At 32.7% G+C, this 72089-nt stretch overlaps 6 protein-coding genes, 2 long non-coding RNA genes and 1 pseudogene across 9 annotated transcripts in view; 3 read left to right on the top strand and 6 right to left on the bottom strand.

Annotated features, from left to right (window-relative positions):
• Positions 1-8340: 8340 nt before the first annotated feature.
• On the bottom strand, positions 8341-9264 carry LOC130500320 (uncharacterized). Its single transcript, XR_008938925.1, has 2 exons — positions 9125-9264; positions 8341-9047 (listed from the first exon to the last, which is right to left on the bottom strand). It is a non-coding gene; the product is annotated as an uncharacterized LOC130500320 (long non-coding RNA).
• Positions 8742-20541, top strand: LOC108843409 (ABC transporter G family member 25). Of its 2 annotated transcripts, XR_008938924.1 has the most exons (5): positions 8742-8879; positions 8998-9838; positions 14360-14697; positions 14784-19123; positions 19231-20541. XR_008938924.1 is itself a non-coding variant. In XM_056995248.1 (4 exons), exons 1-4 carry the CDS (start codon positions 8757-8759, stop codon positions 15159-15161), a joined length of 1680 nt encoding a protein of 559 aa, XP_056851228.1. In that variant the 5' UTR covers positions 8742-8756; the 3' UTR covers positions 15162-20541. The 2 variants fall into 2 exon arrangements, 1 of the variants encoding a protein (XP_056851228.1); XM_056995248.1 differs by having other exon boundaries at positions 14784-20541.
• A 607-nt stretch (positions 20542-21148) lies between these two features.
• LOC108834367 (subtilisin-like protease SBT3.4) lies at positions 21149-22281 on the top strand. Its single transcript, XM_018607699.2, has 3 exons — positions 21149-21430; positions 21530-21627; positions 22051-22281. The coding sequence occupies exons 1-3, from the start codon at positions 21222-21224 to the stop codon at positions 22134-22136; spliced, it is 393 nt and encodes a 130-aa protein (XP_018463201.1). The 5' UTR covers positions 21149-21221; the 3' UTR covers positions 22137-22281.
• Positions 22282-27476: 5195 nt separating this feature from the next.
• LOC108833612 (NAC domain-containing protein 30-like) lies at positions 27477-30508 on the bottom strand. The gene is made up of 4 exons (XM_018607022.2): positions 30291-30508; positions 28953-29129; positions 28262-28533; positions 27477-28146 (listed from the first exon to the last, which is right to left on the bottom strand). Exons 2-4 carry the CDS (start codon positions 29116-29118, stop codon positions 27610-27612), a joined length of 975 nt encoding a protein of 324 aa, XP_018462524.2. The 5' UTR covers positions 29119-29129; positions 30291-30508; the 3' UTR covers positions 27477-27609.
• Positions 30509-48567: 18059 nt separating this feature from the next.
• LOC130502072 (uncharacterized) lies at positions 48568-49941 on the top strand. Its single transcript, XR_008940023.1, has 6 exons — positions 48568-48828; positions 48907-48970; positions 49057-49152; positions 49245-49306; positions 49389-49479; positions 49576-49941. It is a non-coding gene; the product is annotated as an uncharacterized LOC130502072 (long non-coding RNA).
• A 939-nt stretch (positions 49942-50880) lies between these two features.
• LOC130501036 (PHD finger protein ALFIN-LIKE 7-like) lies at positions 50881-52856 on the bottom strand (annotated as a pseudogene).
• Positions 52857-65839: 12983 nt separating this feature from the next.
• On the bottom strand, positions 65840-68057 carry LOC108820606 (histidinol-phosphate aminotransferase 1, chloroplastic). Its single transcript, XM_018593585.2, has 8 exons — positions 67902-68057; positions 67628-67816; positions 67471-67554; positions 67241-67395; positions 67069-67166; positions 66866-66974; positions 66479-66636; positions 65840-66399 (listed from the first exon to the last, which is right to left on the bottom strand). The coding sequence occupies exons 2-8, from the start codon at positions 67799-67801 to the stop codon at positions 65984-65986; spliced, it is 1194 nt and encodes a 397-aa protein (XP_018449087.2). The 5' UTR covers positions 67802-67816; positions 67902-68057; the 3' UTR covers positions 65840-65983.
• A 1451-nt stretch (positions 68058-69508) lies between these two features.
• Positions 69509-70900, bottom strand: LOC108817903 (uncharacterized). Its single transcript, XM_018590735.2, has one exon. It carries the CDS (start codon positions 70249-70251, stop codon positions 69814-69816), a length of 438 nt encoding a protein of 145 aa, XP_018446237.1. The 5' UTR covers positions 70252-70900; the 3' UTR covers positions 69509-69813.
• A 138-nt stretch (positions 70901-71038) lies between these two features.
• Positions 71039-72089, bottom strand: part of LOC108817894 (probable magnesium transporter NIPA4) — a 2470-nt gene continuing 1419 nt past the window's right edge. Inside the window, exons 6-9 of the mRNA XM_018590724.2 lie at positions 71928-72065; positions 71764-71856; positions 71571-71676; positions 71039-71398 (exon numbers count right to left, since the gene is read on the bottom strand). Of these exons, the coding sequence (XP_018446226.1) occupies positions 71292-71398; positions 71571-71676; positions 71764-71856; positions 71928-72065 (444 nt within the window). The 3' untranslated portion in view covers positions 71039-71291. The remainder of the gene's footprint in view (positions 71399-71570; positions 71677-71763; positions 71857-71927; positions 72066-72089) is intronic.

The raw sequence follows: 72089 nt of genomic DNA on the forward strand, positions 1-72089 counted from the left end.
CATTCATAAAGAAGAACTCTTTAAAATGTTCAAATATCATATAAGTAGTGTTACTTTATAATTGGTTTAAACCATTTTATTTAAACAATTAAATATGTAATTAAATAACAAGAGAATTGTTATTGATATTATAAAATATTCTTTTGAATACCTAATTGATGATGACGATTTAACAATACTTAATTAATATTTCAAAAATTTATATGTGAAATCATCTTTACATAAAATTATGATATGCTTTTTCGTTTGTCAACACAAATATGATATATTTTAAACAAATAACTAAACAGAATCCATAAATTATTTTTCAGCCGCCTGCACAACAACTTCTCTGATCGGTATGAATTTGCCCATTGCATTTTGCCACATTTCGTTTTTGTCTGTAACTTTTGTTCGTTTATGATTGTGATTGTGATTATGATCCACAAAACAAAGTTTCGTTTGATTGAATCGTCTATATACACACAAAAAAAGATTCACAAAGCAACAAATCCAAGAGAGTTACCAAATTATCCAACTGTTAACTTTCTTAAAGAGTTTAGCAAAGGGGCATGAATGCTACATAGATATACAGTATATAACATAAGATTACACAAATGCATTAACAATCGCTTTTTAATGTATTTCCGGTACAATACACAGCTTAGATTAGAGCCCAAGGTTAACTTGTGAAAGAACTAAGAACACATAAACACAGAAATAATGAACAAAATTCTCCAAATAAAGTTATCTTTTATTAGAAATCTTTTAAACAAATTATACTCTTTGTTTAATCAGGTTTACTCGACTTCACACCTGTGAATCGACAATGGCCAATTTCTAATCTATCCAACCTTACTCTAACAGCCAAGTCGCATGACTTGTTCAACACCCAAAACCTTGTTCAACTTTGACGCAATACTGTTTTCTCTCTGCACTCCCCAAAACTGCAGCAGACAAACTTGCAAAGCTTCATTCATTTTACCCTTCAAGCCAATCTCGTTTTAATCTTGATAAATCCAAATCTTCTGATTCATCATTATCTCTAAGCTTCAATCATTATCTCTTGTCAAATCGTAATTAATATTTCCAACCAATAAGATGACGCCATGTCATAACACCTTGTGACTTGTGCAACCATAAAGAAACGTTGAACACATTTATTTGCAGACTCCTGGTCTGAACAATCTCCCCCTTTTTCACTGAGTTTTACAACTCAAGCTTATTAGCAAACACTTGCACGAAACTCCCCCTCAACTAAGTACCATCAAGCTGAAACAACTCTTCAATCTCCCCCTGTTGGAATGACAAAACTCTTTGAAAATCTTCATAACAAATAATGCCTTTGTCACATCTCTTGGAGCCCCATCCTACTTATGCCTGGCATACAACATTGGTTTCATTAACATGTCTGAGTATACCTCGAACAACCTCAGTGTTAACCCATCTCATATTGACATTCGGACATCCCAATTTTTCTGAACATGCTACATTGCACACAAGCCCTTGAACAGTCTCCTTGCATTTGGAATACAAATCTGATTTTGCAATCCATACCTTACCATAGCTTTTTGACTCAACATAACATTTGCTTTCACTTCAAGCCTTCTTGATATTGTTGATTCTCTCATAGCAAAATCGATGAGTATGCCCAAGTTTCCCACAAGAATAACATTCATAGTTGAGACTACATTCTCCAGCCTTCCTTGTCTTCATCTTGCTTTCCAAAGCATAACAGTATCTCTGTATGTGTCCAGGTTTTCCACAGAAGTAACAACCTTGTTTGAACTTCTGATTTGTCTGTTCAACGAGTACTTTTTTGCTTGAACAGGTTTGATGCGATTCAATCTCCTTTGATTTAATATCAGAAACTGGTTTAGCACGAACGAAATTGGTGAGACATGCTTGATTTGTTCCACTACTAGAGCTTGACACACGATTTCCTATGTATCCAAGACCCCAATTCTGTTTTGCAGGCTGTCCCATGGCAAGAAGAGTATCCAAATCCTTTGTTCCTTTGCTTAACATCCTGATCTTCTTGTTGTTTTCGTTCAGATTATACTCAAGATTTCTGCTTTTCTCCTTTTCTTCTGACAAAAGGTCTGATAACCTATTTATTTTTTATTCCAATACACATGTATTTTCGTGTCCAGCTTCTGTCTGCTTGGTCAATCCGTTATCCTTCGTTGAACATGTTGGCGTCTCTAGCTTCAATGCCGTAGGCTTTTCCATCTCTATTATATTAATCTGAGCTTCTAGTAACGCCTTGTTCTTCAGCAGTTTCAGATTCTCGTTACTCAATTCAACCCAACTATCATAGAGCTTACGATATTCAGCTTTCACATCTATCTCTCCATCACTATCTGAATCAGAATCCACCTTAAGTTTTTCATCATTTTCTTTTCCAATAAGAGCTACAAGATCAAGCTTTTCATCACTTCTCTTCTGATGATATGGACGTTCAACCTCAGATTATCTGTTGCACACATCATGGCAGTGACAATCACATGTCTGACAACCTTTACTAGCACAAACCTCACGTGAGTTAGAGTTCCTTCTCTGCTCTTTCTCAACTTGCTTTAAAGCCTCCTTGAAGTTTTGTGTCAGCAATTCAACACATTTGTCCAGTTTTTGATTTAGACTTTCATGAAGTGACTGAAATCTATCAATTTCCTTCCCAGCAACAAAAACTGTTTCTTTTCCTATCTTGGTTGGACAGGTAGGTGTTTCCATCTCTTCAGCTTTAAGAATACCAACCAACTGTGAAAACTTCATCTCATCAGTATTCATCCCAACCTTGAACAATGCTTTATAGGAGGCAAACTTCTCTGGAAGACATCGTATCATCTTCTTGACCAGCTTCTTCTCCTTGAAGTTCTTACCAAGGACAATTGCTTCATTTGCAATGGAACTCAACTTTGAGCTGAAGCTCGTGATAGATTCTTCTTCCGCCATTCTCAAGTTCTCAAACTGGGAGGCCAAATAGTCTAGTTTAGCTCTTTTGACCATGGAGGTTCCCTCATAATATTCCACAAGCGTGTCCCATGCATCCTTGGCTGAACAACATCCTTGCACGAGTTTAAACTGATCGGAACTAATGGCGTTAAAGATCTCTGATAGCGCCTTCGCGTTAGGTCTTGATGCAGTCTTTTCTGTCTTTGTCCACTTGTTTTTAGGCTTAGGTATCTCCTCATCCTCTTCAGTAAATATTGTTGGATCTGTCCATCCTGTTTCAACTGTAGTCCAAACATACTCTTCAATCCCTTTGAGTTGTTGTTTCATGCGCACCTTCCAGTGTCCAAAGTTGTTTTCATCCAACATGAGTGATTTGTGAGCCGCCACAAACTCTGTTGTTTTCATGTTCCTCGCAGGATCTCAACCTGTTATAGATATCTTGATCTAGGTAGGTGACCCGCTCTGATACCAAATGAAAGAACTAAGAACACAGAAACACATAAACAATGAACAAAATTCTCCAAATAAGATTATCTTTTATTAGAAATCTTTTAAACAAATTACACTCTTTGTTTAATCAGGTTTACTCGACTTCACACCTGTGAATCGACACTGACCAATTTCTAATCTACCCAACCTTACTCTAACAACCAAGTCGCCCGACTTGTTCAATACCCAAAACCTTGTTCAACTTCGACACAGTACTGTTTTCTCTCTGCACTCCCAAAAACTGCAGCAGACAAACTTGCAAAGCTTCATTCATTTTACCCTTCAAGCCAATCTCGTTTTAATCTTGATAAGTCCAAATCTTCTGATTCATCATTATCTCTAAGCTTCAATCATTATCTCTTGTCAAATCCTAATTAATATTTCCAACCAATAAGATGACGCCATGTCAAAACACCTTGTGACTTGTGCAACCATAAAAAAACGTTGAACACATTTATTTGCAGACTCCTGGTCTTAACAACTTGAATCTCAACACGCAACACAACAAAGAAGACCCGTATTTCCAGAACGTTCGTGCAGGGCCGGCTCAACATCCATGTAGGCCCTTGGGCAAAAACAAAAATTTTGAGCCCTATTAGTATTAATCTTTAGTATTTTAATTATTATCAAATTTATTTTTAAAACAAAAGTAAAAATTTATATGTTTTCTTTGTTTTTGATTAGTATGTTACATATTATTATATTTTGTAACACTATTTAAATTTAATTCTAATATACATATGTTGATAAAAGAAAAAAAAACAAAAAATAAAATAAAAATTGGAAGTGGTCCTAGGGCGGTCGCACTGCCGCCCGGTATACTAAGCCGGCACTGCGTTCGTGTTTCCACGGGTTGCTCTCTCTCGGTTGTATTCTCTGGTACTTCACGTCTTTAATTATGCGGATACGTATTGGTTTTCGTTTTCCTTTTTTTTTTTTTGAACACGTGGTTTTCGTTTTCCTTTTATAACGAATTTGACTTGAACATTATTTAGGATTTGGACTCTGGATCAAATCTGGCTCATCTAATTCAGTCAGAAAATAACAAGCCCAAGCTAATTCAGTCAGAAAAAAACAAGCCCAAGCGGTTGAGCCCACTTTCTACAATGTTCTTATGAAAATTAATTGAAAACTTTGATAACATTAAGTCAACACCTTCTCTCTTTTTTTGATCACACATTAAATCAACACCTCATTACAGACTTTCAAATTAGTAATCGTGTCTTGAATTGTACTATAAAAATCATATTATAAAGAAAAACACCGAAATGTGATTTATGAGGAAATGGGTACACGAGGTTTAATCACATGAGATATGACTTTAGTTAAATTAATTTTCGACAAATTTTACTCTAATTTTACTATTTTAGAACTTAATAGTCAAATTTAAGACACATAAATGTAGTTTATGAGGTCCTGGTAGAAGTCGAAGGCTTCTTTATAAAAAAAAGAAGAAAAAGAAACAGACTAATAGAAAAGAAACCCTGTGAAGTGGACATGATCAAATATCTGGTCTTTAAGGATATTTGTGATTCGATATGTTTCGTTCTAATAATCAATTATCTAATCTGATTTGATTTATAGTTAGATATTGGTGGCTAGATGTTCAAATGTTTTATATTTTAAGTTGGATATCTAACTAGATCTGTAAAAGAAATAATTTTATCTAAAAATGCATAAAAATATTAAACAAAAATATTTTGTTATAAAAAGAAAAAGTTATTTACTTATTATCAAAATTTTATTTAATAAATAATATATTATAAACTTACACAAAATATAATAATTATATAACTTATATATCTATAATTCTTTAAATATATGTATATATCTGTATATAATATATCGTATCCGATATCTATTTTCAAATATAAGTATTTTGATTTATCTTTTACAGGTATTGCATATTAATATCTTTTATTTTTTAGAATTATTAGCTATTTAGAATTTTATACTCGAATCGAAACGGATGGATAAAGAATGAAATAAAATTTTAAAAATATTTTGCCATCTCTAACCGTCTGAAAGAAAAATCAAAATGAATTTATATTGCCGTGACGTACGTCATATAATAAAGTGTACTGACAAGAAAATGTGAGAAGGAGATACTCACTCGCTCGTCCTGACTCATGACCATAAGTGGATCATATAGTCCATATTCTCTGTGCACCCAGGCGACATCGTGGAAGGTGAGTGAGTGAGTGAGAATAAAGACAGCTTTGAAGAAAGGAAAACAGCACAGCACAGTGCTGAATGACGCAAAAATGGATCTGAGTTGAGAAAAGAGAGGACAATGTTGAGTGGGTCATCACGTGCGGTCGACACGCGTCGCCGTCCTTGGTTTATACATGGGACCCACCGTTGAAAGTTGAAACTGCCAAGTTCTCACTAACTGATGTATGCTATTCAGTGTAGTTCGTGTTTATGTGATTGTCTGTGAGGAAGTACAAAATGATCCTGATAAATCTTTTCTTTGACTTCTGAGAAAGTGTTGTTAATGTACAGTCACAGTCATTGTCAACGCTTTTGAGAACGGTCTAAGAAACGGTGTCGTGACGGCTCTAAAATGCACCACCGTGCATCCCGTTAACGCACGTTTTCTTCACCAAATACATCACACGAATAGTTAGTGTACTTATAAAGTTATGCGCATACCAAAAAAAAAACAGTAAGTAATATCAAAATGTTCTTAACACATGCTTTGTCAAATTGAGCCACACAGAATTTTTGTTCTTGTGGACTTGTAGTCTTTGTATCCTATTTGAAGTGATCCACCGGTTTTAAAGAACATTCGGTTCTAAGTAACGACTTTTCGATGTTCAGTTAAGTTTGACGGTTAGTTTCGTGATTCTTTCATATTCGAGTATTGTTTTCAGTTTAACATATTTTAGAAGACTTGCTCATTATACATGTAGTCAGGTGCTATATCCTATATATATATTTTTATAATAACATGGCTTGTCAGGTGCATGTATATGTTGTGGAGGCCCTTTCTCAAAAAAAAAATGTCTTTTCTTTTTTGAAACTTCAAAACCTAAAGTTTCATATGGTTCAAAAATGTATATGTTTTGGAAAAAAAAAATTATAACATTTCAAAACATAAAGTTTTGTCAACTTTTGAATCAGGGTAAATATACAAATCTTTATTCTTTCATATTGGAATAGCAAACATCTAGAATATTATCAAACTTAAGATCCAAACATAAACTAATCGTAGAGTGGACATGTTTTCTTACTTTTATCATGCTTATATTTGATATTATTTAACTATCTATACGATTTCATATTGATGGACGACAAGCAAGCAATGGCCGGCCATGGCTTCTGACTACTGAGGTTTGTTATCATTACACATTAGATTTACCTCATGTCAGCTATGCTGATTTTCCAGCCCACATATATATAGCCGTAATTACTTGCATATAATTTGATTTTGATTATTTGCAACTTAAGTATTAATTTCCTCAAAATTTAAAATTTAATTTATTTTAAGTTTCAGGTTTATCTTAATCATACATACATACACATATTTATACATATTTAAAAGTAATTAATTATATTTATAATTGGAGAAATTCCGATTCTACCACAAAATTGATACCACTTTCATACCATTAATAAATGATTATTTTCATAAATACTCAAAATTGTGATAAAATAACACTAAAGTAATATTTCAAAATATTTGTAAAACATATATAAATCTAACTCCAACCCCTTAGTACTAAACCATAAACACTACTAAAGCCTAAATCCAAATGTTAGTATATTTTTGATCGAGTGTATTTTTGAAAAGTAGTAATTAACTTGTGGTATGTTAGACAATTTTCTTTATAATTTAATTTCCATCATTTAGAATTTCCATATTTATTTTAATTTCTATATAGATTTTTTATTGCTTAATATATTCATTGTTGTTTACCCTTTCTGTTTTCACTTTTTATTTTCTTAATTATATTATAGAAACTTATAAATTTTATTTATTGATTATTTAACTATTTGTGTGTTTTACATTAAACATTTCAACAAACTCAATAATATTTCATCTTTTTATAGTTTATTTTAGTTACTAATAAAAATGTATTTCGCACTAAAAATATTAATAGATTTAGTTGATTCAACTTGATCTCTCGTCACTTCTCTTTTAGTTATACGAGTTTTTTTGGATATGCATTAGTTTATTCTCTACAATTAAACAAAACAAAACTTTTCAGGAGGAAGGCAGAAGGTTACCAACAATCCCAGGACGATGGTGTTTCACGGATGGGTCTTGGAAAGATAAGGAAAACTTTTCAGGACAGGTTGGTTCAGTACACTACAAGGATTTCAAGGATTAATGGGAGTAAGGAATACACGGGCAAGTTTATCACTTTTACACTCGGAGGTGGAAGCCTTAATTTAGGCAATGGAGTGCATAAGGAACCTACGTCAATATTAAGTTACTTTTGCTACGGATTGTTCTTAGTTGGTGAAGATGATTTCAGAACCAAGGGAATGGCTGGCGTTCGCAAGTTATTTAGAAGATATTAAGATATTGAGAGAAAGTTTCACAAGTTCGGAGATCATTCATGTACCAAGGACGGAGAACACAAGAGCGGATAGTCTTGCACGCGGTGCTAGACAGCAAAATTCTTTTATCGTTCACATGGATGCAGAGCTTCCAGTTTGGTATACAGAGTCTAGATGAATCTGTGTCTTTGATGTCAAAAAAAAACAAACAAACAAAACAAAACAAAACAAAAAAAAAGAGAAAAGGCCAGCTCACACATGCATTTTAACTAAAAAATAAACTAAAGACATCCTAACGCATTTGATTATAATATACAATATGATGATCGACATTGTCCATGTGTTTCTTTTCCTTCTTAAAGCAAAATAAAATAAAAAATAAAAATCAGGTGATCCTCAATTTGACAATTAGAGTGGGAAACACTTAATTGAAATATCTTTTCTGTAAAGAGAGGAAAAGTATATTCGAAATGAAAAGAAAGAAACACAATAAAAATCCGAAAGAGAGAGAGAGAATTAAAGTGGCAAATTATACAGATACACTAAAGGGAGAGGAAAAAGACGACCCGATTCCTTTCAGCAGCCGCCACCTGGCATTATACGTTTTGCCACATGTTATTTTCTGAATGAACATCACTTTGCTGACATGAGCACCCCATTAGCCTGCTCGTCCCACTTCTCCTTAAATAGAGCTCTCAGCAACTCACCACCCGATCTTCATTCCTCATATATTCTCAACCAAACTCTCTCTATTTCGATCTGTACTTCTAACTCCGTTTGAGTTTGGTCTCTGAATTTTTAGTTAAGAAAAGAAAGTTACAATAATGTCAGGTTCTACCGGCGTTGAAAATCAAATGAACTGTCAGTTATCAGCTCGTCTCCCTAAAGATCCTCGTGAGCCTCGCTCATTATCATCATCATCTCCTTGTTTCCCAATCACACTTAAGGTATATATAATATATATGTAAACACACATATCCTAATATATATATATATATATATATAAGAAACACTGATTCATTGTTGACTCGCTTTGACTCCGGACATGACTTGTACTTTGTTTAGTTCGTTGATGTCTGTTACCGAGTGAAGATCCATGGCAAAACCGGCGATTCCTGTAAGATCAAGAGATTGTTGGGACTAGAACAAAAACCGTCCGATGAGATTCTATCGACGGAGGAGAGGACCATACTTAGTGGAGTCACCGGAATGGTGTCACCCGGCGAGTTTATGGCCGTTCTTGGACCATCAGGAAGCGGTAAGTCCACGCTTCTAAACGCTCTCGCAGGGAGACTCCACGGACCAGGTCTCACCGGAAAAATACTCGTCAACGACGCGAAACCTACGAAACATACCCTAAAACGTACTGGCTTCGTCGCGCAGGACGATCTCCTCTACCCTCACTTGACCGTACGTGAAACCCTAGTTTTCGTCGCCCTGCTCCGCCTCCCTCGGAGTCTAACAAGACACGACAAGATCAACGCCGCCGAATCAGTGATCTCCGAGCTGGGGCTTGAGAAATGTGAGAACACCGTGGTTGGTAACACTTTCATCAGAGGGATCTCGGGTGGTGAGAGGAAACGAGTGAGCATAGCTCACGAGTTACTCATCAACCCGAGCCTTCTTGTACTCGACGAGCCAACGTCTGGACTCGACGCTACGGCAGCTCAACGGCTCGTTCAGACCCTCGCCGGGATGGCTCATGGTAGAGGGAAGGCGGTGGTGACGTCTATTCACCAGCCATCGAGCCGTGTGTTCCAGATGTTTGATACTGTGCTTCTTCTTAGCGAAGGAAAGTGTTTGTTCTACGGAAAAGGAAGAGACGCCATGGCTTACTTCGACTCCGTCGGGTTCTCGCCGGCGTTTCCAATGAATCCGGCTGACTTTCTTCTCGATCTTGCTAACGGTACGTTCTCAATTTTAAAATTCAAGGTTTTCATTATTTAACTTCTTTTTTTTTTTGGCATCTTTCAATATTTAACTTCATGACTTAGTGTACTAACACGCATTATAGTATGATGATTCTTTTGATTGAAAATAAAACGAATATACTATATATACATGATTAATTAGACCTATGATTCTTTTTATATTAAAATCTCAAACTTGGTTTACTTTGTGTGAAAGGTATTCTTACATGAATTGACTGATGATATGACAACGAAAACTTTTAAATATGAAATTGTCGTTTTGGGTGGTCTTATGTGTATGTATATGGGATCTTTGATACAATGATACCGTAGCCATGCATAATAGGATCATGTGATGTGAGAAGGTAAGATATTTGTATAGAAAAATAGTTAATACTATGAAAATAACAGCTTGACCCCCCCCCCCCCCCCCCCCCCAAAAAAGAAGAGAGAGAGAGTAATAAATATCATATTTATGATCCTTATCGCCGGCGTACGATGAGAACTATACAAGTCGAAGCTGTTATGTGTCTCTTTTTGACTCTGGTCGTCGTCATGGCTTGTGATTTACTTTGGTTATGGCTTTGTTATTTCGGTGTTTACTTTAAAACGAAGAGCTAATCTACTAGTTATTCCTCTTTCATTTTTCTAATGATATTATCATATGTTAGCAAAAAAAAAAAAATCTACTAGTTAGTGTCAGTCTAGCGTTATACTATTAGTTAGCAGTATTAAATAAATTTTCTTATATGGTAAAGGGACATATCTAATAATTGTTATTTTATTATAAAGTTTATATACTATGGTTTTGCCGCATTTTTTTTAAAGTAAAGTTTTTTTTTAAAGTAAAGTTGATAATTGAATGGTGTCTTTTTGATGTTAATAATTATGGGCAATTGGGATACGTGTTGTCTTTATTTCTCTCTTTTTTTCGCTCTCTCCCTTTTCGAGTATGATATTTATGCCACAGGTTTTTGGGATTCAATTTTGGCTTATTATATATCATCTGAATATATTCTTTGCTTTTATATAAAAAACTTATCTCATTACACATTTTCAGTATTAAAACCATGCTTTTCTTTTAGGGCAATTCTCTTGAGTATCACTTTTTAAGTTTTTATCACAAAATAGCACTTAAAAAATAAAATGACAAAAGTAACATATTTTGTTTTGAAATTTTAATATTTATCTTTTGTTTTAAATATTTGAACTCATTCCTAAAACTATACTCCTTAATTTAGAATCCTAAGTCTTAAATTAATTAATCTAAATGTTATAAATACATATTTATCCTTCAATAAAACTTCTTTTGGCCATTTTTCTCTTTTTGTAATACTATTTTTGTGACAAAAACTTGGTTTGATGCTATTTTGTCTTTTTCTCGTTCTTTTTTCTTTTATTTTTTTCAGTGGATAATAAACAAAACAAAATGCTCTTTATTTTATTTTGTAAGGGGTTAATTAGAAGAAAACACAACGTGTCTGATCTGTAAGTTAAAAAAAATGTGTCTAATCTGTCTTACAAAATGACTTAATGGGTTTCACAAACTCCGGCTCTCTGTGTTTACTGTTTCCTCTCTATCCAATTTGTCAAAAAAAGTTATTTTCTTTGCACTATCCAAGCTTTTTCAATTTATCTCTTAATCTTTTTTCAGCCAACTAATACAACCTTCTTTTCCATTGTTGCAATTAAAGCACCCTCCTTACTCTTTCCCTCTTTTATTTATGTGTGGCTTTTGAGCTCCACGTGTGGGCATGGCTTTAGATGTTCCATAGTTTTCTTGTTTTTCCATTCATCCTTGATTTGGAAAACTTTTACCTTAATGGGTAACCCGCCTAAAGAACCCAATCACACCCTCGCATCTAGCTCGTGGTTTTCACTCTCCCTCACTCAATCCTCATCGAAGCAATATATTTCACTAGTGGGAAATTGTATCCAGTAAGCATAAATATAAAGTAAAGTTTTTTATCCAGATAGTGAAAAAAAAGAGTTGTGGTGAAATTACTTACCGTTATGAAAATCCTTTAACAAAAAAAAAATTACTTACAGTTTTTAACCTAAAGGCTACATTAATATCATTGTGTGTCAAGTTAACTTTATTTTTCGTGCTTGCTTTATCCGAAACAAGTAAGCACCAAATAATTGTACCAATTGTGACATTTTAGTCATATATATAGATCAAATGTGTACCAGACCTACGTTCGTTTGGTAAACTGATAACACATCCATACATAGTCCATATATAGATAGGGAATGCATGATGCATCAGACACACAGATGGCCCGGTTGATATAATGTCTTTTAGGGTTTGATAATGTAAAAAAGTTAATGACTAACTGTGTTTGTACCAAGCCAAGCAAATCTCATATGGCTGTTTTGATCGTCTGTGATTTTCCATTTTTGGCAGGTGTTATTATAATTATGACAAACCTTCCCACGTAGTATAGATCTTTTGTATGTGGGTGTATATATACATACCATGTATGACCGGTCGTCATGCACATGATAATTGATATGTATATTCCGGTGACGCCATAGGTAGAGTAAGAACAGTAATAAGACATGGTAGTATAAATGGCACAAAAAAATAGTTTTTTTCACATAAAAATAGTTTGTCATGAATAAGAAAGAAATAGTGTGTTGCGTACGATGGCATATGTTTATGTCTAATTTATTAATTTTGTGGGTATTAAGTTCTTTGTCTTGACGAACATATGCTTTACATTCAATCTTTCTTTGTATCATTATCTTTATGAAAAAGTTTCATCTTATTCAACCAACCATCCATATGACAACTCTAAATAATGCATCTATAAAATATATGCATATATTTTCAGATATATATATATATATATATATATATATACACAGACACACACACATGTATCTGATTTTTCATGGCTGGAAAGTTGATAATCACATGGTGTACTAAGAGCATCTCTAAAAGATATTATATTTTGAAGTTTGCAAAATTTTATATTTAAAATTTTAAGTATTATTCTCCAAAAACAAAATTTCAAATCAAATTTCAAAAGTATTTGTATTTTATCATATGATCTTTATATTTTATCATAATTAATTTAAATTCATATTTTTTTATAAATATTTATAGCACATATATATGAGTATTAAAATATTATTAACTGTGAACAAAAAATAAAATAAAAATAAATAGCTCACAACTGTGAGTTCTGCCACCTAAATTTGAATTCCGGTCACTGATGGATTAACATTGGATGATCACCAGTTCCTTGGATGCCTTCGACGGGCTTCCTAGTCGGCAAATCCCAGATTTTTGGATGGTCATTAGATGATAGTCGGGAGTTCTTTGGGACATCCGAATATCATGGTCATAAAAAATGATAAATGATAAAATATTTAAAAATCATATATACGATGTGTAATTATAAGAATCAAAATACAAAGAAAAATATAAATATAAATTTTTAAATTTGAAGTTTTAGAGTAAAAAACTTCATATTTGAAATTATAAAGCGTTTATTAGAGATTTTCTAAGCAAAAATATTGTTTGACTATTTATTAGTTATTGAAAATATTAGCTATACTTTCATCAGAAATGTTACCATTTGCCCTAACTTATTGATCAATTCGAAAGAAAAGAACAACATAAATTAAATTTTCTGTTTCAAAATCATTGATGACTAAACTTGTCGACTACGTGACTATGCATTATTCATTTATTTATTGACTATCAATAACTTTTGTTCCCTGAAATTCATTTTTAATCGTTGACAGTCTAGTTGATAAGCAGGAAAAGTAAAGCTTAACACGTGTTAGGAATTGATCACTATTCGGGATATTTTCCAATAAACTCACTCTATAGAAAGTGGAATTCGAATACTAGATTATATGGTGCCCAAGCCTTTTGCAATTTTAAAAAATTGGAAGCTAAAATTACGAACCGTAGTGGTGCGTTTTTGGGTTGACTCTCTTGCCTCTCCAACTTGATTCGTCAGTTTTACTGCAAATACAATCTCCATTACTAATTAAAATTCCCCAATAATTAGTTGATTTATTTGATTTAAATATATTTACTTTTGTTAGATTAATCCATTGTGGTGTCAAAACCTGTTTAAATATATTTTTCGGTCGGTCCAAGCAAGCCGATTTGTTGATTCGCCCTCTGTTTGGTGGAATGCCACTTTGGATTGTCTTTTCGATTTTAATATTTAGGATATATAATTAATTATTCCATTGGTGAGTTAACTTTCGTGTATTTGGATGATAACTTGAGTGGTTAATTTCACTAATCTATAGTTTGATAGATTGGTCCATTAATTCATTAACCGGTCTGGTTCTTTTGGATTATTTATTGATTTATCATCCGAGTGACTACCAGCTAATCAATGACTACTTGTTATGCACTACTGGTTAGCAAGTACATGAAAACAATTCTCTGATTTTTAGCTTAATTTTCCCCAAGTTTTTTTTTCCCAAGTTTTATTGTTATTATACGTAGCTTCTCTAAACTGATTGAGATTTGTTAACCTATGCAGGAGTTTGTCAAATTGACGGCATGACAGAACGGGAAAAGCCAAACGTGAAACAAACGCTGGCTGTTGCTTACAATACATTGTTAGCCCCAAACGTCAAAACCTGCATCGATGCGTCACCTTCTCTTGGAGATAACATGCGTTTTGTAAAAACGCGAGAGAACGCACATGGAATAACGTCAGCTATCACAACATGGTTCAGCCAACTTTGCATTCTCCTCCACAGACTTCTTAAAGAGCGGCGCCACGAATCTTTCGACGCACTTCGCGTTTTCCAAGTCATCGCGGCTTCACTACTCTCTGGTCTAATGTGGTGGCACTCTGATTATCGAGACGTACACGTAAGTATACAAACAACACTAATCATTTGTGCTAACATATTGTTTGTTTGCTTTGGCGCTTTTTTCTAACATAATGTTTGTTACAGGACCGACTGGGACTACTCTTCTTTATATCCATTTTCTGGGGGGTAATTCCGTCATTTAGCGCAGTCTTCACGTTTCCGCAAGAACGAGCTATCTTCACTCGAGAGCGTGCCTCCGGTATGTACACGCTCTCATCTTACTTCATGGCACACGTCATCGGATCGCTCTCCATGGAACTCGTTCTCCCGACAGCGTTCTTGACGTTAACTTATTGGATGGTTGGTTTACGTCCAGGGCTAGTCCCTTTCTTCCTTACCCTTTTCGTGCTATTGCTATACGTTTTAGCCTCTCAAGGACTTGGACTTGCGCTAGGCGCAGCGATCATGGACGCGAAAAAAGCTTCCACGATCTCGACCGTGACGATGCTAGCGTTTGTGTAATCTTATAGAACTGCTTGATTCTATTCATTCACATACGTAACATATTTATACAACTCCCTACACCGACTTGGTGAGGATAAACTCAACAACTAATTACATGTTTATCTCTAAGATATAGCATCTTTATCTCTAGTGACATCTTTATCTCTTCCGACAATATCTCCTCCAATACTCCCCCTCAAGTTGGGAGTGTGGAAGTTTCGAACTCCCAACTTGAACAACAATTCTTCAAACTGCACTTTCCCAAGCGCCTTAGTCAATACATCAGCTAGTTGCTCTGTTGTTCTCACATGAACAGTTTTCAACAGTCCCTCCTGAATAGCATCCCTCACTTGATGACAGTCCGACTCAATATGCTTAGTTCTTTCATGAAACACTGGATTTGCAGCTATGTATATGGCAGATTTGCTATCACAGAATAGCTTAGACGGAGTCTTCTGTGGAGCACCCAAGTCTTTAAGTAGTCTCCTGAGCCACTTAATCTCTCTTGTCGCCTGCGCCATTGACCTGTATTCAGACTCAGCTGATGAATGAGACACAACCTTTTGCTTCTTAGTCCTCCAAGACACTGGTGAATCACCAACCAACGCTACAAATGCACTCAATGACCTCCTCGTAACAGGGCACGACGACCAGTCCGCATCGCAGTAGACAGACAAACAAGTATCAACCTGAGAACTCAGTAGTATCCCCTGACCAATAGTTCCTTTTAAATATCGCACCACTCTCATAGCAGCATTCCACTGCATCTCTCTAGGCTTCTGCATAAATTGCGACAAAATATGGACCGCATATGATATGTCAGGCCGTGTGATGCCTAAATAAATCAAGCGCCCCACAAGCCTTCTGTATTTCTCAGCATCTTGCAACCATGGACTCGAGTCTAAAGCCAGCTTATGCTGAATCTCCATGGGCGTAGCAGCTGGTTTCGAACCAAGCAACCCAACCTCTGCAACTAAATCCAACGTATACTTGCGTTGTGATAACATAAAGCCTTCAGCTCCTCGTCCAACTTCTATTCCTAGGAAGTATTTTAGTTTCCCCAGGTCCTTCATACGAAAGCATTTGCCCAAATGTTCCTTAAACTTGGTCAAAAAATCCATGTCATTTCCACAAATGACTAAATCATCCACATAGATAAGTACCTTGAGTTCCACGTTTCCTTTCGAGTACACAAACAGAGAATAGTCTGCATAAGAATGATGAAACCCAAAGCCTTTAAGTGCATCTGTGAGCTTCTGAAACCAACATCTGGGAGCTTGCTTCAGTCCATATATCGCCTTATGTAACCTACACACCTTGTTTGGTCCCGACGCTTTAAACCCTTGCGGAAGCTTCATGTACACCTCTTCCTTAAGATCTCCGTGCAAGAAGGCATTGTGCACATCCATCTGATGCACAATCCAGCCTTTCCCTGCTACAATTCTCAGTAAACTCCGTACTGTCGTCATCTTTGCAACTGGAGCAAACGTCTCCTTGTAGCCTCTGCCATGTACTTGTCGATTTCCTAAAGCAACCAGTCTTGACTTTGGTCTTTCTATTGTCCCATCAGCATTGTATTTGTATTTGTATAGCCACATATTGCCGATGGCTTTCTTCCCGGGAGGTAGATCAACTATGCTGAATGTTTTGTTAATCTCAAACGCTGTGATCTCACTCTTCATAGAGTTTCTCCAAATCTTCTGTTGCACAGCTTCCTTATAACTTCTTGGCTCTTTCGCCTCTGTTATTGCTGCTAGGAACGCCTTATGTGCAGGTGAGAATTTATCATCACAGATATAATCAGTAATAGGGTACGGAGTAGTACCTGGAACCGTCAACGATGACTCTGATTTTTGAGAAGCTGCAGTGTGATCGTGGTGGGGTTCTTTTTGAAGACAGATTGCATTGTATGTAACATAATCTTGCAGCTTTGTAGACGGTTTCTTTATTCTGCACCCTTTACCTAATTCTACACTGGTCACCACATTCTCTGCTTCATTACTACTTGACGCCACAACATTACTCTGTTTTTGCGGCTCACTCTGTTTTTCCATAATTGTTGAACTCACTTCTTTACCAGTAACAGAAACTTCTTCACTTGTCGCAGAAACATCACTCCCCCTGCGATCACTAATCTCCACATCAATGATCCAGTCATCATCTGGACTTCCAGTCATCTTTCTGACTTCTTTCAAACAATTCTCTTTTTCTTGTTCATAAGGAAACACACCTTCTTCAAAACTCACATCTCTTGAAGTCAAGAATTCATTCTTTTCCTTGTCATAAACTCGCCAGGCCTTCTTCCCAAACGGATAGCCTACAAATACACATTGTATACTTCGTGCTCCAAACTTATCTTTGTCTCTCCCACGCCTATGCACATGACACAACGAACCAAACACTCGTAACGAGTCATAGTTTGGTTTTCTTCCAAATAAAACTTCATATGGCGACTTGTTTTTCAACACTTTAGTTGGTGTCATGTTGATAACATGAGTAGCTGCTGTAATAGCCTCCCCCCAGAATTTAATAGGCATCTGAGACTGAAACAACATAGCTCTCGCAACGTTTAATATATGTCTGTGCTTTCTCTCTACTCTCCCATTCTGCTGTGGTGTGTCCACACAGCTTGTCTGATGTATTATCCCCTTGTCTTGAAAGAAATTTCTTAAACAAATGAATTCTGTTCCATTGTCACTTCTCACCATTCGAACTTGTTCACCAAACTGCTTCTCAGTGTAAGCACAAAACCTTTGAACCACAGTCTTTACTTCTGACTTTGCAAGCAGAAGATGTGTCCACACTGATCTAGAAAAATCATCTACCATCGTTAAAAAATACAGAGCTCCACTCGATGAAGGTATTCTGTAAGGTCCCCACACATCCATATGAACCAATTCAAAAATCTTGCTTGTTTTATTGATACTGTCATAAAAAAACATCCCTTGTTTGCTTGGCTCTAAAACACACATTGCAATAACTAGAGCCAGCCTTATTTTTAAAACCAGAAAGCTCAGACAACGAAGAAAACACAGAAATTGAAGGATGCCCGAGTCTCCTATGCCACAACAGTTGATCTTCAGTTCCATCAGCCTTGCACGCACGAGCGACTCTCACATCCCTGAAGAAGTAAACCCCACCACGTTCCTCACCGGCTCCAATCAGAGTCTTCGAAGAACGGTCCTGCAACACACAAATAGTGTCTGTAAATAAAGCAAAGCAATTTGAATGACGCAAAAGCTTAGACACCGAAACTAGAGTACAATCCATATTCGGTACTAAAAGAACATCTCTCAGTGTAATTCTATCCGAGAGAATCATGTCACCCATCTGAACAGATGTAGATCTTCCTCCATCCGCAAAACCAATCACACACGGCTGTGTGCGTCTCAAGTTAACTAGAAACTCTGCAGTTCCTGTCATATGGTGCGAAGCACCGGAGTCGATGATAACATCACCTATAGGCTTACCAGAAAGCTTCTCAGATTGATTGCCTGATCTTCCATCATTAATAATCTGAGTGATTGCTCTCCATTGCTCTGGTGTCAGATCAGAAGTTCCAGACACGTTTGAATTAGTCACATGAGCAGTGTTTGCTGAGCTACGTCCAGTTGCTCCCCCACGACCATATCCTCCATTAGATCTTCCTCGTCCAGTACCTCTGCCTGCACCTCTTCCTCCCCGTTCACTCATCCATTCGGGGTAACCAATTATCTGCCAGCAGTTGTTCTTTTCATGACCAGTTTTGCCACAATTAGAACAAACCCTGTCTTTAAAACGATTCCCATAACCTCCATCAGTATTGTTATTTCGTGTTGCAGAGTTACTTGCATCACGACTGTCTCCTTTTGCCCTTGAGTTCTCATCGTCTTTTCTGCTCACAAAACCGATAGCTTCTTGCTGAGACACTTCTCTGGATTTTGCAGTGTTAAGTCTAGCTTCTTCTCTGATCACTTTCGCATAAGCTTTACCCAAATCAGGTAACTCGTCTGCTTCAATTATAGCTGTCACCACGTTGCTGAATCGAGAGTCATCAAGCCCCATGATGAACTGATGTACGCGTTCATCTTCCCTTTCTTTCTCGTAGGTTGCAGCAGCTGAACAACTACATGCAGGAGGCGGTTTGTAGGTTTGAAGCTCCTCCCACATCATCGCAAGACGTCCATAGTAGTCTATCACCGGCTGTCCATTCTGTCTACACGATGCCAATTGTTCCATCAATTGATGAACACGTACTTTATTGCCTACTTCAAATCTCTTCTTCAAATTTTCCCAAAGTTTATGTGCTTCGGTTATAAATGTCACAGTCGATCTAACTCTTGGCTCTATTGAGGATCTGATCCATCCCACAATCATTGAGTTAACACTCAACCATGATTCCAACTCACCGCTCTCTTCACTAGGTTTAGGAAGTGTTCCATCAATGAACCCCATCTTCTTCTTTGCCCTAAGAGCATTACCCATCTCCATTGCCCATTCATTATAATTATCACCCTTCAACTGAACGGATGTAATCAAGGCACCTGGATTGTCTGACGAAAACAGAGCATACGGTGAACTCCCCATAACTTCATTCTGTTTTGTCACGATTATCTTAGCATCATCACCCATTGTTTTACTTGTTCGTCAAGCAAACAAACACACACGAAGATTTGATTATGATCTCCGCTCTGATACCATGTAATCTTATAGAACTGCTTGATTCTATTCATTCACATACGTAACATATTTATACAACTCCCTACACCGACTTGGTGAGGATAAACTCAACAACTAATTACATGTTTATCTCTAAGATATAGCATCTTTATCTCTAGTGACATCTTTATCTCTTCCGACAATATCTCCTCCAATAGTTTGTTTTAGCCGGTGGTTACTACGTGAACAAAGTGCCTTATGGAATGGTGTGGATGAAATACACTTCCACGACGTTTTATTGTTACCGTTTATTAATTGCGATCCAGTACGGAAATGGTGACGATATATTGAGGATGTTTGGATGCAAGTCTGGGATAGCACAAGGAAAGGCTATGACTGCTGGGTGTAGGTTTATTGAGGAAGACGTGATTGGAGATATTGGCATGTGGACAAGCGTTAGTGTTTTGTTTCTAATGTTTGTTGGTTATAGAGTATTAGCTTACTTGGCTTTGAGGCGTATTAAACTTTGAAATAAAGTGAGCAGGGGAAAAACAAAGAGTGGGTAAAAGGTTTTTTTTTTAATTAATTCACAATATTTTTTTTTGAACTGAATTAATTCACAATATTAAGCTGTTGCTTTGTAATTCACGATTTGGCGACGGGTAGGTGGTGTTTTGTTTCTAATGTTTGTTCCATTGTCCAGTTTTTTAACATGTAAAACCAAAATGACAGTAATTTTAGTTGATTTACAAGAAAAGAATGCATGTATATCTTCTATCTTTCTTTTTTTAACACCTTATTTCTTCTATCTACTTGAATGGTATTTCATGCGTTGGGTGAAAAATAAGAGGATAGGGCCGGTTAACGAGTCCAATCTAGTGCAAGGCCCATGGACTTGTTGTCGAAGGTTTAATGTTATTTAATCTGACGCCGTTATCTTTGTTGACGAAACTCAAATTTTGCTAAATATATATATATTTTAAAACTCCCCTTAGGAAGAAAATTAATTAACATTCTTTCATCAAAATACAAATAAAGTTAATTGTTGTAATCTTGCATGCGAAAATGTAATTACGTATATAATTTTTTTATGCCATATTGTTTAAACAGATAAATAAATTAATAGTGTATATAAATTTTTGATTTTAATTAAAATAATAATCAAAATAAATGGTTCCAAAAATCGCCTAACTATACAGTAAATAAGATAATTGATTGTTTCATGATTTTATTTTAATGTTAAGCTGCCACTTGGCAGGCTATTTACATAAATTTCAATATGAAACATATCTAGGCCGACAAATCATAGCCGTCAGATTCTGAGTAAACCTTTAGTACCGTCCATTGTGAGTCGGTTTTAAAAAATCAACATAGATGGGAAAAAATCTCCACCTTTGAACTTTCTCGATTGAAATAAAATCTCAAAATTCGATCAAAGAAATGCAAACATCATCATCTGCTACTCCTCCTGCAAGAAGAAGTCTCTGTCTGATCCTCCTTGTCTTAACGCTCCTTTCATCGATCACAATGGCCGAATCCACCGGAGAAGCATCGTCAGAAGCTAAGGTTCACATAGTCTACACAGAGAAACCCACCGATGAGGAGCCTAAAGAGTATCATCTCCGTACCCTTTCCTCTGCTCTCGGCAGGTCTGTACAAAAAAAAAGAAAAGAAAAATTCAATTTTTTGTTTTGGGTTTGATTTGATTTGGTGAAACTATGTTTGTGTCTTTGTGGTCTTGATTACAGCGAAGAAGCTGCGAAGGATGCTTTGATTTACAGTTACAAGGAAGCTGCTTCTGGTTTCTCTGCTAAACTCACACCTGCGCAAGTCGAAGAGATCTCCAGTACGTTTTTCTGTTCTAATTCATTGTTTGGTCCTGCTGCACTTACTTATCCTATAAAGCTTTCACCTTTTATGAAAAATGTTACTACTTGCGCAAATGTTCTGAGATACCATTTACTTATACTATGGTATCTTAATGTTTAGATAGGCATTTGAGAAATAGAATCATATATAATTCATGATTATTGCACATTTTGGAGTATGTAGACTCGGAAAAGAAGATAAAGGTCTTAACTTGAACAGTGTTTTTTCCAATATGAGATTTCAAGCCAGTAGAAATAGAATCATGTATAAGTCATAATAGCACATTTTCTGAGTATGTAGAATTGGAGAAGATGATAAAGGTCTTGACTTTATTACCAATGCTTTTATCCAATGCTCTGTTTTTAATCTTTTTTCTGATATGACTTTTGGGGTGTTGCAGAACAACCAGGTGTGATTCAAGTTGTGCCGAGCCAGACCTACCAGTTGCACAAACCTGTTGGTGCTGGTGGTTTCAAGCTGACCTAACTTAAATGTAGCTTGTTGTCGTTGTAAATGTCGTGGCTCTGAGAACTGGTATCTAACTAAAATAATTGCCATGAGTTTGCTTTGGATTCGACTTGTTCTGTGTTGTTGAGAATTGGGTTTTATAATATATATTATTTTAAGATAATCTTTTTATTCTGTATTTCTTCTGTAATATCCTCAATTCTAAACTCAGAAGGAAACACAATAAGACGAACAAAAAGGCTTAGGAAGAGAGCCAAGTAAACATAAAAACATTTCTGGTCGATTGATACCCTAGCTATTAGGCAGTTCTGAAGAGAGCCACTTAGGAAGTGAAAGATCATGTCCAAAAGAGTCTAAACTCATCGGTCATCCACAGATGCCAAGAACCTTCCTTAGAAGATCAAACAAGCACTCAGAGAACAAAAACTAAGTATCAATACAAAGTCAACTCTAGGTTGGCAATAGAATACTGGAGTTTCACAGAAGATGTCCAAATTCAACTCACTTATCCAAACATCAACTCAAGGAATCTAGTTCTGGTCCTAAGATTCCCAAATATCAGAAAACAAAAACTCCTATCATAGTCAAGTGAAGAGGGACGAACAAGACACGGAGAAAAGAGGAGCGACCAGAGTCAGAATCTTGGTGATTTGTCTCAAAAAGAAGATTTAATTTCAATCAAGATTTTTCTCGAGAAGGACCGGACAGCATATCTAGAAAGCTTTTGTCCATTTCACCACTTGATAGCATATCCATAACCAACTCTACAATGGAAGCATCTGGAGAGAATCCATTCCTCTTCATTTCTTCTATAAGTTTAGACAAAATATCAGGCTTCAAACTCGGGAAACTAAGATTCTAATTCTATGAGAAAGTTATGGAATTTGAAATACTTATCAGATTTGTAGGCTTTACATACTACCTACTAAAATTTTGTGAACCAAAACAATTTTTTATGTCACTATGTCCAAGGCCGATGCTGGGAACACTTATCATTTGTGTGCGTGTGTGTGTGAATGATATGGTTCTTGCCTCTTGGTCAAATAACAATGTCACAAATTCCATAAAACTTTTGTTCATATTTGTTTTGTTTAATTTCTGTTTTTTCCATCTTCTACTATAACAGGTTAACTAGGTAGTTATCCGCACCTTGCGCGGAATGAGATGGTTAGATCAGCAATTTTTCGAAAATATTAGAAAGTATATATATATAGTTTGAAATTTGGGTTTTGTGTGTTTTTTTGTGTTTAATCTCGGTGGTGCTGATTTTACGGTATAGATGTCACTGAGATAGAAACATATGTAAATCCTTTACTTTAGTGACATGTAAAAATTTACTGGAATATAAGAGTAAACACAAAACATGTTACCTGACAACTGCAAAAACATGTAATCATTTATTTTATCTACTTCATCATTTGTGGGAGTGAGAATGGCTCGATGTCTATACAAATCCTTAACTGTTGAGGTTTGAAAAGCTTGTCCATAAACCTTTTTTTTCATAGTCTCAATAGTTTATACATATCACCAGTGTGATTTATCTTACTCTGATTCATTTGCAAGAACTTGCAAATAAAGATATAATTATTATTATACAATTTGATTTTCATATGAATGATTTTTGTATAATAACATACCTTTCTCATAGGTCATTGACTTCAAACATTTAAGGATTCCACAGAACTTGGCTGTATTCTTTGAACCATGTAAGAAGAACTGATTTTGTGTATAATATCTAATTCGAGTAAGATAAATATTATTAATATCTAATCAAATTATATGTACGTAAATATTTGTGTAATCACACTCTTTGCATAGGTTTTATGTATAAATATTATAAATATATAATCAAATTATTATGTATGTAAATTTTTGTGTAATCAAACTTATTCTATATTTCTTTTTTTGCATCTTACTCTCGAACTCATTTTGTTTATCTCTCTATGGCTCTCTCTCTCTCTCTCTCTCTCTCTCTCTCTCTCTCTCTCTCTCTCTCTCTCTCTCTCTCTCTCTCTCTCTCTCTCTCTCTCTCTCTCAGAGATTTTATCAGTATTGATGAGTGTTTAAAAAAATAAGATTAAGATTTTAACATATTTTTATTTTAAACATACGAATCGTATTAATGCCCGCACACGGGCATTAATACGATTCTTATGTTTTATGTATAAATATTATTAATATCTAATCAAATGTTTGATGTATTATTAAAACTAAATTTGTTCTTCAGATGTTTTATGTATTATTAATATAAATATGTATTATTCAAATACGATTCATATGTTTTATGTATTACTAAAACTAAATTTGTTCTCCATTCAGTCTTTGTGGTTCAAAACTATAAGTATTTTAGACATTACTTAATTCAATATATTTTGAGGTTTAAATTATTATCTCTCTCTCTCTCTCTCTTGGTATCCCCCTTATCGTAAACCCTTTTTTAGAAATATAAAAATGTAAACATTCTTTTAATTCATCGATTATCTTTTAACTACCACAATTTTGTTTTATATGGAATGTTTCCTAGTTTAATATTTTATCATGAATTTTTCTTGGGTGAATTACCAACTAATCATAGTTTGCCAATTAATGTACAGTTTTATAAAATTTAAATAAATAAAATAATAATAATTTGTGTTAAGTTTTTAAAATAAATGAAAAATATCAGTAGCTGCCAAAAGATGAATTTTTTTAACAATTTTAAAAACCGTCACAAAAGAGTAAATCATAAACATTAAACACTATACCCTAAACCCTGGACAAAACTTAAATCCTTGGGTAAAAATTCAAACACTAAACCCTAAATTCTTGGATATACCCTAAACCCTTGGGTAAATCTTAAACACTAAACTGTAAAATCTTGGATATACCCTAAACACTAAATCTCTCTCTCTCTCTCTCTCTCTCTCTCTATCTCTCTCTCTCTCTCTCTCTCTCTCTCTTGGTATCCCCTTCATCGTAAACCTTTTGTTCTTTGAAAAATATAAAAAATATAAACATTCTTTTAATTCATAGATTATCTTTCAACTACCACAATTTTTATTTATATGGAAATGTTTCATAGTTTAATATTTTATCATAAATTTTTCTTGGGTGAATTACCAACTAATCATAGTTTGTCAATTAATGTACAATTTTTTTAAATATAATAAATAAAATAATAATAATTTGTGTTAAGTTTTTAAAATAAAAGAAAAATATTATTAGCTGCAAAAAGATGAATTTTTTTTTAACAATTTTAAAACCGTCACAAAAAATTAAATCATAAACACTAAACACTATACCCTAAACCCATGGACAAAGCTTAAACCCATGGGTAAAAATCCAAACACTAAACCCTAAATTCTTGGATATATCCTAAACACTAAATCTCTCTCTCTCTCTTCTCTTTCTCTCTCTCTCTCTCTCTCTCTCTCTTCTCTTTCTCTCTCTCTCTCTCTCTCTCTCTCTCTCTCTCTCTCTCTCTCTCTCTCTCTCTCTCTCTCTCTCTCTTGGTATCCCCCTCATCGTAAACATTTTTTTTTGAGAAAAATAAAAATGTAAACATTCTTTTAATTCATCGATTATCTTTTAACTACCATAATTTTGTTTTATATGGGAATGTTTCCTAGTTTAATATTTTATCATAAATTTTTTTGGGGTGAATTACCAACTAATCATAGTTTGCTAATTAATGTATAGTTTTTTAAACTATAATAAATAAAATAATAGTAATTTGTGTTAAGTTTTTTAAAATAAATGAAAAATATTAGTAGCTGCCAAAAGATGAAATTTTTTTAACAATTTTAAAACCGTCACAAAAAATTAAATCATAAACACTAAACACTATACCCTAAACCGATGAACAAAGTTTAAAACCATGGGTAAAAATCCAAACCCTAAACCCTAAATTCTTGGATATACCCTAAACCCTTTGGTAAATCCTAAACACTAAACTGTAAACTCTTGGGTATACCCTAAACACTAAATCTCTCTCTCTCTCTCTCTCTCTCTCTCTCTCTCTCTCTCTCTCTCTCTCTCTCGGTATCCCCTTCATCGTAAACCTTTTTTTTTTTGAAAAATATAAAAATGTAATCATTCTTTTAATTCATCGATTATCTTTTAACTACCACAATTTTTATTTATATGGAAATGATTCCTAGTTTAATATTTTATCATGAATTTTTCTTGGGTGAATTACCAACTAATTATAGTTTGCCAATTAATGTACAATTTTTTTTAAATATAATAAATAAAATAATAATAATTTGTGTTAAGTTTATAAAATAAAAGAAAAATATTATTAGCTGCAAAAAGATGAAATTTTTTTTAACAATTTTAAAACCGTCACAAAAAATTAAATCATAAACACTAAACATTATACCCTAAAAATTTATAATTTTTTACTGATTCAATTAAATGCAAACAACTTTACATGCACAACGTCCTCGTATGTATTAAACAAACATATGTGTTTTACAGAATCTGCTCGATATTATTATAATGCAATGTGATCTAATCCAATGAAGTAGTTAAACAAATGTGTTTTCTTGCACTGTACGTCTAAGATCAAATCTCACATGTGCTCATCTGCAAAAGCTCTGAGATGATTAAACGATGATCCTCCTTCTCTCACCGTCTCTGCCGCTAAATCTCTCCACCTCGCCGCGTTTTTTCTATACTCCTCCCCCTTCTTCTCCTCCATCACTTCCTCAATGCACCGCCGTATCTCCCCGCTCTCCACCACAGCTGCTTCCCCTTCCTTCTTTTCCACCACCACCCTCACACCTGTCCTCCAACACTCCTCTAAAAGCTTCGCGTTCGTCATCTGATCAGTCCACTGCGGAAACGCAACCACCAGAACTCCCGCCACCAAGCTCTCCAGCGACGAGTTCCACCCACAATACGTCACGAAGCAACCGATCGATCTATGCTTCAAAACCCTAAACTGATCGCACCAAGAAACCACCATACCTATCTCATCGAGCTCTTCTCTGAAACTACTTACGATCTCTTCTTCTTTCTCTTCTCCGTCTTCTTTACTTCTGTGAAAAAAATTGGTTACGTGTCTTCTAATGGAATCAAATAAGGAAACAAAGCAAAGAATTAAATGATCCGTTTTTCTTAAACTCCCTCACAGAGTGACACGTGGATCCGAGCCTTCTCATGCATTCTCACCAAAATCGTTTAAGGAAAGCCTTAAAAATGCTTCTCCTTTAATATATAGGGGATAGGCCACCGCTGATAGATCTCCGTGCATTGTTTTGGTATAATTATGTGCACATTTTCTTGGGGGTAGATGGATGACTTACATATTCGAGTAACAAAATAAATATGAATAGAAAAGACCAAGATATTATAAAAAATATTCCACCTTTGTGAAATTCGCCAAGAAAATTCTACGTATTACACGCAAACTTCTTTTACAAATAGACACTTATAGATGTTACTGTTGTCCAGGTAGTACAATTAAATCATAGAATACAAATCAATATCTATTTTTATGAAAAAAAAATTAGGAGTCAGGGAAGCATCCAAGAGAATGATGAATATTAGCTTCAACCTCATAATTATAGTTTTGATGTATGGAAGGGAAGCTCTGTTCCGGGTTATACGACTGCGTTGCGAACGAAGATACAAGGACATTAGGGTTTTGTGGATGTGTATCAAGCAAGCTATCTAGTGTTCTCCAGTCCAGATAGTTGAAGCTCTTCTCTTCTTCTTGCTCCAAACTCCCGTTTTGATCTTTATTCGTCCCTAGACTTGGCGACAAGCTAGGGCTGTCTAGCTGTGGGAGCTCAATATTGCCATATTGATGCATCGTTGAGGATGGATTATTGGCATTGTAGTGATTATTACGCATGACCATTTGGTTAAGGTTTTGTCTCGATGAAGAGGCACCGATATGGTGACTCGTGTCCATTGTCGCTGAAGATAAATAGTTGTTACCACTATCAACGTGATAGCGCTGGTTCTGCCATGTCTCGTACCCTAATGGCCTCTGGTTTGGAATCGGCTTCCTAAATGCTCGACACACCACCCAACCTTCCTCCTGTATTGCACAAAGAATCGGTTTCTTTTGAGTTATGAGTATTAATTGCATTATTATATTGTTATATTATTGGCTTGATATTGACTTTATAAATTTGAGTCTTTAAATGTTGTACCTGAACCGGGGCAAGTTCGGAGTTTTGGAGGCGGTATTCGTGCATGATCCAATCTGATTTTCTTCCATTAGGAGCTCGACCTTTGTAGTAGACAAGTGTCTTCCGCATTCCTATGACATTGTTCTTTGAAAGCACCGCCTTGTCTCTACCGGTGGCCTTCCAGAACCCGGCGGCCGTGGCTCTATTTGTCCTACTTCCGGTCGGGTACTTCCTATCCTTATGGCTAAAGAAGTACCACTCGCTTTGTTCTTCATATCCTAGTTTGCATCTCGCTGCAGTGCAACCCCAACTATTAATTAGTGTCATAAATTTCATACATCACAGAATATTAGCATGTTGATATATATATAAATATATTAAAGAGAGAAAATTGATATGGTGAATTGTTTTTGAGCTAATATATGATATGATTCTAGTTTCACACTTTCAAAAATCAACTAGTTTAAATTCAAATGAGGTATTATGATTTATAATTGTACTACATCTATTCATTTTTCTCTGTAATATTCGTTTCACACTCACGTTTATATAATCTTACAGGTCAAAGAAAGTAGGCTTTCTCACTCATTTCGCATGCCAATTTTATCGCATGTTATTGGTTTTCAAAGATCATATTAAGTTAATAATGTACTGCCATTCCATGCAAAAGATTAACTGTTGATAATTATCATACAAAATATCTGTTGCTTACCTTGAATATCCCAGGGCTCCATTTTGTAGAGGTCAATCTCTACAATGACATCTAAAGAACTCTTCATCGAATTGATCTTCCTATCTAGGTAATAACCCACGAGCTCTTCCTCTGTTGGATGAAATCGGAATCCCTGTGGCATACACGATTGCCTTATGTTATCCATCCAAAATGTTCCTACAAACGTATAATATAATTCGAGAAACTGTTAGAAGAGAAATGAGTAACAAATGAGAGAGAAGAGAATGAAGGACAATGTATTTGTATATAAACTTAAGCAATTGCGAGAACCGTAGACAAACAAGGCAACCTTTTGGTTTTGTTCTTGGGACCAAAACCAAATCCTGTTACAAGCTTCTTTTAATTATAAGAATTGGATCGAATGGCTTTTGGGTCCAATGAAATTCGAAAAGCTTTGTTGGGTTAGTAATGATATATAGCGATGTTACACACGGACACACATGATGACACACTATATAAATTCATATGTAGATGGATATTGTAGCCAAAATCTTAGATCTTTAAGCTTAAGACTATAGCTATCATAAGTTTATGATGATGGTTATGATGTTTCTATGGTACCACCGAACAATGGAGGGGCTCTTACTATTTTACAAGTAAATAAATTAATAACTAAAATTTGATGGTGAAAGTTTTTGGATTATTATTTTTTAGAAATCATTGGTCTTAAGTGTTTGTTTCGCCTTGTACATAACGAACGATATTTAGAAACGAAACGATTCAAAATTTATACTATATAGTTTAACATAAGGTATTTTTATTAGACCTAAAATATACAAGAACTACAAATTATATATTCATATTGTATATCTAAGATAATTACACATGGGCGAAAAGCATGGCGGGTGGAAGTCACTAAGGTTGATGTTCCTTTGAGTGTATCACACACTCTTGTATCGAGTTATATCCCTATACTATCTATGTATTTTTTAATGGTGAACATCAATTACTTTCTAAGGAACAATAATTTCGTAGAAAAAACCATAGATTCCGAAATCCCACTCCTTTATTTCAGTTTCCGTTTACTCTATCTTTATGGGTCAATGTCCACTCATACACATTTGTATACTATTCAAGATATGGATATTCATACAAAACATCGCATACTATGTGTGAAATATATTTATTTATATATTATTATATATATATATATATATATCTGATGAAAATGCAAAACATAAACGTGTATGCATCATCATAGTTCACGCATGTATATATCCTATATACACATATATGTTGACAGTAGATAATAAAACCTAAAGAAAATAATGGGTTGAAACTTACGGGATAATATCTTTTACAAAAAAAAAAACTTACGGGATAATATAGATTGGACGAAAAGATTGTGAAGAATGATATATATGCTGTTTGTAAGCGACTTCCAGAAGGGCGATGATCAAAGGGGTAGCAAAAGAAAGAAGGAGATGAGAGTTTGAATCCTCTGTTGTGGACTGAATGATGAGTGTTTATATAACAAAACAAGCGTTGATTAATTAGATCACATGTATATGAACCATCTAGAAATAGTTAAGAGTGTATATATATATATATAGATTTATGAAGTGAATATGCTTATTTATATAAATGGATGTGTGTGTCCTGTGGGTGCAAAATGATGATATAAGGAGAGGGAGAAGAAGAAAATGGAGATGCAACAAGGGCTTGATTTCGCGTGGGTAGACATCTACTCTTGTTTTTGGACGGCTCTCTCTCTCTAACCGCAATTTTTTGTTTAAAGTTTTTCCAAGCTTCTCCACTTTACTGCCCAACTTCTTTTAATTGTATATATTGTGTACTAGTAATTACATAAATATTTTATATGATTAGAGTTTCTTATTGGGCGAAAATGCTCTCTATAAAACCATAAATATCCGAAATTTTGGTTAATTTTATAATCAAAACTATATACTAGTCTAGCGTAGTATAAATACTATAAACTACTCCAATGGTTTGGTTGTATGCATTTTTTTGGTTTGGTTGTATGCATACTGTATTGTTGACCAGAAAATATGTAATCTAAAACCTCAAAAGAGAGATTCTGAATTTTAGATATAATTTTAGATATATGTTTGCTTGATGCCTTGATCTGGTTACTGGAAATGTCTTCTTTTTTAATATTCCTCGTTAACCCATTGATAAGACACGTAAGGAAAAACATATGAGGATAAAGAAATTAACCATCTTAAGTATGCAATTCTCAACGTTTTATAAGTTCCACGCATGTACATTTACGGATTACTACGTAAATCTCACTCAATATACCACCACATCAAAATGTATAATGTAATATAGTGAATGCATGATTGATAATCCTAACTCTTAGATCCACGCGAAATCACAATATTCTCAAATTGGTTTAAAGAAAAGTTTATAATATAATTTCAAATTTATAGTAAACCTAAATGAACCAACGTTGGCCATTAAACAAGATATATTGGTTATATTATAAAGAGGAAGATGTTCTTAAGTCTTTCTCCAGCAATCCAGCTCCCATTGTCTGGTTGATGGCGCCGTCCTTTGTAAGTGTAAAGATGACACCACAATTAAGTAATGCAAAAGGTAAATTAGAGAGACAAAATACATACAAGTAAACACCAATTGCTTTATTAGAAATCGCCTTGTAAACCCTATTACAAGTTCTGCTTAATCAGCTTCGCTAACCTGTTAACACCCTAACAGCTGCTACTGAACAATTTCTAATCTACCCAAACTTGTCTTTCCATCGTCAGTACTTCAGCAACTGCTTCAGCACGACCCAAGAACACCCTAAGGGATTTTCACCCTTTCTCTATAACAATAGCCCCCAGTGTTTTATTGGAATACTCACGACTCCATAGCTCTTTTATAGTGATCTCCACGTTCCTGAAACCTAGTTTCCAAGGCAACATGGATATATAGACAACTTCCATATTAATAAGTACACTTTCCTTTTCTTAGAATGTACTTATTACTCAAGGCATAAACTTACTCCCCAAGATTATCTCTTGCCTTTTTTCCATGGTATAAACTTGCTCCTCAAGTTTATCCTATGCCAACTCAGCATCTCGCGTCCACATGGTCTCTACCACTCCGCATGCCTCTTGGTTCACTCTCTGACATACTGCATCAGCAACTACTTCAACGACTACATCAAGACATAAACCCTCAGTTTATTCTTCTTTATCTCAGCATATCCTTACATCCACATGATAATCCACCATTCCGCATGTCTTATGTAGTAACGACTAATGCCTCCAGCATCAGTGACTTCGTCGCCTAATTAGTCACGGAAGACTATTGACATTTGCAAGCTCTTCTTGCATCTTCATCTTTGATACATGTCGTCGGTGAATAGTAACACGTGGAAGAATATCTGTTTCTATTACACAAGTATTCGTTTGTTCCTCATCTGATATCCGCTTATGCGGCCCCACCGAAGCCGTTTGCTGTATTTTTTACCTTTTACCTCATCCTTTCGGCTTGTGACGCATCTTAGTAACTCATTGACCCTAGTCCAAAGAAATATCCAAAAGGGTAATAATTAAAGAATCATGTTTGAGTTAGTGTAGTATGTCTATGTATACACGTAGGACCAGATATTTTATCCGTTAAATTTGATTCGATTCGTTATCCGTTACTATTTGATCAGAAAATTCAGAATATCCGTAAGCTTTCGAAGCAAAGCAAATACTAAAATTCAATATCCGTTAAAACCGAAGCAAATCACAAATATTAAAAATTTGGAAAGCGAATATCCGATCCGATCCGTCAATATATCAATACATGTATATTTTGATTATATTTAAAGTTTTAAAAGTATAAAATTATATAATTATTATTATAACATATAATTTGACAGATTATATTCATATTATTACTTATATAAAAGTATTAAATAAAAGGAAGATAAACCATTTATGACAATTATAATTTTTTTCTTAAATTTTGTGTTATTATAATTGTTAACTAGGTTTAAAAATTTACAAGATATGTAGATTGACTATATATTTTAATTTTTTATCTTTTATATCATGTAAAAAAATATTTTACAAAACAATTTTGTATCAAATTTTTTAGATTATTTGTATTAGTCAAAACAAATGAGATATCCGTAAGTATCCGCAAATATCCGCAAATATCTATTTATTTTTCGGATAACCGTTTTTCCGAATATCCGTAATTTTCTGAATCAAAGCAAATCGGAAAATTAAATATCCGTAACATTCGAAGCAAATCACAAATACTTTCAAAAATCTTGATATCTGATCCGTGCCCAAGGCCTATATACAAGTACAACCAAGGTTGGCACCAAAATCAACGGAATATGGATATATACAAAAGAAAAAGTTTTTTTTCATATGAAAATAGTTAGAAACGGGCACTGAACTGGGAAAGAGCACTTGATTTTGGTTCAGTTCCACACGCATGCCTACTTGTCTAGTGTCTACTGCCCGAGTGATATAAAGTAAGTAGTCTTTCATTCAAATCCCAAGGATTTACCCACAAACCTTTCACACTATTCACTTTTTTGTCAGCATTTAAATTATATACATGTGCCTCTATCCCTAATTTTCCTTTTCCTAATCATAATTAGGGAGGATATCTGGATTTGTGAAGGTATTTATGATTTGATTTGTATGTTATGGATATTTACATTTTCGATTTGTTTTACTTGGAAAAAATACATATATCCGAAAAAAATAAATAGATATTTGCGGATATTTACGAATACTCACAGATATCTCATCGGTTTTGATTAATACAAATAATCTTAAAGTTTCGATACAAATTTATTTTGTAAAATATTTTTTTGCATGTTATATAAAATAAAAATTAAAAAAGTAGTGAATCTACATATTATGTATATTTTTCAAACTTAGTTGATAATTATAATAACATAAAACTTAAGAAAAAATTATAATTTTCATAATTTTTTTTCTTCTTATTATGTAATACTTTTATATAAGTAATAATGTTAATAGAATTTGTAAAATCATATGTTAGACTAATAATTATATAATTTTAACATTTAAAACTTCAAATATAATCAATATATACATGTATTTATGTATTTGCCAGATCAGAGCGGAAATCCGCTTCCCAAAATTTAATATTTGTGATTTGTTTCGATTTTAACGGATATTGATATTTAATATTTTTAAAAAATATATTTGCTTTGCTTTGAAAGTTTGCGGATATCCGAAATTTTTGGATCGAACCGAAACGAATAACAAATCAAATTAAATTTAACGAATAAACTGTCTGGCCCTAATCATAATGTCTCTATTTCTCAGAGTATATAATAAGCCTGCCCTATGTGGTTCCAAAAAATGATTCAGTATCTATTACGTATACATTGATTTTATGATAAATTTAAGTGAGTATGTATTAAAATATAAGCAGTATCTGAAATGTACTTCATATAATTACAAGATATGTCAGTTACAAAAAAGAATAATAATATTAGACCAGAAAAATAAATAATAATAATAATAATAATAGTAATAACTACAAGATAACAAGATATTCTCTCCTTTTGACAAATGTATTGAACCATATATATCAATGGTCAGAATCATAGTGCGCCTAGTGTGTACTTGACAATCTAACACTAATCATGGTAAACGGTAAATAATTAGCGATGCATTACCATTTAGTTTTATATTTCTCAGGCGTCTGTGGTCGAGTGGTTAAGGTGTTCCATGAATCTCCAAAGGACCCGAATTGAAATCCGCACCACACTAGATTTCCACATGCGTGGCTATCGGGACTTTCATATTCTCTCTCCGGAAAATGGTTTACCATTTTTTTTCACCCGGCAAAAAGGCCAACGTGCTGCTGTTTCTTAATTGGTCGATAGTTACATCCTAACTATTGGCTGGCCGGTCTAGTACCTTACGAAGTTTATTTACTACTACGAGTTTTTTGTTTTAGTAAGAAAAAAATCTACTACGAGTTTCATACCCCATAAGCAGAAAAAAAAATTTAAATTTAATATTGTTGTATTTTAAAAGTTTTTTTTATTTAGGCTTAGACATGACTATTTTCTTGTTTCTTTTCATTTGCTTTATATTTTAATATGATTTTATCTAAATTTAATAGAATTATAATTACATTTTATAAGAATAATTTTATTATTTCTATTATTATATTTAATGATTATTTTTAAAATATGTCACTTATCCTTAGTTTTAAATATGTATATTTCTAATCATGTAAATTCTAATAAATTTAGATTTTTGTTTGTTTAATTTAAATAGGTTAAAATAGATTTATTAATTAAACCATTAAATTTAAATAAAAAAATTAATCATTTAACTATCATGAAAAAATTGATTAGCACTTCTTTAATTTGGTATTGGCTAAGATACACTTATAATTAAATTTGATAAAATCTATATTTATACAAAATATGATATATAAGTTGACTTAGATTTTTAATTTTTAATTATATTTAGGTTATTTTTTATTAATGGTGTTTATATATAATTTTAATGATATACATATGATTTATTAATTATATTTTATGTTAAAAGTTTTGTCAAAATGAGTATTTATACATAAAAATATTTTATGGTATGAATTATTAGTCATTATCATATTTAAGAAATCTTGCTAAGCACATAAATTTTAATAAAATAAATTGTTGATCCCAATTATATTAAATCTTAGGGAAAAATTCAATAAAAATACCCCAACTAAATTCCGTTAAGCTTTTTAATACCCAAACTTTTTCACTGCCCAGTTTAATACCCCAACTAATTATTTTTCTCATTTTAATACCCAAACTTTTAAACATGTACCCATTTTAATACCCAAACTTTATTTATTTTAATAAAAGTTCTAATAAGTTTCAAACAAAATTTTTTAAAAATATTTAAAATTTACAAAAAAAACTCAAAAAATTCTATTTTTTTTTTAAGATTTAGGAAAGAAGGTAGATGAACCATGGAAAATTAGTTTTTAAAAAATAAGTTAATTTTAATGATAAAAATAAATTTCGTTTTTTTATTTCAGAAAACAAACTAAATACAGTATTTAAAAATTAGAAATTTTATTACAAAATTTAATATTTTACACTATTTAGTTACTTTTATTTCTCAAACACCAAAAAAAAATTAGAATTTTTTGATTTTTTTTGTAAATTTAAAAAAAATTTAAAATTTTTGTTTGAAACTTATTAGAACTTTTATTAAAATAAATAAAGTTTAGGTATTAAAGTGGGTACATGTTTAACATTATGGGTATTAAAATGAAAAAAATAATTAGTTGGAGTATTAAACTGGGTAGTAAAATAGTTTGGGTATTAAAAAGCTTAACAAAATTTAGTTGGGATATTTTTGTGGAATTTTCCCTAAATCTTATGTCACGTTTTTCACAAATTATATCATCTTTTTCTCGATGGGGGATGAATGTGGTAACGCCACGTAAGTAATCACTTCGCAACTAATGTTTATGAGATTATATTATATTATATTTAATTATTATTTATTTGACTTGTAAAAATCAAATTTTCTAATTAAAATAATAAACTGATAATTTAAATAAAAATTTCAGTCATTTAACTATCAAAATTTAGTATTTAATAAGCAAATTTTAAACTTGGTATTAGTTAAGATATACTTAAAATTAATTTTGATAAGATTTATTTCTTCCGTTTCATAGGGATGTATGTTTTAGAGAGAAAATTGTTTCAAAAGATATATTTTTTGTATGTTCAATGTATATTTTATCAAAGTAATAATGATTAACCGTAAACTTCAAAATGTTGATTTCATATTAAATTCTTATTGGTTTAAAATTATGAAAAATAGATAATCACAAAAAACTCATGCATTTATAACTAAGATTTAATATATTTTATTAATATATGTGAAAATTTTAAACATATATCATTTTGAATCAAAGAGAGTATATATATATAAAAATAGGGTATATATAAGTTGATATATAATTTTCATAGTTGTAACTATATTAGTTTATTTTTTACTAATGGATATATAAATATATTATTTTAATGATGATGCACGAATTATTAATTATTATATTATTTTAAAATCATGTCAAAAAGAAATATTGATATATTTTAAAAATCTTGCCAAATACTTAAATTCTTATAAAAGGAAATTGTATATATCATAATTAGAGTGAATGTCATGTCATATATTTTTAAAAAGGACAAGACTTAGGTTCACCCCCTATGGTTGAACCTTTAAATTCACCACTCCCCTTAAATCCAATCAAAATGCCATGTAGATAATTAAATAAAAAATATTAAATTATTAAAAAAATAGTTGAAAAGAAAAATAAAATCAATTTTAATGATGCAAACTAAACCCTAAACCCTAAATTATAAATTCTAAACCCAAATATATACCCTAAATCCAAATTTTATACCCTAAACTCAAACCATATACCCTAAACTCAAATTCTAAACCTTAAACCCAAACCATAAACCTTAAATACAAACCCTATACTCTAAATCGATCATATATCCTATACCCTAAACCCAAATCCTATACCCTGAACCCAAATCCTATACCCTAAATTCAAAACGTATATCTTAAACCTAAATTCTACACCTTAAACCCAAACCCTAAACTTAAGAATTTAGCTTTAGGATTTACGATTTGGGTTTAGGGAATAAGATTTGGGTTTAGGGTATATGGTTTGGGTTTAGGGTATATAGTTTGGGTTTAGGGTATAGGATTTGAGTTTAGGGTATATGATATAGAATGGGTTTAGGGTATAGCGTTTGGATTTAGGATTTAGAATTTGAGTTTTGGATATATGGTTTGGGTTTAGGGTATAAGATTTGGGTTTAGGGTATATGTTTTGGTTTAGAATTTAAATTTAGGGTTTAGTATTTAGTTAACGTTATTAAAATTAACGTGATTTCCTTTTTAAATTATTTTTTATAATTTTATATTTTTTATTTAATTATCTACATGGCATTTTGATTGGTTTTAAAGGGAGTGGTTAATTTAAAGGTTCACCATAGGGGGTGAACCTAAGTCTTGTCCTTTTAAAAACTACAGTATGTCATCTTTCATAAGCAAATAGCTTCACAAATAATGTTAGGGGATAAGTAAAATGCTTAAAGCATGAGAACAAAAGTAATCGATACATTAGACGCACAGTTTTTTGGAGGCTGCCACTTTACCGTCCACGACTTTTTTTTTTGGGGTAAAATACCGTCCACGACTTAAAAGTTAAAAGGTTATCAATATCTCGCCAATATCTTGAAATTTTGATATATTGGTCCAAAGACTCCAACGTCGTTCTTTAAAAAAGATCTGATATAGAACCTTTAAGGAAGTTGATATCTTATGTTTTTATAGGTTTTTAGATTCATATTTTAGATGTATATATTGCATTTGCATACACATTTGCATATCACAGGGTCTAAATTGCACAATTGGAACTTTGGGGTTGATTCGCGAGGGCATTTGTGCAAATTGTGAAGTTTTGGGCCGAATTGTAAACAATCAGAAGTTCAGGGACCGGTTTTGCAATAAGACCAAAAGTGGCCATTGGTGTGTTTCTCGATCCGTAGAGAGCTGCGACGGTGGGACTCGATTCCGACGGCGGAGATTGATGAAGACGGAGAATCATGGAGGTTTTGTCGCGGCGAGATTGCAGAAGAACAAGACGCCGTGGTGATTGAAGCTGAGCCGCATCGGAGAAGAATAGTCGCGAGTGAAGCCGTGGTGAGGAGCTTCGTCGTGGTTGATGGTTACGGTGAGGTTGAAGACGATTCGAGATAGGCACGACAGCCATGACAGCCAGCAGAGCTTGACAGAGGCGGCGACAGAGCACGAGCTCAGCCACGACGACGACTGAAGCTTGAGACGAAGAAGACGAAGTCAGAGCTTTAGCAATCTCAGGCTTGACGCAGCGGTGTTGCTTGGCCGCTCGCTCTGCATCTCCACCTCCCTGTCTGATGTCGACATGATGCAGCGGGCTGAGGTCACCGCTGGGAACCAAACGAAGCATCAAGCGGCTTGGTGGAGCGGGAAGAAGAAACCGCTGGGAGAAGAAGATACACGAAACCAAATGGTTGACCGGTTTAGTCCGGTTTGACCCGGTTTACTTCAATTAAACCAGCTCGATTTGTACACCTCTATAAATAGATTTAGACCCAAAAACCCTAATGTATCTCATTTTCTCTCTAGACTTTGCCTCATCTTGTAAAACTTGAATCTTTTATCAATCTAAGGATTTTTGGAATCTTCATCTTATATCTTGTTTCTCTTAATCATTAACATGATTAGCCTTGAATCTCATATGGATTTGAGGTTTATCATGGAGATTAGGGAGTAGACACATTTTGGATTCATGGATTAGGGTGATTAAGGATGATTAGTGAAGATCTAGAGTGTTTAGTGTTAGATCTACTTATTTCTTTGCTTGTTGAGGGTTCTTAATGCTATTTTAGTCTTGATCATACTAAAATAGATCCTTAGACATTTCCTGCCCGAAAGGTGTATGATGAAATGTCTGAACCAACTCTTCAATGCTTTTAATGCACTTTGCCAAAGAAATTTGTTGTTAAAGGTGTTAAGATTGCTAGTAGACTTGTCCATAATGATTGCTTTAGTAATATTCAACCGAAGAGATTTGATGCTTGAGTTACTAAAGCAAATGAGCATTCATCTTGAGAAAGAGCTTGTTTAATGTTGTGTCTAGGCATAAGGAAATTGTTGATTTGATAGTTTGCTACTCTAGCTTGGATCTTAGTCACCCAAAATCAAGTCCCTAGTCCCATGAGTCCACCTTAGCATTTGATTGAGTTCTTGCACTAGTTTCTAGATTAGATTTGAGATCACCTTGTTCATATTAGTATGTTCTTAGCTTGTTACCATCATCCATCTTCTCGTTTGCTTAGATTAAGAGAGTTTGTGTATTCTTGGTGCTATAGATCACTAGTTCTCTGTGGTTCGACAACCTTTCTATACTATCATTTGACTTGGGAGCCTTGAAAACTTCCACTATCAAATTGGCGCCGTTGCCGGGAAACTAGTAGATTTATCATTAGGATTTCAATCTTTCTTGAGACTAAGCTTTATTTTCTTGCTTTGTTTTGCTTTTGTACAGTTACTAACCTTTTCTTCTAGCTTTTGTTATTTGTAGAGATGGCTTCAAGTTACCATGGGGAGCCACAAGAAGAGGAAGACACATTTGAATATCACATTCAAGATGACTTTGATGCAAGTATACTCACACCAGAGCAACTTGTGATGTTATATGAGCTTCAGAAAGAGTACCCGGGGTCGGCAAAGACATCCCTAGCACGAAGGATCCGGTTGGAGCTTATTAAGGATCGAGCAGAGCTTGAAGGAAGGGAGGTTACAAAGTATGAGTTTAATGTTGCCTATGACCTTAAAGAGGTATTGGATTGGGCTCCACCACTCCAGCTGGAAGGTATAGAGATTTCCATTTTAGAACTTCAATTTGAGAAAATATGCTTGCCTTGTGGTGAAAACATTGCCCATGATCATAATTCTCTTGTGCTCATCAATGAATGTCTTGATATGATATGTGAAACTAGGAAACTAGATGAGTTGAGAATAGAAAAGCTTGCTAGAGATCATATTGAAGTTTGTTTTGACAAGAGCTATCTATGTGCTTCATTTGATCTCGAATCTGAGTTTTTTATGCTTGATGAATCTAGACCTCTTCTTGAGATAGCTGATTTAGGGGATGAGCTTGATGTTGATAAGCTTTTGCTTGAGATAGAAAATCCCCTTGTCAAAAGCATTCATGAGAATGAGAACATTGTGTTCTATTCAGTTGATGGAGATAGAGTTGACTACTTTGTTAAGACCTCGTTTGAACCTGTAGTTGACTTTGTCTTTCCACCAAATGCATTTGATTCTCATGACTATTTGAACATCAAAGAGCATCTCATATTTCATGATTCATCTATAGTGAAGCTCCTTGATGAAAAATCTGTCTACTATCTATGGACAGTAGTGTGCTCCTTTGCATGCTTGGTTCCTTGTTCTTGTAGGAGAAGGACCAAAGGTGCATTGGCTCAGCCTTTTGATACTTATGATTAGCATGCACACAAAGTCAAGCTAGAGACTTAAAACAAGCTCACTTGGGAGGAAGTCCCATGTTTATCCATTGTATATATTTCTTTATCTTTCTTTCTTTTTTAAGTTGTTTAATAAGTATTGTTGAGGTTGTTCAGGTTGGGTCTATCTCTAGATAAGAGAAGTCTTCATTTCCACTTCAGCCCATGTCTACCGGCGAAACAAATCTGAGGCCAAGGGTCCTCTACCACCCAATTCAGCTTATAACTCCAAGTATGTGCCACTCCAACCCTGTACATATTTAATTCTCATGTTTCTTTATTTCCCTTAGATCTCTTCTTTGAGCTTACTCTCACACAAGGGAATGTGTGAAGTAAGTTTGGGGGAGAGTCTACTATCTCACATTGTTTTCTGTTTTGTCTACTTGTCATGAGTCTCATGCATTGCATTGCATATTTATTTGCATAAAAAAATTTGAAAAAAAAAAAAAAAAAGGTCATTTAGTTGCATCATTTGCATCTTTAGGATTTGAGTATAGAAGCATTTAGATTGCATTCATGCATTGGGAGCAAACCTTGTAAAGGACACATGTCTAGAACTCAATTTGACTCCCTAGTTAAACTTATCAAATAGCTTGAGCATCTCTTAAAAAAGCTTGTAAGTTTCGAGCCTTGAAAACTCTTCTTGAAACATGTTGCTTGCTTGATATTGACATTGCTCTTGAAAGCCAACTCCAATTTGAACTTGAACTTAATGAACTTAATCTCTCTTGCATATGGGCACTTGCATACTTGATCATGGATCTCATACACATTTGGGTTATCTTATTCCATTCATTATCCTTTGTTAACCCAAATGGAACTCTCCTACCCCTAAACCCTTAGCCATTCTTTGAGACCAACATTGATTTGCTTGAGTGAGGCCTTCTTTTTGATAGCTTGTCATGTGCAAAATCTTGAGAGTATTGGGAGCGACATAGATTTGTTCTCATCTCTTGCTAGCATAGGATCCTCATTTGAGTTAGCATCTAGGATGGTTAGTGGGTTTGTTTATTCTAAAGTTTGTTATCTTGGGTTTGGGAGAAAAGAAAGATGAGAAAGATGATCAAAAAGTTGAGAAAAGAAGCCACTAAGGATCAAAGATAAGAAATCTCTAGATTTAGTCTATTTGAACCTTCCCCCAATATAAAGAAAAGAAAAAAAAGAAAAAAAAAAAAAAAAAAAAAAAAAGAAAAAAAAAAAAGAAAAAAAAAAATGATGAATCAATAAGATGGTGGGAAGGTAGATAGAGCTAAGAGTTGTGGAAAGTTAATAAAAAGATCCTTAGATGGTTAAGTTAAAGAGTTCATGAGGTGAGTGTGATAAAGTGGATTACTTTGGGTATTGGGATGAATGTGAATAGGGGTGAAGCTTGTTATATCACTTAGGAAAGGGTAGCATGATGAGAATGGATCTATGTATGCATAAATTGCTCCTGGTCTTAGATAAATTTTGCATAATGATCAAGCTTCTTGTTCTTGAGTGATTGTCACTTTGAAATGATTTATTTGAGCCATTGTTTTCATTCACATTTGACCACTTTGTTCACCAAGCCAAATGATTAGGATCATGTGCCCATTTGCAAGTATTCACCTTATGTGTTTGTATAAATGAATGTGAGAATTGGTCTAAAGAGCTTGTTGGTGGATGAGCATTACAACTTGTGTAGAGGTATAGGAGTATGGATAGGTCTTGAGAAGCTAGAGTGTAATAAAAGTTCTTGCTCATGCTATTTGCTATATTTTCCTTAGGATGTCAAGTTGAAGGCTAGAAAGTGTTTCTTTTAGTTATAAGCTCTCATTTTCAAAACTCTTCTTTTTGATTGATCTTAAATGTTTACTTGAGGACAAGTAAAGAACTAGTGTGGGGGAGTTGATATCTTATGTTTTTATAGGTTTTTAGATTCATATTTTAGATGTATATATTGCATTTGCATACACATTTGCATATCACAGGGTCTAAATTGCACAATTGGAACTTTGGGGTTGATTCGCGAGGGCATTTGTGCAAATTGTGAAGTTTGGGGCCGAATTGTAAACAATCAGAAGTTCAGGGACCGGTTTTGCAATAAGACCAAAAGTGGCCATTGGTGTGTTTCTCGATCCGTAGAGAGCTGCGACGGTGGGACTCGATTCCGACGGCGGAGATTGATGAAGACGGAGAATCATGGAGGTTTTGTCGCGGCGAGATTGCAGAAGAACAAGACGCCGTGGTGATTGAAGCTGAGCCGCATCGGAGAAGAACAGTCGCGAGTGAAGCCGTGGTGAGGAGCTTCGTCGTGGTTGATGGTTACGGTGAGGTTGAAGACGATTCGAGATAGGCACGACAGCCATGACAGCCAGCAGAGCTTGACAGAGGCGGCGACAGAGCACGAGCTCAGCCACGACGACGACTGAAGCTTGAGACGAAGAAGACGAAGTCAGAGCTTTAGCAATCTCAGGCTTGACGCAGCGGTGTTGCTTGGCCGCTCGCTCTGCATCTCCACCTCCCTGTCTGATGTCGACATGATGCAGCGGGCTGAGGTCACCGCTGGGAACCAAACGAAGCATCAAGCGGCTTGGTGGAGCGGGAAGAAGAAACCGCTGGGAGAAGAAGATACACGAAACCAAATGGTTGACCGGTTTAGTCCAGTTTGACCCGGTTTACTTCAATTAAACCAGCTCGATTTGTACACCTCTATAAATAGATTTAGACCCAAAAACCCTAATGTATCTCATTTTCTCTCTAGACTTTGCCTCATCTTGTAAAACTTGAATCTTTTATCAATCTAAGGATTTTTGGAATCTTCATCTTATATCTTGTTTCTCTTAATCATTAACATGATTAGCCTTGAATCTCATATGGATTTGAGGTTTATCATGGAGATTAGGGAGTAGACACATTTTGGATTCATGGATTAGGGTGATTAAGGGTGATTAGTGAAGATCTAGAGTGTTTAGTGTTAGATCTACTTATTTCTTTGCTTGTTGAGGGTTCTTAATGCTATTTTAGTCTTGATCATACTAAAATAGATCCTTAGACATTTCCTGCCCGAAAGGTGTATGATGAAATGTCTGAACCAACTCTTCAATGCTTTTAATGCACTTTGCCAAAGAGATTTGTTGTTAAAGGTGTTAAGATTGCTAGTAGACTTGTCCATAATGATTGCTTTAGTAATATTCAACCGAAGAGATTTGATGCTTGAGTTACTAAAGCAAATGAGCATTCATCTTGAGAAAGAGCTTGTTTAATGTTGTGTCTAGGCATAAGGAAATTGTTGATTTGATAGTTTGCTACTCTAGCTTGGATCTTAGTCACCCAAAATCAAGTCCCTAGTCCCATGAGTCCACCTTAGCATTTGATTGAGTTCTTGCACTAGTTTCTAGATTAGATTTGAGATCACCTTGTTCATATTAGTATGTTCTTAGCTTGTTACCATCATCCATCTTCTCGTTTGCTTAGATTAAGAGAGTTTGTGTATTCTTGGTGCTATAGATCACTAGTTCTCTGTGGTTCGACAACCTTTCTATACTATCATTTGACTTGGGAGCCTTGAAAACTTCCACTATCAGAAATCCTTGATCCTAAGAAAAATTTATCCCGTAGAGTCGGACAATACCAAGAATGTCTCAGTTATGGTCAAGTGATTTTATTTTAAGAATGTCTTTAAAAGAAACAACGTTGTGACCGGTGCTAGACAGACTAAATGGGTGGGTAATGATTGTTTGCATATACCTATCTAGTTGGTTAATATTCAACGTTATAAGGAGAAATGTTCGTCTAAATGGGTGCGTAACTTAATCAAAAATGTAAATCATGAACTTAATCTGGTTAAATCATTACAATCTGATGTGATCTACCGACCTTTCACTTCTTTTTTATTGTAGTGCATTTCTATTGGACTGCTCATCAAACTCCCAACATACTAATATACTGGACTATAAAATTATGACCACACACAGCTTCTTTCCATTGGTCACACTTTGAAGATTAGTCATCTATATTTATTTTATTAAAACAAAAATAACTTTTGGTACTATTTTGAAATATGGATAACAGCATAAGAATTATTTGAAAATATGAATAGCATATTAAATACTTCTTTTTATTTACATATTTAGCTATTACATTTACAATAAATAATGTACTTTTTGTATTTCTTTTTATTTACAGATTCTTCCACTGCTTTTAAAATATATTTAAATTAATTAATTACAATTGTTTTTGTTTTTGTGGTGAAAATAAAAACACAAACTGAAATATATAGTATATATTATATAAAATAATTTTAATTATAATATTACCTTATTTAGTTTAGTCAAATATAAAAAATTTGTGAGTTTTTCAAGAAAAACAAATATCATAAAATTAGTAATAATTCATTGAAAACTAATGTAAAAATTAAAAATTTAGTATGTTTCATTTTAAAATAAATAAAAAAAAAACAACATGTTAAGATATGAATAGTACAATTACATCAAATTGCATCAAATTATAAAAAATTTAATGTAATATTATGTACAAATAAAAAAATTACTATCAAACATCTATATTATAAAATAATATATTCTTTTATATATGTAAATTACAAAACATAAAAAATATACATGATATTTTTTATAAAACCAAGAGTTTATGAATTTACGTTGGATACAAGTTAAACCAAATCATTCACGCATGGACGCGGATCAAACTCTAGTTACTATTAAAACTGAAGTATCTTTAAAAAATTTCTCGAAATATTGATAATAGTATAAAAAGAAATATAAAGTTGTTTGGAAACATAGATAGTAGTATATTAAAAAAGTAATGAGCTTATGTTATTGAGAAAAATTAAAAGTTCATTACATTATGAGAAACTATCTAGGTCAGTTTTTAAATATACGAAAACAGCTCAATCTAAGTAAATAAAAAAGGTTTTGTCTAAAATAATCATAAAACAATATTTATTTTTTATATACATATTTCAAATCAAAATAATAATTTAAAAAATATATATATATATATATATATTCAAAAATTAAGTTTTTTCTGAAATAGTTTCCAATAATCATTACAAAGCTCAATTTCAAACACCAACTTAAATTATGGTTTTTATATTTTAAATTAATTTTAAAAATATAATATATTTGATTATTTATATAATAGTACATATAAAATACTATTAATTATATGATTACTTATATAATGGTACGTATAAAATAAGATTAATTATATAATGATACATATATGATATATAATAGTGACATGAAAAATAAATAGCAACATATTTTGAAAAATACATCCGTGCGGATCAAAGTCTAGTGTTATATTATGGAAAAATGATTACTAACTACATGAAGTATTGGTTATCACATGGCTAACCATGCAAACTAAACTAATGTATATTTAACTACACAAAGTATATGTTATGCATGACAACATCCATCAACTTAATGATGTTATGTAGTTAAAATCACGAGTTTAATCTCTTTCATCTAAAACCTGATGTAGATGTCACAGATCGTTTAAATATCTCGTTTTATCAATCAAAATATGATCAATACGATCTTAATTTAACTAAAATTAGATTTTAACCCGTATTTTAAAAGAATAAAAATATTTTAACAAAATCTAATTTATAAAATCAATATGTTTTAAGGGTTTTGATAAGTAGTATATTTAAAAAAATAGACCCATCTCAACAAAGAGGAAAATCAGAAAATCATGGATTCAAAACGGAGAAAATGAAAGGAAGTTGGTAAAATCGCATGGAGTTATTGACAAAAATCGAGAGACAAAAGTTAATTGATACAAAATCGATTAACTCCTCCCTTTCTCTTGATTTTCGTCAATAACCTCACACAATTTCACCTAAACGAAGTTAATGTCTCTTATGTCCACATTACTTTTTGGTTTAGTGAAATTGAGCTCGTAATATTAATAAATAACATCATTAATATAGGCATGAGTGTTAGATGGCTTGTCGGATTCTGTTTGGTTGGTTTGGATTATTGGATTTTTTTGTATCATGCTTATGAATTTCATTCAGATTTTACTAATTATCAGGTCGTGTTCGGTTGGTTCTTTCTAGATTTAGTTTGGATATGATTGTAACTAATGTCTGAAATCGTCTAAAATATTTTTTAAAACCTAAAAAGTTGAAAAACTCAAAATATATAAATTGTTCATAAATCTAACTAAAAGTTAGTTAAACTAGCGAAAATGTATTCAAAATAACAAATAAATCAAACTACAAAAATTTTTAGAATACTATAAAATATCTAAATTACTTTAACATATATAAAAACATTAACAATTTAAATTAATTTCACATATTTTTGGATCCTGGTTTGGATTTTGGTTCTGTTCAAGTTTTAATCATACCCCTAAAGTACCAAACTCATAGTCTCATTTGAGTATTTTTGTATAATTGTTCAAATCAGATTTTGGTTTTTCCGGTTCAGGTTTATGTAAGGATTTTGGTTTTAGGTTAAAACGCTCAGACCTAATATTAAGTTGGAAATATTGCTAAATCTAACTAAAAGTTAGTTAAACTAGCTAAAATGTATTTAAAATAACAAATAAAACAAACTACAAAAATCTTTAGAATACTATAAAATATCTAAATTACTTTAGCATATATAAAAACATTAACAATTTAAATTAATTTCACATATTTTTGGATCCTGCTTTGGATTTTGGTTCTGTTCAAGTTTTAATCATACCCTAAAGTACCAAACTCATAGTCTCATTTGTATATATTATAACCTCTTTAAATTAATAATCGATAGATTAATATCTCTATTAATTAATATAATTTCATAGTCCCAAATTCAGTTTTTGGTTTAATTAGTATCTCGATAAATTAATAATCTCTATAAATTAATAAAAAATTATATTTTTGGTGTAGTCCTAACATTATTAATTTATAGAGGTTTCACTGTATTTTTTTATAATTTTTCAAATCAGATTTTGGTTTTTCCGGTTCAAGTTTATGTAAGGATTTTGGTTTTAGGTTAAAACGCTCAGACCTAAATATTAAGTTGGAAATATTGCTAAATCTAACTAAAAATTTAGTTAAACTAGCAAAATGTATTCAAAATAACAAATAAAACAAACTACAAAAATCTTTAGAATACTATAAAATATCTAAATTACTTTAACATATATAAAAACATTAACAATTTAAATTAATTTCTTATATTTTCGGATCCGGTTTGAATTTTGGTTCTGTTCAAGTTTCAATCATACCTTAAAATACCAAACTCATAGTCTCATTTGAATATTTTTGTATAATTCTTCAAATCAGATTTTGGTTTTTCCGGTTCAGGTTTATATAAGAATTTTGGTTTTAGGTTAAAACGCTCAGACCTAAATGTTAAGTTGGAAATATTGCTATGCATAATATATAGTTTGTGTAGATAGGTTTACATTAGTTTATGGGAAAATTTCATAACTACACTTTGTGTAGTACCACAATTCAACAATACCACCAATAGAAGGATATTTTCGTAAATACACTTTTCATTAATGTATAAAAGACAAAAATGACTTTCCTAAATTCTAACCTAATTACATGTCTCTTTCTATTTCTTCAATAGAAAACTTCAACGAACATGACTACATCGGAGATCAGATCGGACGACGACGGCGATGAGATCGGAGATCGGACGAAGACGGCGACGAGATCGAGAGATCAGACGACCGACGGCGACGAGATCAGAGATCGGATGACGACTGCGATCCTTCTCTCACCTCTCACTCTCTATCCTCGTTATGCTCGCATCTCCCTCTTTCCCCATCGTGTTCATCTGCAAACGCAAATGAAATGACTTGCTGGTACACGCTATTCTCCTTTCCTTGCGTTTTTAGCTGCTCGATTCGATTTCCATGACTTTCCTCTTTATGTGTTTCTAGTGGAGGTCTGCTTAAAGCCATCAAGAACTGCCCGTCTTGAGGACATTCAGAGAGCTGTTGAACGGTTTGTGAAATTCATTTCCTCATTTTTGCCTTTACTGTGTTTCTTTTTCTCAATAATGAATTAGTTTGTGTGTGTATTTGGTTTAGGATGCTGGAAAATAGGAGCATGAGCTATGTGGATGGCCTTGTTCTCATACCTCCACACGAATTGTTCTTTGTTGAAAATGTGCATTTGTGACACAGGTACTACTTCGTCACTGTAATAGATTCCAATCACCAATAGAGAAATGCAAAAAGTAATATATACTGATGGTTTTGTTCTGTGTATCTTATAGAGGAATGGGTGAAAAATAATGATGTTCTCTTGTTCTGGCAACCTTTTGTCCATTCCTTTCAGGTATATCCAGACCCTATTTACTTTAATAAGGCAGTTATCTTTGCTTTCTCTTCTACATGACTTATTTATTAATTACATCCAGTTAACTGTAAGGAGCTGGGCCCTGATGGACAACTTTCTAGCTTTAATGAATGGATTCTACCTGCTAAGGAGTTTGATGGCTTGTGGGAAAGGTGCGTTTCCTATGGTCTTGACTTGGTTATTAAGTAGTAATGGCTCTGAAACAATTTATTCAGTGGTGTCTGGATCTTTTCTTTTCTTTTGTGTAGCTTGATATATGAATCAGGACTCAAGCAACGGTTACTACGTTATGCCGCAAGTGCTTTGCTGTTTACACATAAGGGTTTGTTGGTTGAATTTATAAGGGGTTATAAAGGAACAACGAGGGTTTGTTGATTTTCATGATCACTGGATCAAAGTACAACAAAAAAGACAATAATATCAATGATCATACTCTGTAATCAAATAATCTAACATTTAAACTGTTTGGTAGATCAAAAGCTCTAATGTACGTTGTATTGTGGAAAGATAAACAAACAACTCTTACAAGTCAATACACTTAATTAAAGAGAAAAAAAAATTGTAAGGGTTTGTGGGTCATTTATAGAAACTAATAAATCATTTGTAAGGGTTTATAAATCATTTATAAGGATCTATGAATCAAAAGCCAATTAACAAATAAATCCTAATAAATTAGTTTATAAATTTTTAGAAGTCCTTTTAAAAACTCTCATAATCAACTTATAAATCATTTTATGTTTTAGAAAAACATTTATAAACTCTTATAAATAACATTTATAAACTCTCATAATCAATTTATAGACCCTTATAAATTATTTTATGTTTTAATAAACATTTATAAACTCTAATAAATAACATTTATAAACTCTCAAAATCAACTTATAGACCTTATAAATCATTTTATGTTATAAATAACATTTATAAACTCTTATAAATAACATTTATAATCTCTTATAAATAACATTTATAATCAACTTATAGACCCTTATAAATTATTTTATGTTTTAATAAACATTTATAAACTCTAATAAATAACATTTATAAACTCTCAAAATCAACTTATAGACCTTATAAGTCATTTTATGTTTTAATAAACATTTATAAACTCTTATAAATAACATTTATAAACTCTTATAAATAACATTTATAAACTCTTATAAATCAAAAGTAAATTTATAAACATTGATAAATCAACTTATAAATATTTATAAATAAATTTATAAGCTCTTATAAGGGTTTGTAAGAGTTTTTTTTTTGTTTTCTCGATGGGTTTATGACAAGTTTATAGGAGTTGATAAATCATATTTAAAAGTTTAAAAATCATTTTATAAAGTCTTATAAATCATTTATAAAAGTGTATAAAGTGTATAGACCTTATAAATCATTTTATGTTTTAATAAACATTTATAAACTCTTATAAATAACATTTATAAACTCTTATAAATAACATTTATAAGCTCTTATAAATCAAAAGTAAATTTATAAACATTGATAAATCAAATTATAAATATTTATAAATAAATTTATAAGCTCTTATAAGGGTTTGTAAGAGATTTTTTTTTTTCGATGGGTTTATGACAAGTTTATAGGAGTTGATAAATCATATTTATGTATAATAAACTTGTAGCTGCTACTGTTGTTGTCAAGGGACAGCACGGGAACGAACAGGTGTCTTTGAGGGACTCACCCTGTGAATCAAACCATCAAAAACACGTCAATATTTGGACTCATCATAACCAAGTAACACAAAATGTTTGAGAAAAAAATGGTTGGGACCTTATGGGTAAAGAACCAAGAAGCACGCCACTGCAATTGAGAGCAGCTATTGCACTTTCAGCCTGTCAAAGAGAAAAAATGATACTTTGAAACTTAATCTATGGATACAATCCTTAAAAACAAACAAGTTTGGATAAAGAGCAAGACTGGTTTACTATGACAAACTCAACGAAACCGACTCTAGTTGGATGATGATGATCTCCCAGAAGCCTCAGACGTAAAACCTCTCCACACAGCCTCAAAGAAGAGTTTTATGTCCGTTTGAGTGACACCACTAGACTTGCTTCTGCCACTGTTTGCAGATTGATCCTTGGATTGCTTTGCTTTTCCGGTTACAACCTCGTAAATGGTTGGAAGATCATTTATCATCAGGAACAGCCTCATCCTGAAACAAATTCATTCAACTCAGAGGCAAGAAAACTACAAGTTACCACCAAACAATCTGTACAAGAACATAGAACAGTGGGAAGAGAAGGAAAATTTATACCTCTAGTTTTTATCAAAAGAGAAACTTGCACCAATGTAAAAGGCAGCAGAGATGAGCCAAGAGTCAGAGTGAACTGCAATCAGAGAAACCCAGTTTTCCTCTGCCATAACATCCCTTGCGAAGTTGATGCCAAGAGCTGGTTCAGGAAGCTCAGGAGGGACCTCATCGACAGGGAGATCAACCTCCCATGGCCCGTTTGGAAGTCCGTAAAGACACAAGTTTTCATCGGCTGCACACGTCAAACAGAAACAGAATTAGACTACGAAAAAAAAACACAGAGAAACCTGTAGAAACTCACAAACTACTGGAGTACAGAGCACATCCCAAACATCATGGTCATTGGAAAAGCATCCACCTTTTAGCATTATAAACAGAATATCCAAGTCATGGCAATACATCTTTCTGATTGCATCCAAATAAAGAATTCATAAAAAATGCACGTTGTTTTTAACAGCAACATACATAAGCTTCTAAAGGTCAGACACAGATTCAACAGATGCTATTTCACCTAAAAGAGACCTCAATGGATCACATAACAAACTAATGTTCTAAAAAGGGCAGATCAAGCATGGAACTTTAATTAATCAATGATTCACACACAAAGAAATTTCTAAAATTGAGTAATTAAGAAACATAAAGAAGGATACGGAGCTTGTAAGCGCGTTTGGTGGTCATGGCGGAAACAAAACCCTTACAACAGCGAACATTCACAATGCATGAATTTCTATTTGCAATAGGTCTGTACCACCTGGGATTTGGAGTCGTCACCAGCCCCTTGTTGTGCTTCCAAATCAAGGAGGATCTGATCAAAATCACGCAGTATAAACGCAGAGAAATACTTAAATTCAACTGGAGACAGGTTCACCCAATTGCGTGTTGTTCTGTAGACAGATTGAGGAATATGAGACAAGGGAACCTGCAAGAAGAGATGAGATGATCGGAGAGAATCAATCAAATCAAATCAAAGACTGGGACTATTTTTTAATTCGAAAATCAAAGCAAATATGGGGTTCACATCAATGAGAGTGGACAAATCAGGAGACTCGTTGAACATCTTCACCCATGGGAACGATACTCCGGAGAATGCTTTGCAAAGTAATTGGTATACCTCGATAACAGCTCATCCTCACGCCAACACTCTCTCTATTGACAAAAATAACAACAAACAAACATGAAGATAGCCGAATTCGCCGGAGATTGTCGAGTTCGCCGGAGATCGTGGAGATCGACGAGTTCATCGGAGATTGTCGAGTCAGCCGTCGTTGGAGCTTGTCTCATTTTGATTTGTGACAGAGATTTGGAAAGAAAACAAAGCTATGTTAAATTAATAAAATGAAGGGTAGAATGGTATTTTGTCAATTAAAAATTTAATGGTAAAGTTGGTTAGTGTATAATTGAAAAGTGGTACAAAGAAAATGGTATTTTTGGCAATTTCCCTTAGTTTATGCATAGTTAGTTATGTGATGGTCAGTATTTTGCATCGCCAGTAATCATTTTCCTTTAATTAAAGGAAAGAAAGTTTCCTGAAAAAGAAAGAAATAGATTTGCTTTGGCTGAATAAGTTAGCGTAGGATTTTGTCCTAGATTCGATCCTAACTGAACTTTGACAACAGATCTATCTAGAAACAGCCCTCTATACGTTTATTCAATTTACCACTTATATTATAAAGGAAAAAAGAATTTTACATGCAGAGCTATAATTACATATGAAATTATTTTGTGTAAGAGGAAAATATTATTTCCTGTAGTTCAGTGTTTACGCTACTTATTTAGGTATATAATACATAGGCAAAAATTCAAACCTTTTCAAAACATATGTGTTTAAACATTAAATTATATAGAAAATTCACTTGAAATACGAATTCATAGTTTAATGAAAAATGAATAAATAGTTAAATACACTTGTCGATTTTTCTTCTTTTTGTTTGTGCCCCCAGTTAAAAATCATTCTGGATACGTCCCTGAATTTTATCTAAATATATTTTAAATGAAAAAAAAATTGAAGAATAATATTGTCACGCCAGTTTTGACGTCAGCACACTTGGTATAGCGGTAGATTATTTGTAGATCGTGTAAGCAAAAGTTTGCTGGTTTGATTCCGCTTCGTCGGAATTTTATAACAAAATCATGTTCTTTTTTTATAAGTATGTGAATTCATTACTTGGTAATGGGCAATCTATACAAAGGTTTGTATAGGCCTGGGCATTTTACCGATATCTGAAATCGACTTGGAAAACTTAAACCGAAATCTGAACCGAAGTAACAAAATATACGAATGGGTATTGAACTAGGAGAGATTAGATATCCTAACCCGAATGGATAATATCCGAACCTTAATTGATATCTGAAGATAATCGAAACATATGCATATTTAACTTTATTTTTCTAGTTTAACTTTATTGTATTTAAAATATTTATATTGATTCTACACATATTTTAAGATCATATAATATAGATATAATTATAAAAAAAATGATTTGATACTCACTTGAAATACATGTCAAGTTTTTTGTTTCATGCATTAACAAAAGTTGCATACAAAATTTTTAAACAATAACCAAATTAGTGTTTTTTTATTTTTAAAATGCTATCTATAATATATTAATCATTCAATCTAGTAAAAATAAAAAACTTAAGTGAAAGTTATATTTTTAAACACAAGAAATTTGAAAAAATGAAGAATTTTTTTTTCTTCAAAATCTGAATATCCGAACTCTATCCAAAATAACTGAACTCGAACTAAAAATACTCAAACCCGATCCGAATTACAAAAATATCTGAACAGGCTCTATACTCCTATACCGAAATATCTGAAAATCTGAAATATCTGATCGGAATTCGAATAGGTATCCAAATGCGCACCCCTAAGTTTGGTTTGTATCCAATTAACAAAATCATGTTTGGTACAGTGGTTTAGTTGTGTAAGCTTATGCGGGTATTTTGCATGCAAGCAAACTTAATAATTATTTTATGTTATTTAATAATTTAGTACTTAAAAAGAAAATAATAACTTACTCCCTCCGTTTCTTAAAGAGTGTCGTTGTGACATTTTTCACACAGATTAAGAAAGTTGTTGAAATATATGTAAGTTGTAATTAATTATACCTCTTTGACCAATAGTATTTTAGATAAATAAAATTATTTATAAAATCAATGTAGTTTGCAATTAATTTTCAGCTAAAAGTTAGTATAATTTATATTGAAATTGTAAAGTGACACTCTTTGTGTAACAAAAAAATGAGTTTAGAGTGACACTTATTATGAAACAGAGGGAGTAGTACTTATTCACAGGTCCCAAAGATACGAAAAAGTTAGTGATAGAGAATCCACCAGTAAATCATTGTGTTTTATCTATATTTTTTTGCTAAGTTTCAATGATATAACTTTAAGCATCGTATTATATATTTATATTTTAGTGTAGTCTGTACCTTAAAAAAATACTTAACTGTAGCAATGGTTGTGATTAGGAGTGGTGTAAGTTCACACGGGTATTTTGCATGCAAGCAAGTACTTATTAACTATTCTGATTTGTTATTCAACAACTTACCAATTATTCACAGGTCTTAAAGATACGAAAAAGTTAATGATAGAGGATCCACCAATAAATCATTGTGTTTCTATCTATATTTTCTTGGTAAGTTTAATGGTATAACTTTAAGCATCGAGTTATCCCCTTCTTATTAATCAAGGAGCATTTTTAAAGAGTAACTTTTAGTTTGTAAGTTATTTACGGGTGTGCCATGCTGACGTGTCGTCACCATATTCATTCTCAGCCCATTTGTATATTTACCCTCAACTCACTAGAATAATTACAAACATTTGTCATTGTCATATAATATAGTTGCATCTTCTAACATTAATATTTTGTATCGATTTATTTGGCATTCAATTTCCGAATCATCCGTTTATAGCAACGTTCTTATAATTGCGTCTATGACTTAAATGTTTGAATTTAATGTGTTTTATTTCATCTGTTTATATATGGGAAACGAATTTTATGGAATTTAACTTGGTGTCAAATTTGGTGAGTACTATGATTGGCAATTTATGATCCTTCCATAATGTGTAGGCAAATTATTATCCTGCCATATATAATGGTATATATAATGGTATTTGTCATTCCGAACAATATGAATTTTAGAGCAAATGTGGAAGAGAAATTATACAATTTTTTCATTACATGTTGCTTTTTTACATTTTCTTTATTATATTGTTTGAACAATTAATTTGCAAAACAATGTTGGAGTAAATCGATAAAATTAAGTAACATGTAACTCTCTTATTTTCTCATCCATATAAATTTGATACACAATAGTATTATGCATATATGGCAAAAACTGATTTATAGAAAGATCTAAAATGTATTGATTCGATGTGGTATTACAACCGTTTCAGTTTAATCTTTAATTTAAAAAGGATTACAACCGTTTCAGTTTCCATTATCGATTCATTTTCCAAACTGATTTACTATTGTGAAAAGACACAACCCTTGGAGAGTCTTCCCTTTACCTTATAAATAAGACCAATACCCATCTCATTTCATCCCACCTTTCTCATTACAATTTCATTCGCCTCCCTTCTAAAACATTTGTGTCTCTTCAAATTTCGGTTACTAATTTTTTTCCTCGATTTAGGTTAGTAAATCTTCACGATTTAGGTTACTAACATCTTTGTCTTTCTATAAATCAGTTAATTGTAATCTATCAACTTTCTTCTTCCACATTTATGATGTCTATTTTGTTTCTTAGATTTACTAGACAACGAATCGTGATCTTTCACAAGTTAGAATAGTTTTGATTAGTTACTATACTTCATGCAGAAGTACTGTTGATTATTTTGTGATCTCTTATTTGTATTGATTAGTTTTCTATCATTACCGATTCGTATGTGATAGAAAGATCTTGGGTGTGATGATTAGGAGTTATTGTCGTACCTGCTTAATATAGAACGTTCCCTTTTATTATATTTTTTTTACTAACTAAATATTTGTACCATTTTATGCAGACGAAGATCTCACCATGGAAAACTTTAAAAGGGACCTCAAACTCAAGTCGCTCATGGCGGAAGACTATGGGACTGCTGTAGAAGAGGTATTCGACAGATGTGTGGAAGATATGACAGAGCATTACCGGGCCAAACTGCTGATGCTCAAAAAACAGCAGGATGCCGAGTACAAGAAATTGCAAGAGGAGGTTGAGGTGTCGCGCATACAAGGCAAACTGGAACTCATTAACGATCTCTTCAACAATGAGGCAATGAAGGAGGAGAAAGAGAAGTTGGAGTCGGATCTCGTGCTTGCCCAGGCGAAGGCAAGTGATGTTTATGTACCGCAGATCGATTGGTTCGTCCTCAACGAGCCACAGATGTTTCTTCCATGATCCATCTCTTCAATATGTTTTATGTTTTTAATATTTTGGTTATTTTTTTATGAAGACATTATCTGCATTTTTAAGCTTGGTTGATTGTTACACTACAACCAAATTATTCTATAAACAATCAAGTTCTCATTCGCATGCAAAATTCTCGGTTTCTTATTACTTTCACGATTGGAATCGATGTTCCTTGAAGCATATGTATAGAGACATTTATAAATTCTGAGAATATTCACTATATATGACAACCAAAGATCAAAAGAGTTTAGTGCATTTACGTAATTAAGTAATAATTATAGTATCTTACATCAGTATTATTTTGTCGTAATATCAAAAATTTGGTATAGATAATAGGCCAATTGTGCATATATGGTAAAAACTGACATACTGTTGTGTATATTCACATCAAAATAATTAAGTTTGAAGTTATTAATGTTTTTTATATCTAGGCTTGGTTCGTTTGTAATGATGATTTTCATTTGACAAATCGAGATCACATCAAAATAAGAGAGTTAGTTTGTGTGTTATGTAGGATTGTAATGATTATTTCTCATATTTTATTGATTTATCTAATAAGTTTGATATGTATTTTAAAATATAGTTGCATTCTTTGTTGAGATTCATGATTTTGATATTACAAATTCTTAAATGTGATCTCGATTAAATTAATTACTTATTTAATAAAATCTATTTAGTTTCCATACTCAGGATTATGGAATGATATATATTAATTTGGTAATAAATTAAACAATGATTCATGGTTTTGGAAAGGCCATCTATTATACGAAATTAATATATTCGACTCAAATTCATTTCTGTATTTAAAATTTAGGGTTTCTATGTTTGTAATGATGATTAGTAATTAGCAATATTCTCATGAGCTACATTAATATTAATCAATTAGACATATTTTCTGTTTGTATTTAAAATTAATATATTTGCTGATTAGGGTGGCTTTGGTATCATGAGCTACATTAATATTCTCAAAATCTCAATCAAATATTACATTTATAAATTAGCAATATTTGGATAGATTATTAACCATAAATTGTATAAAACTAATTACTTTAAATAACGTTTCTTCCATATAATCTTGCGATATCGATTATGTATATATATAAGTACCTTACTCAGACTATGCACAACCATCTTACAATCGATGAGGTCTGTTCACACTTTTCTGGTTGACTTGAATCGAGAGATACATGATCCTCACGTTTGTGTTAGCGTGATAACCAAATGGGTCACAATTACCAACACCATGCTCAAGAAAACAGCCATGGTGTTTATCGATCAGCACGTAATATATGTTATATATCATTCTTTATATGTCTTACTATTTCTAATCATTTTTCATATTAGAAGTTTTTGGTAAAATATCTAGGCTGATTAATATTTAGGTTTTTTTCTGAATAAGGGGTCCACTATAGAAGCAACTTTATACGAAGAGCTGGAACATTTGAACCATGTCACCATGAATGAAGGTGATTGGTTTGAAATAAGAAACTTCGAAGTAACGCATGCTTCTGGTTTGTTACGTTTGACCAAGAATCGATACCACATTGTAATGTCTACTTCTGCTAAGATCGTTCAAATTCAACCAAAAACACCGAGCAGCTACTTCTGTTTTTCAAATTTTATTGACATCGCCCGTGGTCTGGCCCATCCAATGTACTCTATAGGTATCAGTATCTAATTTGGTTCTTTAGTCTTAGTGTAATATATTCTGATAATATGGAATTATTAGCGATGTATTAATATTTCGTTCTATGTTTTTTATCTCTTAGATCTTTATGGAGCTTTGGTTGGTGTTGGGGATCTCCAGCATTATCAGGATGAAATTTATGGGGAGATACGGTATAAAATAAATTTCTCATTGATCAACCTCGGGTAAGCCTGTTTGTGTAAACATAAATACATATTTCCTATGAATTTCACAAATGCATCATTAGGGGATCGCAATATTTTCTCAATAGTATCGCTTTTAGGTACGACGAAATCAGGTGTGCTGTCTATGGAGACATGGCTATAGAGTTTTACCGTTTATGGAACTCAACAAGTAGTGCTGTTGTTCTATGTGCTTTGAGTTTTTGGCGTATTGAGAGGGAGGAAGGTAACTTGCAAGATTTTTTTCAACGTTTTTATTTTTTATTCTATTCACTTTAGTTTCAGTTAATAATGAAGTGATTCTTTTTATAGGTAGATTCAAGAATGTAACAAATATCGAAGGCATATCGAAAATACTAATTGAGCCTGACATTCCTGAAATCACAGCACTCCGAAAGAGGTTTTAACATACCCATTGTGATTCAATCGTTAATATTTTTGGTATTACGAAACATATATCACGGATCAGTTAACCTATTTTAAATACGTTATTTTATATGATTTTCTCAGGATTCCGCCGCCCCCGTTTTGAAGTCTTCTAAAATGATTCCAGGACAAAACCCATTTCTTTTTTTATCCAGTAATACTTTCGGAATGCTTTACATATATTTCATATTTTATGTACTTTTTATATGGTTTCCGCAATTTAAGACTTATATTTTCGGGGGATATTTATTAGTGGTTTTTATATTATGAAATATATTTACGTTACATGATTGTTAATTTAAGATTTATGTCTGATAGATAAGATGTTCTGTGGTCGTTAGTTGATAATGGTTCATCATTTTAATGTTTACCATTTATTCTCGGGATTTAACTGTTGTTATCTCCTTACTTCCACACGCCAATATAAATGTCCAAATACCACAAAATCATATTTATTCAATGTTAAAATGAACTATTTCTACCAATTCGGTAAATTAATTATTTTTAATTTCATTATGGTAAATAAACAGTTACAAAACTCTCACCCCGCGCAAGGCGCGGGTCTTATCCTAGTGTATTTATATTCTACAATACCTTAAAAAAATTATTCTGAACTGTAACAATGGTTGTGACTATGAGTTATGAATCAATGTTAATAGATACAATTCGCACAGAATAATTTTACATGCATGCTTTTCTCCAATAGCCTCACAGAAGTATATTTGCACCCCGAAAAATACCATATCCATCAATATACTATTATAGCTAATCCTGGTGAAACAATTATACAGTATAACCTCTTTAAATTTATACTCGGTAAATTAATATAGACTAAAAATTTCTGTAAATTAATATAATTTTATAGTCTCAAATTGAATTTTTGGTTTAATTAGTATATCGATAAATTAATAATCTCTATAAATTAATAAAAGATTTATAGTTTTGGTGTAATTCCAACATTATTAATTTATAAAGGTTTCATTGTAATTAAGAAATAGTGAGTGATTATTGGTGATACTTATATGCTATATAATCATCAAATTTTTAATTATTTTAGATCAATTTGATATAAAAATTGGTTTCTAATTTAAAATTAATTGACGGTAAGTGAAGTATCCCAAATCTCTTATATATTAAGTCTTTTACATATTTTAATATGAGATTTTTTTCTAACATCCTCCCTCAAAATGATAGTATGTATAACCATTTTCGCATAATCCATCATAATCTTTCGAGACAATGCTTTATTTTCTAGCAATCTCAGTGGAACTGAACTTTCTATGAGCAATCACCTAATAGAATGATCAGACTATTTTTGGATCAGATTAATGGTTCAGTGTGAATCCGCTATAATACCATGATAAGCTTCTTAATTTTCAACTTAAAATTAATTGACTGTAACTAAAACAGCCCAAATTTCTTATATATTAGGTTAAGTTCCTCGCATATTTCTAATGTAGAATCTTCTCTCTGATATAACTGATGTTAAATTTGTCTTTACGTGACAAAGTTCGGAAGATACTCTCTCTATGAGTGTAACTTTACGTTATGTGTTTTGTCAAAAAAAAAAATTACGTTTTGTCCATATGAATAATTTGAACTATATCTATAAACTGCAAACCCTGACTTATAAAATATTTCAAGCTAAACGTCTAGTCACCATGATCATTTACATGTGACATGTTTTTCAGATTCCGATAGAAATGGATACAGTTTTACTATGTAGAGGTACTTCGAATTGTGACTTTTCTATAAATCTTGATAGCAGTATGTTAGCCATTTGGTTTTGGTAAATAGTTCACATCTGTGAATATTGTCATAGGTTCGAATTTTTTTGGCCATCCGGATTGTTTTAAATGGCAAAAATACGCGGAGTAATGTGAATTTTGTGGGATTAGTCTTTAGGTCTAAAAAGTCTTTAGGATCCCCACAATTATCAAAAGAAAATGTTAGTCATTTTCATCGCGCCAAGACTAGCAACAAGTTAATTTAACAAAGAAAAACGATATCAAATGATAAAATAGAAGGATTAAGACATATAAAAGTGATGGTATGTTATCACGCTGGAGTATCTTACTTTAGAGCTCGGTTAAACCAACAGCGTCAAGTAGAGGTGGACACGGAGCGGATATCCGAAATTTTAAGGATATCCATGATTTGATCCATCCCGTACGAGTAATCGATTTTTCGATCTAATCCGATCTGTAATCTTTCGGATATTCGGTATTACGGATATCCAAAAAATCAGTATATTTTATCAGATATCCGATTCGATCCGTCACTCCGATTAAAAACACTAAAAAGTTATTTTTGAAAAAAAAATTAATATAAAAATTATTTTAAAACTACATATTTTTAAAAATTTAATGACCAAATAATTAATTTAGTGGATAAAATAATTAAAAATCTATATAAAGATATAAATTATATATAATTTTATACATACATGTATATGCATATATACATTACAGATCGGATCATATATCCATTTTTTAAATAAGTATTTGTTCCTTATTTGACGGATATTAAACTTTTGTATTTGTTTTGATTCATAAAATTACGGATATTTGGATTTTTCAGATAGAATCGGAACGGATAACAGATCGAATCAAATTTCAAACATATTTTGCTCATTCCTAAAGTCAAGTGCCATTTTCTCGTTTTCGCCTCATGTGAACATCTTTTATAAAATCAGGTGTATAAGTTTTTCTTTCTTTCAGGTGTATAAGTTAGTTGACATTAAAAATGAAAAGCAAAACGATATAAGATTGATATAAGATGGGGAAAATATTCAGATGCAATAAGATTGAATGATGATGATTTAAAATTGGCATAAATAAAGATCAACCAAAATTATAGTTAACCGAAATTATAAACAGACGGTTGATGATGATCGACCACTAATTTTCCAAGTGACCCCTACATCCTCTACTTGTCTCCCTATACCACATCCTATTTGATAACCAATTAAGTCAAGGCTTCTCATTAGTCTTTCATTTTTTCAGTTTAGATAATCTTTATTGTAAGTATTGATGAGCATTTCAAACATGTACAAACAATTTTCACCATTGGTGTGTCTGAAGAGATATTAGAAGTGAAGAGAAAGCATGCGAACATATATATATTTGTGAGTGTTTTGTTTCAGGCGGCCGCGGTCTAGTGGGACTGCTCATATATCTTGAGATTTTTTAATTTGAGTGGTGATTGCGTTTCATACTATTGTTATTACTATTAAATAGCTCTAATTATTTAAATCATTTTACTTAACAAAAAATAATTGGTTTTTGTTGAAAAATTTAAACTTTCTCATTAGTATTTTATCATTTGTTTTTGTATCATGTTATGAGTAAAATCAACGACAACATAAAACCAAGACAAGCCTTCCAAAACCAAATCTTCCTTTTCCATTCTCTTTATTCTTTTGTATATTTTCTACTACCGTACAAGAGTATTGGATTAAAATATCTTTATATATGTAATTTAGATAAGTTTAATAATATGTCATTCAACCGATATATCCACACTAATACAATTTATATTCTATTCGGAAGTTAACTGTAAATTTTAGTTTTGATTTGTTAAAAGTTATATGACTCTAAAGCATGAAACTTTTAACAAAAAAAGTTATATGACTCTAAAGCATCTAATGTACATCGATCTAAAAACACTTACAGATTTCATCTGAACCACGATAACTTATTTGAATCAAAAGAATAAAACTCCATCCGGTTTGCTTTATAGGCTGATTTAGCAATTTGTATTTCGTTATTTTTCATAAAATTTGTTTTCTTAGTCACTATGGGTCAAAAACGTTCTAAAATTTCAGCCTATTCATCAAAACATTTTATAAAGCGAACCGGAAAGATTAAGTGTATAATGTCGACCGAAATATATGTACCTTAAAATCTGATTTAAAGTCATACTCTCTTAGTCTCTTTAATTGTTTTGGAAATTATAACTGAAAATTATATTATTTTTTTACAAAATTTTATTTTAGGCTTTTAATTTCACTTTTACTAGTTAATTTTAATAATCTATGATTTTTTAAAAAATTATTAATGAGAATATTTTACATTAAATTGCTGTCAGTTATAATAGCTGCCGGGACATGTTTAATGCTAACAAGTACTAATACTATATTTTATGGGAGAATTATAACTTTATGATACAACTTTTTAAATGGGGAATTTTCAAAAATACCATTTTCAAGGTACCATTATTCATCTTTACCACCACAAAAAACACATTTTCAAAAATACCTTATTTATTAAAATGGTAAAGACTCTTATATCTTTATTTTTATATGTTTTTCAAAATTCTAATCTCAAATTCTAATTCCTAAACCTCCAATTCTAAACCCTAAACCCAAAATCTTCAACTTTAAACCCTAAGCTATATACCCTAAATTCAATATCCTAAACCCTAAATCCTAAAGTCTAAACTATAAACCCTAAATCCTTAACTCTAAACCCTAAATCCTAAACTCTAAACCCTAAACTATATACCTTAAACCCTAAAACATCAAATCTAAACCCTAAATCCTAAACATTTTTAAATCTAGACTCTTCATTAAAACTAGTGGTAAAAGTGGTTAGTGTAAACATGAAAAGTGATACTATGAAAATGGTATTTTTGGCAATTTCTCTTTTTAAATTTAAATTTTAATGATAATATCTTTTTCATAAATACCTTAAATTTACTATGAAATATGAAAGAAAATAATCCTACCAAATCATTTATAAACGTTTGAAAATTATTTATGTAAGTTCGTAGAATATAACTCATACCTTAAATATTAAGCCTTAAACAATGATCACTTGGTCCTAAACTTTAATGTTGGAATATTTTTATTTGAATGTATTTTTAAAAAGTAGAATTCACTTGTATATTTCAAACAATTTTTTATTTTATGTAAGTATTAATTTTGTGTGTATGAAAAGTTTAAATTTCATTCTTAAAGCACATGAAATATAATTCAAGACGCAAAACAACCTTAGAAATTATTTACCACATGATTCGCTTACATGTTATCACCACAATTATTCTAGCAAAAAAAAAGATGATATGGCTCACTTAATTTATGACATGGATCACATCTAATTATGATATGGCTTAACACATTTATTACAAAATTTTCAGATATAAAATATTAAGGATATAATTACTAACATAAATAAAATATTAATTAAGTAAATAAATATTATCATAATTAAAAATATAAAAAAAAATCGAGATGGATTAAAATTAAGCTTACACATTGAGCAAGTTAATTAAAAAGTAACCAAATTTATTTATTATTATTAGTATTTTATATTTATTTTAATGTTTGTAATGAAAACTTATCTAAATATGGTAAAATTATAAGAAAGTACTTCATTCTTAAATTTATATTTCATAATTAAATTGTTAAATATGCTGTAAATAAAACAAGTGTTTCTATATTCTAGAATTTATAATGTTTTGAATTTTGCAAATAATTTTTTTTCAAAATTATATGTGATTACATTTTCAAAAGTTAATCTATCTTTACAAAAATATATTTCAAAGAATATATTACTTCTTAAAAGGTTCATTACTATATTCTTTAAAAAATAAAATATTGCAGTTAAAATAGTATATGATATCAATATTATACTTTATAGTAACATGGAAAATTCATTTTAGATATTTTAGCAATTTTAAAAATATTTTAACAATCTAAAATAATTATATTAAAGATAAACATTTTATAAATATTTATATTTATTTTTAGTTATTTTTAAACACACAAACATAGACGATAGTAATAATAGTATTTTGTATTATTAAATTATATCTAGATCTATTACTCAATGTAAAGTTAAGGTTAATATATCTTCTAAAATAATAATCTACTAAATATTAGTATTAAATTTAGTTTAGATTTTAAATTATATTTCTGCACATAGATCAAGAAAACATCTAGTATTCAATAAATGGATAAACGGGGTTGAACTATTATCCAAAAATGATCCAAAAACTATTTTAATAAATAATCGATTAATAAGAAGAGGAAACTAAATGTAATGATGAGAGAGGCAGAAAAAACTTCTACAGGTAAGAATGGAGCAGAGAGGCTCTGATGATGGCATGTCGGCCCACACACCCCAACTTGTCTCTCTTTGATCCTATTGCTTCTCTTATACTTATTCTTCCATTTTTTTATTTTAGTTTTCTTTTTGTCTTTCTTTTGGGTTTCTTAACAGTTTAGTTATTTTAACTAACAAACTTTTTAAATAAATAAAATATTAAACTTTTCGTACATTATAAACAAATTGTTTGGTGGCGTTTATCAAACCATGGACAAAATACTTCATAAATATGTTTTGAGGCATTAGCTTTAAATATACATGGAACCTTCTTTCAATGGAGAAGGCAACAACACCTTCCTAGTTTTTTTCTGTTGCTTAAGCTGTACTTTGCAATAGATGACTCAGCCTAGCTCTAGGTCACGTATTAAACAAATATTTCAGTTTCAATGGGCTCCATCAACAAGTTTTTACAGTTGGTCCTTAGGCCCATTATCAAACCATAAAACTACAGATGTACAAGAAAAGGTTTCTCTTATTGCAAATAGATCATTAAACTGAAGTCTGAAAGATTTAACCCAACAAAGTGAAAACAGAGAGGAACTCAAAACAGTTTTTTGTTTTTGTTTTTGTTTCAATGAGTTCCAAACAAATGAGGAAGTCAATAGAATTGCTTAAGACAATCCATGAGAGCATCAGTATGTTCAGGCTTTCCAGCAGAAACTCGGACAAAACCTTTAAGCTCTTGACTGTTGTAATGACGCACCATCACACCCATCTTAGCCAAATCCTCTTTCAGCTTCTTCGCGTCCATTCCAGATGTAACCTCACAGAGAATGAAGTTGGAGTGGCTCGGGAAAGGATTCAAGAAAGGAACTTCTTTCAACAGCCCGAAAAGCCTCTCTCTTTCGCGTACCAAGGCATCTCTCACATCTTCCAAGTACTTCCCGTTTGAGAGTGCAGCTAACGCTGCTACTTCCCCTGCAACCGAGACGTTGTATGGTTGCTTGGCTCTCCACATGTACTCGATTATGCTCAATGGAAACGCTCCATATCCAACTCGAAGCCCGGCCAAACCTTTAAAGTGTCATGAGAAACTCTTAGATGAAGACATTATATAACATGTTTTGTTTAGATTTGTATAGTTCAATTTTACCAGCTCGTTTGCTGAATGTGCGGAGAACGATCAGGTTCTCATACTTCTTCACCCATTGCATCCTTGATTCAACTCCTGAGAACTCTATGTAAGCCTCATCTAGGACAACAAGTATTGGCATGTCTAGAATCTTCAACAGATCCTCTTCACTGATGATACTGTAACAAAACATAACTCGAATCAATCAAGAAAACCTTTAAACTAACGAACTAATATGACTTAGCAGTATTCTAAAAATCGGTCTAGACGCCGCCGCAAATGAGACTTACACAAAACTATTTTTTTAATCCATTTTAAACAAAATCGGTGTAGACGCCTGCCTAATGTATAATCCCTTATAAAACGTCTAATTACCACCTAGCGATTTCTTGAACATTGGTGTTTTACCTTCCATCTGGATTGTTGGGAGAAGTTAGGAATATGCATTTGGGTTTCTCTAGTTCAACAACTTCAGCAATACGGTCTACATTCAAGCTGAAATCAGGGTTCCTTGGAACTTTTGAAAGCAAAAACAAAGAACAACATGTCTAAGAGTTAAGACCATATGCATCAAGAGAGAGATGAAAAAGACTGAAGTATGAATCTTTTACCTTTAATGACACCAGCTCCATTGACAGCAGCATCAAACACATACATTGAGAAAGTAGGAGGACAATCTATAATCTTCTCCCCAGGATCCAACACGCATCTACAACACACACACAGAGTCTAGTCAAGACAACACAGTTCAGGTGAAGAAGAAGAAGCTCTTAAAGGCCAAACCTCATGATCAAATCTATTAGCTCATCAGCGCCACAGCCAGCAAGGATGTACTCAGACTCAAGACCAGAGTCTTGAGCGAGCGCTTCACGAAGCCTACGACTTTGAGGATCAGGATAGACGTAAGGGAACTTCATGTTGCCTAACGCTTCAAAAACCTAAAGAAAGCATCATGAAAACACTAAAGTATCATCCTTTTTAGTATGTGAGTGAGTGAGTGAGATAGGACTTGCCTCAGGAGGAGGACCATAAGGGTTCTCGTTAGCATCTAGCTTGACAATATCCTCAGGCTTTCTTCCTAATTGAGCCGACAGAACCTAATTTTGCAAAACAGACACATTGCATGAATCCAAATCCAAATCTAATTGAATCATCTGAGAAGGATATTACCTCAAAGGGTAAGATTGGTTGGTAAGCAGATAGTTGCCTCAAGTGTGGACGGATGAAAGAGTCTCCCATGGTTGAGGCCTGAACACAGTGGACCCTAGTGATGTTTCTCCTCAAAGGTTGAGACTTTCGTAGAATGCAAGACGATGGAGGGCACTGAGCATCAATCACACCCATCAGTTTTTGATTGGTCTGCGCAGGCGAACGGAGGATAGTGGGAATCAGTTTAATCTATCAGTTAGGTGAAAGATGGAATCTTTTGGAGGTAGGTACATACCTGAAGAGTCGTCAGATAAGAGGAGAGCAAAGTGGAGTCAATTGAGAGAGGCGTCGCAGAGACTGAAAGCAGACAAAAGCTTCAATTTTTTTTTATGACCCACTTGTGATTCTCGGACAAAGTTGTGGTTTTTTAGTTCTGAAGAGTCGGAGAGACTGAGAATTTCGGAACCGGTTAAGAGAAAACCGGGGCTGAACCGGTTTGGCGATTGGGATTAGGGAATGGTCACTAGAGAGTGGAGAGCAGTAGGTAAAGGTTCAAGGCAGGACAAAATATCCGAACCAGATACAAAAAGTTTTTTTTTTTTTTTACAAAGAAAATGGTTAAACCCGGGTCAATGATGACACAAGCCTAACTCCCGGTTGGAGGTACAGCCTACGGATAGACCATTTCCTGGGTATTCAAATGAGTCGAAAGCAATAACTCATATCCGTGTGGCCGGTGGAGTTTAAACCTGGGTTCGCCTTATTGAATTTCTCAATTCCCTCAAGCGCCACTAGACCACCATCACCGGTTAAATAACTTAACATTAACTGAATCTTTTTTAACTTAACATTAACTAAATCTGGTAAAACATGTTACCGGATCTTAACATTAACTTTTGAACAATCGAATCCAATCCAAATAGAAATATTTTGGATACCCACAAATATCCCTATTACAATTATTTTGTCGACATCCAAATTACAATTATATATCTAAATATGTTATTATTTTTTTAATATCCAAACATATCGAAAACACTCAGAAATATTTGAAATTATCCTCAGTACTTTAACATATCCAAAATAACCAAAATTAAATATCCAACAAATAATCAAAATTACAAAATACTGAAAATGTGCTAAATACTTATTCATCCAAATATCCAAATCAAATTAATTTTCTCATTAATTTTAGGTACTTAGTCATACATTGTTTAAATTTGTATGCAATATATTTTTATAATTTTGAGAATTTCAGTGTATATTTAGATTTTTTAATTTGTTTATATAATTTAATTGGGTATTTGAATGTGAAGCAAACCTGTAAATATCTGAACGGCATCTAAACTAAAATTTATAAAAACTGAATGAAATTTAAATCTCTAAACCTCGAAGTTCAAAACTTCAATAGACTCAAACAAAATCTGATGAGTACCATCCAACCCCTAGTCAGATCATGATATCTTGACTTGTAAAATAGTTTGCAAGATTTTCTTTAAACATTGGGTTTTAAATGGTGACAAATAGCGAGAGGAATAAATTATTTTTATCAAAAAAGTTATTGAGCCAAAAAATAAGTTTTATCAAAAATCAGAAAATAAGTTATCCTTAGTAAATAATATATTTAATAATTTATTTTTTAATTATTATTTTAAATTTTATCCACAAATCCTAATTAAATGTCCTAAACCCTACTCTAAAAAAACTAAACTCTAAACATCCAAAGGACATATGTATCTTTAAACATTTTAATAAAATTTATTCTGGTGCATTTTCTCTTAAAAATGTGACAGAATTTTTATGGCTATTTTAGAATATATTTTTCATCCTTTAAATATATTTGATATATATATATATATATATATATACACTCAATCTCTTGAAATAAAAATATTGGGATTTATAGGATTTGATCATTTGAAATAAGTATATACAAAAATATTATGTATTATCAAAATCTATATCAAATTATCAAATCGTATATCTGGATCTTAGAGAAATTACCTGAAACCGTACACATTTTCCCGATCAAACATTTATCAGTGATACAAATCTAGCATCAAAAAGACAAACAAATGTATTCTAACCCTCTCCTATTAATCACCTTATAAATTCATTATCGAGACACTTAAAGTTATAATCTCCACAAAAGCTACGTAACTTTTTCTAATAATACCACTCAAAACAGTTTAACACGGTGAGATCATCTACCGTGGATGAGTTTTCGCAGGCGATCTATGAGACGAACTTCGTAAAACAAGAAGCTTCTTCAAAACCCTCATTAACACCAACACGTTCGGACTTATCCTCTTCTTCTTCGGCAGTGTCTTCTTCGTTAACTTCTTCCCACACCCCACGGCCACTGCTGAACTCTCGCCAGGCTCGATCCTAAGACTTTTGCTTCTTGGAGGAAGTTCAAGTTCTTCGTTGAGATCTTCCCATAACATATCCATAGACTTCTCCCCTGCTATATCTGTCCAAAGACTTGTCCTTTCCACGTAAGAGAAGCTCTTCGACAGATTGTTATCTCCTCGCCGGAAATTCTCTGGTGAGTGCTTCCATAGTGGAGGTGAACCGACGCCGGAAACTTGGGAAGCAAGCAATGGAAAACTAAATTCTTCGGAACACTTGCTGTTCAGAGCCATTTGTCTAGGATCAAGAAGAAACAAGAAAGTAGAAAGAAGGCACAGGACCAAAGAGATATAAATAAAACACACAGTTTGTGTTTTGTTGTTAGTGAATGGTGATGTTGGATTCGTTTCTCTGTTATAGTTCAACTACTACATGTTTCTTTCTCTTTTTGTCTTCTTGTGATAATAATATTGGTGTAGACTCTAATTTTCCATTTTAGGTAGTTTATACATTATAGCCTTATATGTTAAAACATTCTTCCATTTTGTAATTCTTAAATCGGATTTCATTTACATAAAATGTAAATCTGGTCACTGGGGATAAAATTTAAAATCTGAGCTCCCCAAGCGGCCGGTAACTGAGGCGTATTCCGGCCAATAACGTAGACTGCGACTGTTAGTCTAGACCAATCTCAGGGATGTCAAGATACACCAAATTATTAAAAAAAAGTTTGAAAGTTTTTAAAGTTAGGAGATTGAATGCTGCTATGTTTAAGATAATTTAAATTGGTGATTAAACTCTGTACAAGTTATGAGAGCGATATGACACAGTTTTAGTTTGACATCTTCATCTACCAGCGGAGTGACTGATTGAGAAAAATATGAACATAAAACGTTGTCTCTGTCTATTGTCATCAATGTTTAACTCAACATCAAAATACTATTGACTAACCATGTGATTTATAATTGTCAAAGTCTCTGTTTTCATTTTGTCAAATGGTCTAAACCAACCAACGGAGAAAAAAAATGCAAATTTTGAATTGAAAACCTTTTTTAATTATATTTGCGTGTAGAAGACCAATTTAAGCACAACCCATCTCTGTTATATAAAAAAATCTTGAAGGTCACAAAAGGGTTTATGCATGGGTGTGTGGTAATACCGTATGTTTGATCAAGTAACAACATATTTACCATGAGATCTCCTCCTCTTTGCTTCTTTTTACTTTCCTCTCTCTTCTTGAACCATCTGTATTTGATGAAGAACCAAGGTCCATGTTCATAATAGATTTGAGATTAAAAAAAAATTGAGCCTCTCTAGCTGAGCAATAAATCCTTTAAGGTGACCGGAGAGATTCTTGGCGTCTAAGTGGAATGCCTTCTGATTCAAACCCATCCTCATCCACTTGCTTGCTTATACGCACTGGTAATATTACCGGTGAACCTGCAATAACATAACAATTTCAATTAGTTGCAAACTCTCAGAAGCTCCAGAGGGATACATACACTTAATTCAAGATTATATGTATGTAACTAGATGGCAATCCTTTTGTCAATCATGAATGAAAACTCTAGCTAGGATTGTCATAGCAGGTAGAGAGTATAGATTTTGTTACCCTCGACCATGTCCTTGGTTCTATGGAGAAGAAAAGTGCCTGAAAGTATTGTAACAAATCCACACATCTCTGTAACAATCTGCGTACCATTTTGCCTGTCCCAGTCCTGTTTTTAAAAAAAAAAAACAAAAAGCAGTGACTTCACCAAAGCAACAAAATATAAATGTATATACATTCTGTGGCGAAAAATTACCTTAAACATGATAACACTGGCCAATATAGTTAGTGATGTGAACATTACATAGTATATAGGAGATACTATAGCTGTATTGAATGTATCAAGAGCCTGCAAGTGAAATTGCAATTAACTTAGTAACCAAGGAACACATCTAAACTCTTACAAAAGATTATACTTACCTTGTTTAAGTAGTTCAATTGGGTAATCACACAGGTGAGTACGACCAAGGTAAAAACCCAAGTTTGAGGATAAAATAATTGATTTGTCCCAGAAAATGTCAGCTTCAGTGCTATTCCAAGTGCTTTAACGCTCATTACCTGTTTCACATGTTTTGTAAACAT

This window comes from Raphanus sativus, chromosome 2 (assembly GCF_000801105.2).
Source record: "Raphanus sativus cultivar WK10039 chromosome 2, ASM80110v3, whole genome shotgun sequence".
Classification (NCBI taxonomy): Eukaryota; Viridiplantae; Streptophyta; class Magnoliopsida; order Brassicales; family Brassicaceae; genus Raphanus; species Raphanus sativus.

Excerpts from the sequence above, each read along its gene's own strand:
- LOC108843409 (XM_056995248.1), top strand. The coding sequence starts at position 8,757 with ATGTCAGGTTCTACCGGCGTTGAAAATCAAATGAACTGTCAGTTATCA. Across the intron at positions 8,880-8,997 it reads GTTTCCCAATCACACTTAAG|TTCGTTGATGTCTGTTACCG; the intron begins GTATATATAATA and ends TACTTTGTTTAG. Across the intron at positions 14,698-14,783 it reads CTGATTATCGAGACGTACAC|GACCGACTGGGACTACTCTT; the intron begins GTAAGTATACAA and ends TGTTTGTTACAG.
- LOC108834367 (XM_018607699.2), top strand. The coding sequence starts at position 21,222 with ATGCAAACATCATCATCTGCTACTCCTCCTGCAAGAAGAAGTCTCTGT. Across the intron at positions 21,431-21,529 it reads CTTTCCTCTGCTCTCGGCAG|CGAAGAAGCTGCGAAGGATG; the intron begins GTCTGTACAAAA and ends TCTTGATTACAG. Across the intron at positions 21,628-22,050 it reads GCAAGTCGAAGAGATCTCCA|AACAACCAGGTGTGATTCAA; the intron begins GTACGTTTTTCT and ends GGGGTGTTGCAG.
- LOC108833612 (XM_018607022.2), bottom strand. The coding sequence starts at position 29,118 with ATGGATAACATAAGGCAATCGTGTATGCCACAGGGATTCCGATTTCAT. Across the intron at positions 28,534-28,952 it reads GGAGCCCTGGGATATTCAAG|CGAGATGCAAACTAGGATAT; the intron begins GTAAGCAACAGA and ends GTTGCACTGCAG. Across the intron at positions 28,147-28,261 it reads CCGAACTTGCCCCGGTTCAG|GAGGAAGGTTGGGTGGTGTG; the intron begins GTACAACATTTA and ends TGTGCAATACAG.
- LOC108820606 (XM_018593585.2), bottom strand. The coding sequence starts at position 67,801 with ATGGGTGTGATTGATGCTCAGTGCCCTCCATCGTCTTGCATTCTACGA. Across the intron at positions 67,396-67,470 it reads CTTATGGTCCTCCTCCTGAG|GTTTTTGAAGCGTTAGGCAA; the intron begins GCAAGTCCTATC and ends TGCTTTCTTTAG. Across the intron at positions 66,975-67,068 it reads TGGAGCTGGTGTCATTAAAG|TTCCAAGGAACCCTGATTTC; the intron begins GTAAAAGATTCA and ends TGCTTTCAAAAG.
- LOC108817903 (XM_018590735.2), bottom strand. The coding sequence starts at position 70,251 with ATGGCTCTGAACAGCAAGTGTTCCGAAGAATTTAGTTTTCCATTGCTT.